At 42.9% G+C, this 72,089-nt stretch overlaps 1 protein-coding gene across 1 annotated transcript; it reads left to right on the forward strand.

The window, feature by feature from the left end:
* The first annotated feature begins 18,534 nt into the window (after positions 1-18,534).
* On the forward strand, positions 18,535-32,097 carry ythdf2 (YTH N6-methyladenosine RNA binding protein F2). Its single transcript, XM_079573205.1, has 5 exons — positions 18,535-18,930; positions 20,656-20,735; positions 22,710-24,377; positions 28,910-28,975; positions 31,058-32,097. The coding sequence occupies exons 1-5, from the start codon at positions 18,882-18,884 to the stop codon at positions 31,079-31,081; spliced, it is 1,887 nt and encodes a 628-aa protein (XP_079429331.1). The 5' UTR covers positions 18,535-18,881; the 3' UTR covers positions 31,082-32,097.
* Positions 32,098-72,089: the final 39,992 nt, after the last annotated feature.

Consider the following 72,089-nt stretch of genomic DNA (forward strand, 5'->3'; position numbering starts at 1 on the left):
TACACTTACACTTTACAAGCCTGTGTCACAAGTTCCTCAAAGTACTACATAGTAGTCAATATTCATTTACTACACACTCGGTGGTGGTAAGCTGTTATTGAAGCCACAGCCGTCCTGGGGCAGACTGTCCATTTACCACGTGGCTATATAATGTGGTGGTTCAAATCCTGAGCTCTTATTATGTCAGCGCCCTCTGCTGGACACGTGTGGAACTCTTTCCTTCTTTTACATTTAAGGCCTCCTAGTGGCTAGAATGAGCATTCTGGTTATTCTTGAAAAAATCATAACTGCACAGGAATGGGCAAGAGACTTTTTTTTACATACTCTGGAATTTATGCTCTACAGGGCCGGATTAAATCATCTTGCTGGCCTGATCCGGCCCGTGGGCCATATATTTGACACCCCTGCTTTAAACTATGAATGGACACATGGGATTATGTATCATCAACACTAACCCAGGAGAAAGCCAGCTCTAAAAAGGGTCTAAAAGAAATCCAGTGGTCATAAACCATGAACCTGTGCATTAAAGCAAGAAAATACTACATCTGTAAATAAAAAGAACACAGTGTGAAATAGCTGCTGTTCTGGGGCCGTTGCTCTTCAGTTTGTACAATGACCTTCCATGTGTGAGGACGTGGAGGTCTTGATGTACGCTGACGACACGTTTTTTTTTACCCATGGCTCCGATGCTAATTCTGTAGCAGCTAAACTATCTGTGGCGATGAACAAAGCAACAGATGTATTTTTCAAACAGAAATCAAAGTGTTCCCCAAATCTCTATGTGGAGAATTATATGAGCAAAAATGTTGAGGAAGTCAAATACCTGGGTGTGATCCTGGATCCGACACTTTTAGTTTCTGAAATTTAACATGGCCAACTTCCAAACATCAGGAGCTCTCTGTCATTGGAAGCAGCAAAATCTCAATTCAAGGGCAACAACAAACCCTTTAAAACCCCCTTAGATCAATACATAATCAGGCCCTGAAAATCCTCGATACCACCACTGCAATATCCTTGAAAAATACCGTATACTACAACCAGGTACTCCGATATCCACTTGGTACATCAAATCCTTAATGATGAATAAAGCCATCAAAGAGTGGACTGGGCTCCAGACAATCTAAAGGACAATTTAGATTTCACAGCTTCTCACGGGCTCAAAGTCCTGCCCACATGTAAAAGTAGCACACGGGTATTTGGCATCAGTACCGTCTGAAGGCTGCTGGTTTACTAGTGGAACAATGAAGAACATGTTAGTGGAATAATCTTGTGTATGTGTTGTATAGATAATTCTGCACTTTATGATGCAATTGATGCAAGTTTGATTGTCATTATTTTGTCATAGTGGAACAAAAAGAAAAGTGGAACAGCGTCAACATGGCAACATATTCCTGACATACAGTAGTTGTAGCATCCAAATTCGTCACAGGGACAAGTTTATAGGCATTTCACAACTTGCAGAGTCACTTTTCACTTTAGCGAAAATTCTAGAGAAAGAGCCTGAATGTTAATAAAATGTATACAAATGTTTCATAATTAGATATTTTTCCCACTAACGTTTGACTTTACAATACACTAAAGGAGGACCACCTATAACTTTTGTTTTTGTTGTGCCGTTTTCAGAACTGTTATTTTACCAAAACTTCTCCAGCCCTTTGATGCTGTTTTTTGAACATGACTATTATCAGTAAAGCACAAGTTTGCCAGGCCAAGGACTTACACTTTAAAAGTTGTAAAGGTAAATACATTTGACAGTTTTGCTTTGTCTTTTGTTAGAAATCCCCAATACTGGCCTTATCTCCACGGAGACGAGCTGGAGATGCCCCACTCCCAGAATAATACGTAGTAAAATAAAGCGAGTATATCTTTTTTCCTGTATGGGGTGAAATGTCCCGCGGTGGCTCCGCTGATGCGATGAGCCATGGCCCGCTCGTGCCGCTGTTATGGGGCCGTGAGTATGGCCCTGTTTGCTCTGCTGATAGGTGATAATTTGTCATAGATTTGTGCAGGAGCCTCTCTTCTCCATGTGGGACAGGGCGGTGTATGCGGCCCACAGTTGACACCTATGTGTGCCTGGGAGAACACACTAAATAGCTGAGATGACTCGGAGGTTTACTTGGCAACCGATGGCTGTTTTAGGACGGGATACACTTTAAGCACTACCGCTCGGACACCGGGGCGTGGCGGGATCAGGAAACCCAGGCATAAGCCGATGTTTGGAGAAAAGTGTATCATACTTTTGATCTGAAATGAGAAGCAAAGTATATTTTTATTTAGCTTTAAACCAGACCATCAGCCAATCTAGACTGATATTTGTGTGGTGAATTCAGCTACTATGTAAACAAGTGCAGGCCTTGCAGATTGTGAATTGCGCCCATTCATGTTGTGATATGGACAGAGCCGACCACGATGATGCAACTCTCTCTCAGAGCCCACACTCTGCAGGCTGACTGAGGCCTGAGCTCACACGGACCGGGTTACAGCGTTACAGCGTGATCAACAGCTGCAGCCGACGGAAGGAAGGACCCCATGACTAAAGCCTCAGCCTGCACCTTTTCTCCAGCAGGCCCCGCGTCCCCCCTCCCCGGAACAGCCCTCCAAACATGTGTGCGTGAGCGTCTAAAAGTGACACATGCACAGCCCCACACTCGTCTTCACTGACCACAGGAGGACAGGGACAGAGAGGGAGACAGCGGGGGCCCAGGGCAGAACAGGGGGCACAGGGGGTCGGGGACACAGGCCTGTGAGGGCTAGGGGGGAGCAGGGCGGAGCATTTCCTTCAACTTGTGCAATAATCCTAATAATACTAACCTGTGGTGACTGAATGTGAGGTGCTCCTGTGCGCACACAACTAACAGTGTTTCTGTACGAATTAAAGGGAGACATTCTCTAGGTAGGACATGGCACTTGACATGGCAAACGTGGCGGCCATCTTGTGCCTGGCCGGCGAGGCTAACCCCTACGCCATCAATGCAAAACCAGGAGCAACATTTTCATTGATCAAACGGCAGAATGTGTTACACCCACTGTTTGTGATTGGTTTATTGCTTAAAGGGATATTTCAGGATTTTTGACATAGGGCCTAATTTCCTAGTTATCCAGAGTGTTGCTGATTTCGGGAGACATTGGTTTTGTAATTCAAGCAGTTCTTATATTTGAAGAGTTTTGTGGCGCTAGGCTAATGCAAGGCTAGCGCATTTCTATGGTATCAGCTAGCCTGCATTAAGAATCCCCAGTACCACCTGCTCCACAGAGCACCTGAGTCATTTTAACCATTTTGCATTTAAAATACCTTGTATTTGAGCAGCTTCGTGGTTGTATAAGCTACGCAGCGGCGGAGTGATCTGCTAGAAAATAGTCCCTCAAAATGTGATCATTCATGTGATGCAAGGTCAGTTATATTCCAAAAAGTATTCTATGGACACAGACATTTACGAGTCTGTTCAGCACCTGCAGTAGGTCTACTGGGCAAAAGTTTGGAAACACTTTTTATGAATTGGATTTTCTTTTATTTCAAGACTGTTTCCATTGTAGATTCTCACTGAAGGCGTTCATTTACACTGCGTTCCAAATTATTATGCAAATGACATTTTTCTAAGATTTTCTAAATTGTCAACTCAAATGAGAGTCAGCATAATTTTCAAGTCTTTACCTGGTAGAGGATCATTTAAATGTGGTGGGAAAAAATTCCTAGTGATAACAGTAAAAAAATTCAAAAATAAATATAGTAAAAACCTCAAAATCCACTGTTCCAAATTATTCTGCAACTCATCGTTTCAATACATTTTAAAGCTTGTAAATAACTGAAAATGGTCATTTGTTGTATTTGTAGCATTAGGAGGTCATATTTACTGAAATCAAAAGCTATTTCAATCAAAAAAATATTAACAGGTCAAGTTATATTTTACCAAAGGAGCCCTTGTGTGAAAGCAGCTTCAAAATTCTTAAATCCATTAAACTTGTGAGTTTTGGACAGTTTCTGCTTGGATTTCTTTGCAGGATGTTAGAATAGCCTCCCAGAGCTGCCGTTTGGATGAAAACTGCCTCCCACCCTCATAGAAGTGTTTTTTGTTGAGGCTCCAAAGGTTCTCAATAGGGTTGAGGTCAGGGGAGGAGGGGGTCCACATCATGAGTTTCTCTCCTTTTATGCCCATAGCAGCCAGTGATGCAGAGGTTTTCTTTACAGCAGGACATGGTGCGTTGTCATGCGTGAAGAGGATTTTGTTCGGGAAAACACGGCTCTTCTTTTTGTAGCATAGAAGACAGTGGTCAGTCAGAAACTCCACATATTTTTCAAAGGTAATTTTTACACCTTCAGGGAGCCTAAAAGGGCCTAAAGGGGCCGACCAGCTCTCTCCCCATGATTCTGGCCCAAAACATGACTCCACCACCTCTTTACTGACGTCACAACCTTGTTGGGACATTGTGGCCATTCACCAACCATCCACTACTCCATTGAGTTGACCATCCAGGGCTACACGGCCTCATCAGTGAACAAGACTGTTTGAAAATGAGTCTTCATGTATTTCTGAGCCACTGCAGCCGTTTCTGTTCATCAGCTTCAATTAACCGTTTAGGGGAGGCCCGGATAGAAGGTTTATGCACAACTGTAGCCTCTGGAGGGTCCTACACCTTGATGTTCGGGAGACTCCAGAGGCACCAGCAGCTTCAAATACCTGTCTGCTGCTTTGTAGCATCTGTTCTCCTAATCTGATGTGTTTGTTTGGCAGAAACCGTCCATATTGTACCATTATCTGCACAAAATGGAGTGTGCTCTGAATCATCCACAAATCTCTTATCAGTACGATGATTACACTTAATCTTTCATGAAATATCGAAGGTTTTCATACCTAGACCAAGGCATTTAACTATTTCACGCTTTTCATCAGCAGAGAGACACTTTTTCTTTCCCATATTGCTTGAAAATGGTGATCTGCTTAATAAAGTGGAACACCCTTTTCAGCAGTTTTTCCCTTAACTGGGCTTAACCTGAAAACTAATTATCCCAGGTCTCTGAGATTAATGTCAGTGATTCATAGAGCCCCAAGACACGATACCATCCATGAGTTTCATTATTATTGTTTTTTTTTTTACCTTTTTGACACAAAAATCCAATTTGCATAATAATTTGGAACGCAGTGTATGAACACATATGGAATTATGTTTTTTTTTAACAGAAATAGCTGAAATAGATTTTTCCAAAGTTTGCTTTTCTTCTGCTTTGCACTTTTTCTCATTTTCTCAATGAGCTTCTCGATGTCGTCACCGAAATGGTTTGGACTTCACAGACGTTAAACCATTTCAGAGACAAAGGCCTTAAGAAGTTCATGGGTAAAAAGCCAAGCATAAAGAGAATTTGAATATAAAACATATTTGGAGTTATTTCCTCATTAATCATTCATAGTTTAATGTCTTCAACGAGAATCACACAATGGAAACTTTTGACTGGTACTGTATGAGATCCTTTCTTCTTAAATGCAGAATAGATCTTGTATTACGGACACTCTAACGCGATACACTTGAACTCTGTATTGGGTTTTTCTACTGATGTTATTGTGTGCCAAAACATGCACAATGTCTACGCGGACCTTTCTGCTAAACGGACCTAAAGTGCGGAGAAAATCCTGCTGAAAGGTAATGCTTCCTCGCTGTGAGCTCAGAACAGTATGTGCGCTCTTACATTTACGCTCTGAAAATACCCCGCGCTTACATCACTGCCACAGCGCTCGCGCCTGATTGGCTGAGAGCGGGCCAGCCGGTCGGGGTAGTAACGTGGTTTAATTTAGACGGCTATATCCACATTGCAACAGCCCCAGTAATAGTTTATGTTCCAAATACCACCGCGAATAAATATCTACAAGTGTGTGCCGCCGCTTTATGGCCCGTAAACAGCTCCCCAGTGGAGAGGCTGGGGACGTTTTTGAAAGAAGATATTATTTACATGGGATTCAAAATAATAATTATGGACTTATTGGTTTCTTACTGCAGGGGACGGAAACGCCTCACGTAGCGGTGGGCAAATATCCCAGCTTTTTTTATATTATTATTATGGCAAGGCAAGGCAACTTTATTTATACCGCGCATTTCGTACACAAGGCAACTCAATGCGCCTTATTATTTTTATATCATTGTTATAATTTTATAATAGTGTATTGCATAATGTATTGAATATATCAGGTAGAAGTACTTGAAGTACATGTGAAACAGGAATGCCTTGTGCAACATGTAATTCTGTCTCCAACAATGAAATTGAATCTTATTGTTATTTGCAATCCACCTTCACATAGTCTTCTGTCAAACATTGATAATTGTACTGAATGTATAATTATGGCTGATTTCAATATAAATTAGCAGGAGAAAAATAGCTAAATTAAGTTGAAATCTATGATGGATAAGTTCAAATATAAATAAAAATCACTAACTCTATCATAACTCTATCATAACTCTATCATAACTCTTGGGGTGACTCCTTGCACATTCCAAGGCTTCAATTTTAATTTCTGGATATTTGGGAGCCAAGCCAGGACGGATTGAAGAGCTTCCATTTCTCTCATATCCGTCGCCATTGCCAAACTACAACCAGCAAATCGGCGCAAATGCTTGACGTCACCTACAAGCCCCGCCTCCCCCGCTCGCTGAATGGTAGGTAGAACGTCAACCGATGTAACGCAGCCACTGAGATCAAGCCCAGACGTACATGCAGGGCAATTATAATTGACCGGAGTTTACGGATGGCTAAGGTCAGGCTAGAACAAACCCATTTTTGTAAAGAATTGGAAAAGTATATTGTCTAGCTGGCACAAAATCCAGTGTAGGCAGGAAAAAGAGGCAAAAAAACAAAACAAAAAACACAATAAACCAATCAACAAAAATTGGATAATATAATCAGTAAGTGCATTGTCTTACCTTTATTTCTTTCCTTGTCTGGCTTGTCAGGGTTGGGAGATTTGGCCAATAAATAAAAGCTTCATTTTTTTTAACTACTCTAGACAATGACCTCATCAATTTTAATCAACATTATCTTGAACAGGGGCCATTGTAGCTCATTTGTATTCCATCTGTTTAGGCCCATACAAAGCATTTATTATATACAGTTTATTTTGGCTTAGCCCTTTTACAATCATAGATTCATTTTGTAATTTCTTTTATTAACCCAAAGAAATATAACCTGCTCTTAAAGTTAAGAATACACTTGTCACAGAGCTCTGTGCCTTTGCCTGCCTCTGCTGCTGCACACAGATGGAGGGGTGTCTTGGTGTGTGACAGTGCTTAAAACAGTGATATTAGCATTACTTGCACTTCATGGTCGCTAAATAAGCCGCAAACTGCTTCTTGTTGGACCAGTTGGCTGGATAAAGGGAATGTCGTAGGTGCTGTGTTACTAGATCTGAAGGCCTTCCACACAGTGGACCATTGCATCTTATTACATACATTACAGCATTTTCAATTTTCACCTGCAGTTCTGTTGTGATTTAAGTCCTACCTGAGGGTAGACAACAGTGTGTCAAGATAGGAAATGCTAAATCCACCCAAAGGACCTGGGAATGCCTCAAGGGTCAGTCTTAGGACTGTTGCTGTTCACATTGTACATAAATGACCTTCCTTCTGCTGTCAGGGTGTAAACTGCCAGCTTTATGCAGATGACACAGTCATCCATGTGTCAGCAAAAACATCTGCACTGGCTGGGCAGCAGTTAACAAGCCTTACACAACACCTCAAGCTTCAACTGTAATGAAAATATTCTCAATATTTCTATATCAACTGGAGGTCCCTCACAGTGCCTTTGAGCTTCATTCAGATTATGAACCCATTCAGGAGGTTCATGAAACTACATATACCGAAGAGCCCCCAGACCTGCAGCACAGTGAAAGGTGTCACAAGAGGAGCTACAGGAAACAAAAAACTAAGAGGCATCCGGGCAAGACTCACAGCTAAGCCACACAAGTCTTCTTTCCCTACGATTGTTCTGACTAATGTATGTTCCCTGGAGAATAAAACAGACTAAATTCATCTGCAACGCTCTTCCCAGAAGATGGTGAAAGACTGTTGTGGAGCGGAGGGAGCTGACTAGTGCAGGACACCACGCTTTGGAACAGGGGCAAACCCAGGAGGTGGTGCACTGTTTCAGAGGAGCACTGAAGGCAGAACACCAGTTTCCCCGACCCCCAAAAACATGGTGGTCAGGTTGGCCCACAATGGTGGTGCACTTAGTCGCAGCGGCTCAGGACTAACCCTCAGGACTATTACTTACTGACTACCACCAAATGAACGTCTGCAGGGAAATCAAATCAGAAGGTTTTGTTAGAGGAGAGTTGTCACACCGTGCTGCGATTGTGTACTCCCAAAGTTCAGGAAATCTTTGGGACAGTCCAGCTTCTCCTCAAAGTCAGACGTGTCATACCATGGGCAATGTATTGTTCCCTGATGAGTCAAATCTATGGTACTGTAGTAAACCCAGCTGAAGAGCAGAACTCACTGAACTGACGACAGAATGACTGATGAAAGTCCACTTTTGCCTGTCCAATGCTGGAATGCACAGAATCCTGAGAACATACTGTTTGATATCACTTTTAACATTTTTAATGCTTTAGCTGTCAAACGTAGGGTTGAGACTTGCCTGATATGTGACGGGACAGTCTCCTGTGTTCGTCTGTGCTTTGGTGTGTAAGTGTGTTTGCGGACAGTGGACAGGAGCCTTTGTCCATGGACTCATCTCAGCTGTCCCTGTCTCTCAGACCCCCACACAGACACGGGGCAGGTCACAGCACATGTGCGGATAAATCCTCACAGTGGACATGTGTGTTCCCCGCTCAGGACAACAGGCCTTTGTGCACACAGACCACTTCCTCCTCACGCACAGACCACTCTCCCCTACACACTGTCGCAGCCGAGGCATTTAATAACCAAACAACAACGCCACCTTGGATTTTAGCCCAAGGAACCACAAGTTAAAGCTCAGCCAGGAATAGTATATATTATACATTTAAACTTATTTAGAATTTATTAAAAAAAAAAAAATCTGTATGTTTGAATTGGTTATTCTACATTATAAGCGCTCAAGATTCACGCACACCTGCGTTATTTGGCACCCATTCACCCCAGCATTCACTCAAGCAATAAATCAAATACAAGTATGGGGAGAATGAATAATGCAATGTAAAGTCTTTGAAAAAGCGCTAGATGAAACCAGTGCATTATTATTAACAATCACCTCCCTCCATTTAAGACCCTCACCTCCCTCCATTTAAGACCCTTGTCCCCTTGCTCCCCTTCAAAACAAACCCCAGTTGCCACACTCAGCTTATAGTTGTAATTTGCATATGCGCTGATAGCGGAAAGGTCTGTAGCATGTTGTTATTGTGACAGAGTGGAAGGCTTTCGCTTAACACATGTACCACATTAAAAGAAAAGGACCACAGGTTCGTTCATTGAAAAGGCAAGTCGTTCCAATAATTGTATCCAATTTATTTTCAGGTTTATAAATTAAGTTGCAATCCTCCGTTCCAGTTCAGTTGTTTCAGTTTGTGTCGAAAAAAAAAGGTAAACAAGTGGGCAAAGTCCATTCATTGGCACACCGCTTCTCACGTTTCTCGTTGTTTCACAGTTCACACACATTTTGTAGACACTCTTCGCTTCTTTTCCGTCCCATGAACACAGCAGCAATGGTTGTCGTTTCTGTAGGTTCGAGATGGTTCACTTCGTGTTCTAAACAAAATCCAAAAGTTAGTTACTAAACCTACCCTGGTTTACTTCGCACATGTGCAAAGCACAGACCGCTTTTGGAGTCATACTCGTGGGGACGTCATGCTTCGTGTACTGGCCCGTGGGGAACCACACCTCCCACCTACAGCACCGCCATCTAGCACTGCGCCTGAAGCGGACCCCAGACCCATAGCTGCACCAAACACAGGGCTCGGATTAGAGCTAACAAATATAGATTTGTCAAATTATACTACGGGAATTTGCTTTTACCTGCTCACGAGAGCCTTAGGCTACACCACCTCCACACCAGGCAGACACGGAAGAACAAGAGGTCAGAGGTCGAACGCAGGTAGACTGTGCCCTTTTATACAGCGCTTCCAGCTGACGGGCGGAGTAATACCGCAGACGGCTCCTACTATTACATTATGTACAGGCACAACCACACTTTTGGGTCAGTTGAGAACCACTAATCTATGCTCTGGACCAGGGGTGGCGAACATGCGGCTCTTGAGCAGTCTTTAAGAATGTTGACCAAAAATCCAACCATGCTCCGACCCTGTTTCCATCTCTACACATGAATGAGAGTAGCCTATCACCCTCGTTTTCGAGGCGGCGTGAAAAGGTGCAGCAGCCTCACCCAAAGCAGGATGTAGGTTAAACAACAGGCAGGCAGATCGTGGCTCTGGGATCAGCTTCTGTGCTTTTCAGATTTCTGATCAGCCTACTCTTTATTTGATGAAATTTGGCCTCATATTCACAGAAAAAGATCAAAATTAGGAAATGGAAAAAAGCGGAGCTCTAACGAAGCATATGCGAAGCGCGACATCGCGTATCGCGGAAATACGCAAAGTCATGACTTTTCTTTCACATGTGACAGTAACTGTAACAAATACAACTTAAAACAGAACCTCAGATGTCCTCCAGAGGCTCCTGATCAAAGTTTTTGAAAACTTTGTGCACTGTGCAGCCAAGAGTGCCTTCTCTCTGCGCAGGCACGGAAAGACCGAGCTGCAGGCACTGAGTGCACAGGCCAGGGGCGAATCTTATTATAGTTTATTGTGATTAAATATATCAGTCACATTATATTTAATCACAATAAAGTACCACCCCTGGATCTCACAAATGGTCGGTGCCTTTGTGGCTCTTCACAGGATCAAGGTTGAAAATTTCGGCTCTTGGTCTCTGACTAGTTAGCCACCCCTGCTCTGGACTATGGTCCTCTCTGCTGCTGACAAGAGACACATGGGGAAGGAAGTCTTAAAGGTGCTGAACCTAACCTGTACCAGTACAGTGTGTGTCAATTTCATTAAGACTGCTGTGCTGTCTTAGCCTGGCGAGACCAGAATGATTCCCTCTAAAAAAAATGTATACAGAGGAGGATGAGTCTGGACCCCCCGCCTCTGTTGGTGGTGTCAGAAAAATCAAAACGAGTCTGTGCAATCAGATTTGCACTCACGGGACGTGGAAGTCCCCTCAATACAAATCTACGAACGGCGCACAGGAGAGAGAAAGCGTGTTTCCAAATTTCGGTAAAAATGACCAAAAACACATCGATAGTAGGTGAATTTCGGGATTCATAATCCTGTGCGAATATTAACACAAAACAGCTACTTCCTGTTTGCTTGTGTATGTACTGCTGTGGGAAATGGAATTGACACTGCGGTGAGGCTGGTTTCCAGGCTGAAGAAGAGGCCAATGAAGAGGCCTTTTTTGTTAGACTTTACCGAAGGAATTGGTGATGTTGTTGTGAGTACGATCGGGAGAGATCGGGGATAGGAACCTTGACCTCCTTTGGTTGTAGTCATGCAGTGCTTTTACACTGTTGTTACAGGGCTCATCATTCATGATCTGTATATTGTACTAACACTCTGAGACAGTGGCTCGGTTGGCGGAGGCAAGTGGTAACTTTCTATTCAGCTCTCACCATTTCTGTTTTTTGCCACTACTCTTTTTTTTTGCTAAGACTGTTTTACCAAGTTTTACACTTTGTGAATTCTGTCATGTTCCTCTTGTTGGTGCAGTCCTGCAGTGGCCCTGCAGAACACCCTGTAATGATGTTTACTGAAGCTAACTGTCAGAATTGGACGGAATGTGAATTAACAGCATCCTCAGAGCAGCTGACAAGTGCCACATTCCTGGCATCTATTACCGCGCCACTCTTCCCGGGACATACACGCTGCGATCTGCCCCGGGGCACGTACATGCAGCAAAAATGCCACTGAGGATGCCGCGTTAACACAGACAAGGTGGATCACCGCGGGCATTCCTTTGGCGAGGGGCGGAGGGCGCTCGGCAGATTGGGCATGTCACATGGTCAAACGGGCGGATTTACGAGCGATCGGGTTCCACATCAGCCGCGGGGCGTTGTGGCCGCAGTATGCAGGGTATGAGGGTGAGCTCACGGGCCGCCTTTAGCTCCTCTGGCTCTGAGCGGGCCGGGCAGACAGGGCCGACATGAGGGAGCTGTTCTAAATATCGTTTCTTCACATCTTGCAGCAGGGACAAGTCTGTGCACAAGTTTGGGTTGGCATGGATTTGGGTTTAGTTGGATCAGGATTAGTTTGCACAGAATCATCTTCTGTACATTATCAGATAATGTTGTTCTCACGGTGTGAAAGGGTGGTTCAAGAAAAGTGCTCACTTTTTATTCATGAGTTTTCAGAGTTTTTAACAATTTTACACAATTCCTATGAGTGAATCATTTTAGCCGGTGATTTATTTTGCATGCAGATATTATTTTAGATCCTCTCTCAAATGAATTTTTTAACATTCTTAATTATATGTCTTTTACTCAGCATGTCACACAGAGGACACACCCTGGACCTGGTCATCACGTATGGCCTGTCCACTGGTGTGTCCTCTGTCGTCGACTTGGCTGTCTCTGACCACTACTGCGTGTTTTTTAAAATCACCGCTTTTATCCAGCGTGAGACCTCCTTGAGAACTGTAAGGGAGCGCCATCTAACCCCTGAAGTGGCTGCAACTTATTGTTGATGATTTTAACAGTAGGCTTCAATCTGCCCGTGACCTGGTTGCATCTCTAAAACTAAAAAATACACAAGTTAAATCCACGCCTCTGTGGAAAAATGAGGAACTCAAAAAACAAAACAGACATTGAGAAGAGCTTTCAAGCATGATGAATTGCTCTCTTCAGACGGGGGTCTTCCCTGCTGCTTTTAAAGTGGCAGTGGTGAGGCCCCTGTTGAAGAAGAGCAATTTAGATTTTAATGATTTTAACAATTTTGAGTATGAATGCGACAGTGTGTTTGTATTTGTGGGAGGACGTGGGTGTGATACATTATACTGTCTGACCCCCTCATTAACCTAGCACATTTTCTCCAGTTCGGCATTACCCAAATCTAAAAGCTTCTTGAAAAAAGGCATCAAAACGAGGATGAAAATGCAACAAAATGTTACAAAAACATGAACATGGCGTTACACTGGCCTACAGGCTGTAAGCTCCAGTCAAGAAGCTTTTAGATTAGGGTAAATGCGCTGGGTTAAGATGGGTGTTAGGAGCTTTAATGATTGGACTACTTGAGCTCAGTGTAACATCTTGTTTGGACAGAATGTGATGTGTGTTGAGATGAACTGGCCCAGGCCCTGTTGCCGTGTAGACTCCTCTCCTGCAGAGCAGGGCCGTGTCTGTGATCAGGCTGTCGGTGCGTGTGGCCTCTCTGGTGTGCAGCCGTCAGGCAGGAGCAGTGATTTAGCTCCCGGTGACATCATGGAGACCGCAGCTATTTTTATTGGCTGGTAAAGGGCCGGCGCGGGCCCTGCTATGCCACCTGTCCCCTCGGCTGCAGTCAACAGGACCCCTGGAAGAACGAGTCAAGCACCCACATGATGGAGAGCTGAAAGGAGCAATGGGATCAGCGCGCCCTGCTACTGTGCAGGGCGAGGCCACGGGCCACAGGGCCACAGGCACACGTCACCGCTCTGTCTGCAACACAATCCTCCATCAGCTCAAAGCTACTTCGTTTCTTTGAGTTAAAGTATTGAGACCTCCAGTCAAATATTACACCAATACAGGGACAATTTCACTCAAGCTGAACACCAAAGTGATTCTACTAAAGTCAGCTATTTATTATTTAATGTTTTCAACAGCTTTGGTGCATTTACTCAAGTACAGGTACTTAAGTCAGTGAAGTAACTGTACTTTTGCAAGTACATTTTTCATACAATACTTTCTACTTCTACTCGAGTAATATTATAATCAATACTTACTTGAGTAAAAAAAAAACAGTAACTCGTGACTGTGAGTTCATCTTGAATCTTCACTTTGACATCAAATGGATGCATTTTGTTAGTTCCTTCAAAATGATTTCTTTTTTTTGTTAGTGTTTTTATGGTATTTTTTCTTTTTAAAGTATTATAATTTTCACAATATTTCAGAAGACTGGCTCTTTTTTTATATAAAATGTTCATAATTCTAGCCAGAAAACTCACAATATCTAAGATTCGATTGATAAAAGGCTTTTTTTTTTTTTAACTTAAAATGTCTAAAATCACAAACATTCTACTACTCATTTATTGAAAGTATTGTCACATTCTCCTTCACTTGCTGTTTTTTCTCATTAAACATCAAGGACCGCAATTATCGCATCACAAAAACAATAGGATGCCCTGTTCGAGCTCTTCCCACCCTGTGCAATGAGCAGACTGTGAAATCTGCTCACAGGATTCTGAGGGACTGAGTGGCCACTGTCTGGACGCAGGCTCCGCTGCCCGGCGTGTTGAACCGAGAGGAGAAGGGCAACTTCTGTCCCTAAGGCTGTAAACCTCCTGAACATGAAGTAGTAGTAGTGCAGTTGGGGACAGGGTAGCCTGCCCTCTTGTGGCTACCTGATATACAGCACCTGATCTAATTAACTTATCTTTTATTTATTTTGTATTTATAAATATTTCACAGCATCATACCGCTGTTCTAAAAGGGGATTTTGCCAATGTTAGCGTAACTTTAGCTGGTGTTAGCATACCATTTGCAAGTTGCTTACCTAAGTTTGTTTATAGCTTCTTAATTCCTGTAGTATTTGCCTTGGCACCTCTGAATGATTCCATAACCCCCACCAGAGGGCAGCGTTTGTCCACATTTGTTCTCATGGCGTGTCTAAAAACTTTAATGACGATCTGTAAGGGGTCGGCCCATTAGTCCAACAACCCATTAGTCCGATGTCTCATTATTCTGAAAACGTCCCATTGAGTAAGGATTGAAAAATAAAATTAGGTTTAGGCAAGAGTCCATTGACCTTAAGGTTAGGGCCAGTGGTTGTATATGGCTGTCTCTGGGTTAGAGATGTCGGACTAGTGGGTTGTCAGGCCAATGGCATGGCACTGTCTGAACAGCATGCTCCGCCACTGAAGCTGATTTAGTGAACTATTATTTACTGATCTCCAGATGTTTGTAAAGTTTATCTTATAGCGTCAGAAAAGATGATTGATAAATAAAGGCAGGCTGTTACAGATAATTAATATTGGTGCTGTACGTCTAAGTACTGAAAAGCGCTTGTTGTCCAGAGGAGTTTAGGAAACTAGTGGAGTACTTTCGTCTCCATTGTCCCTATGTTGAGTTTGAAACAACAAGTCCACAGGTTCTTGGAGGATGTGCTAATGAGCCCATCATACAACATACAAACAATGACACAAACACCACAGACACTGGGCTCAGGAGCTGCTCAGAGGAGACTCATACACATCAGCAACAATCACTCACCTGGCAATACATAACCCGAGAGAGAGGAGGTGAGACTGGGCCAGACAAATGCCCCCTACATTTACAGAAACTTTCAATGGGAACATTAGCATTTTGGGAATCTTCCAACACTTCAAACTGTCTAAACACTTGTATGAATATATGTGTGCATATTAGGCTGAATAAACAAACAAACACCATGTCACATTGGAAGTGTTATCGTTGTGTTCTTGTCTTTTTGAATGGCTTTAATCGTTGCTTTTTTGTTGCGTTTTCATCCGGTTTTGTCACTTTTTCATCACTCTTTAGTCGTGTGCTTTTGTAGCTTTTCCGGCACGATCAAAAGATTCCGCAGTCAATCAAAAAGTACAACTGCTGATGACCCTGAGCACCGCCTGAAGAATGAAGTCCAAGTGCCACAGTTTGAGAAACACACCCAGTGCATTTTCTCCATGAGCATGACAGTGTAATGCCTCATTTGAAAGCTAAGACCAACAAAACTAACCTGAGCGTCTTCGTTGTTATGGTCGTCACGGGTTTGTCCTTTTTGGTTGTGTCTTCATCACGTTTTTGTTGCTTTTTTGACATGTTTTGGTCACATTTTTGTGGCTTGATCACAGCTACATTACATTCAAAAAGTGAGGCCAAAAAGTGACAAAAAAATGATTAAAATGTCACAAAGCAATGAAAACTACTAAAACATGGTCACGAAAACAAGGAAAACACTTTAAATGAGTTTTGTGGTTGCTTTACTGGCAATAGGCTGTAAACTCTCCGGTCGAGAAGCTTTTAGATTCGGGTAAAACTGTAGAAAATGTGCTCAGTTAAGTCGGGGGTTAAATCTGTGCGTGTAATTGATCTTCTCATCCTCATCAAGGCCCTCCCACAGTCAGCTCACTGGTGAAGTGCGCCCTCTAGTGGACACAGTGCAGCTACACTGGTACTCAAGAGAGTCGGTCACACAGTGTCAGTCTGAGCTTCATAGTGTTTTCAGATGATTTCTGCTTTTGTTTTTATTTTATTGGTTATTTAAATGTATTCACTTTCTATGCATTGGCTTCATTGAATAAAATCAACTATGAAAGAAGACGTGTTCTTTATTTGAAATTCACCCCGTGGTGCGCAGGCTGTGCAGCTGAGAAGGTGATTGTCTTCCATCTCTCTATAACTGTAGGTCTCTAAGACCTGCATGTGGGATCACAGCTGACCCTTCCCACCCTGGACACCAACTGTTTGACCCTCTCCCCTCAGGCACAAGGAAACGGTCCAGCTTTTTCCTCTCTCCATCAGACTCATGAACGCTAGAGTGATAGGGTGAATTTAAACACCTCTTATGATAATCATTTATCTTCTAAATCCATGTTATACCTTTCAGAAATCCTTGAGATGTTTTCTACTAACATCAAAAACAAAAAACATGGTATTAAAATCAGCATCAGGTGGCAATCGTTTCTGTGTATCATAGGCCTTCATCTATTTTGTTTTAAAGTGGGACATCTTGTTTAAACCAAGTGGTCTTCTAACAGCCATTTCAACAGCAAAAAATAATCAAGAATTAACAGGAGCAAAGTTGAAAACATTAACATTTTTCATATCAATCCAGTTAATTGTAACTTTTTAAATAAAACTGACATTTTAAAAACTATTTGTTCCATCGGTGTCAAGTAATTAAAGCCACATTTCATAAAATCCAATGTTATTTTTATACAGATCATTTTTATCTTTAAAACCTACAAACAAACCTGTGTGTGTACTGTGAGCCTCTCCTCCGACCTGACTGTAACTTTCCTGGGAGCAGGACGTCTCAACTCGTCTCCATGGAGATGTGACAGTAATATGAGGCTAGGTCCTCATCCAGATCTATTCTGGGATTAGTTTTCTGTGTCGAGCTGCTCATTAGGGGCAGGTTTTGTACCAAGCTACCTTCAACTGGCTAAGAAAGGTTTAGGTTCAAACATATTTTTACATCAAAGCATTGTGTCCCACATTACCCAATGTCCCACTTTACCCGAATTCACCCTCCCCGTTACCCGCCATTTGCACTGGTATAGTAGATACCAGGGATCACCAACCCTATGCCCGCGGTCCCCAGTAACCCTTGAGACTCAAAAATACAAAGGCTAGTTTGGAGTCGACACACGTGCAGAAACCAGCAATATATTTTAAAGATTTTAAGATTCATCAGCCCAGCACAATAAAGGCTTTTTAATGTGAATAGAGAATTGTGATGTGGGAGGAGTGCCTTGGTTTTCTGTTTTTCTTTTGAGTCTTACAAATATAACAGTTCAGTATCTTGCACCTTGATGTTAAAAATACAGTTATTTGTGTTCTTGAGACTTGAGCATGAATTTGTAATATGCTTAATAGTCTATATTTAAAAGTTTAACTTTGAGTCTTCAGGGTGTTATTTCTAACTGGATAGCCCTTGAACAACTTTATGCTCTTGAAGTAGCCCTCGGCTCTAAAAAGGAAAAGGTTGGTGACCCCTGATCTATACTGTATTCAGATTCACATCTGTTGCCTTTGGTACATGAAACCCACCAATCATGCCTCAGTTTGTCCGGACATGTGCATATTGTGTATATGTTGTACATGTAAATGAATCATACTATAATTGTATATAATTATATTTTTTAAAAGTATCCTATTTTATTTATGTCTTTTCCGAACTTATTTGGAATATAAAGTTATTTATAATGACCAGTTTAGGTGTCATGTTTTATTAGAGAAATGGAGGTTCATTATGGAGGGACCAAAACTGCCAAAATATTAAATAAATCAACAAATTAATGATTAAATATATTGGCGAATAATGGTTAAATATCACTGCAAATGCTGAAATATTTTTCTTACATTTTTAATCAACAACAACTACTATAATATATGTTTTTACTTCAGCCTTTAGGCAGCACAAAAATATTATAGGATTTTGTATATGTTAATGTTAACCTGAAAATAGCATGTTGATTAATAATATAGCAATTGTATGTCAGTGTTTGCGGTGATATTTAAATCATTATTCGCCATTATATTAATTAATGTATTATTTTGGCAGTTTTGGTCCCAAACAGTTCATGTTTATGAGAAGCTGGGCGACTGTGCGCTTTTCCCTCCCTGCCACTAGGGGCGCCCTCAGCGGTGATAAAGTTCCTGGTGTGAGGCCCAGCCATGTTGAGAGTGTGATCGCAGCAACCCCACAGCCCGCCATTGTGTGACCCGCTCTGGAGAAACGCTCCTCACGCCGACAGCACCTCACCTGCCCCCGTCACCAGGACCAAAGCCAGTCACACAGCCCGGGGAGGGACATGTCCACCAGCGGCCCCGCGGAGCAGCCACCCCGAGGACTTTAGCGAGCGAACACGGCCCACACTTCAGCACAGCGCACAGGCTAGCCGGATAGCTTAGCTCCACAGCGGCCTGACCACCTGCGAAAGGACTGATCTGCATCTATTTTTCCCCTTCCTCTCCTCTCAGAAATCACACCTTCATGAATCACCTGGACCCAATCCAGAGACCGAAAGGCCAAGCGAACAAAGGTAAAGCCCCGGATAGTGTCGTAGAGAGCGGGCTGAGCGCGGGCTGAGCGCTGGAACTGCGTGCTCTCAGGCCTGTCACTCAACTTTACACTAGTCCCTCTCCTATCAAACATATCAAACACGTGGCGCTGTTGTGTTTAGTTTGGATGTTATTTGGTTTATTCGCCTTGCCTGTGGGGAGAGGGGCTAGCTAACTCTGGGGATAAAGTCCCACGCAGCGTGTCACCGCACAGGGCAGTTTCCTGGTTAGCGGCGCCAAGCGTCTCTGCAGATGAGTGCGGAAGTAAGGCATTTGTCTCCTTTTTCCTCGCCAGTGAGGAATATCGCTCCAAAAATGACACCGCAGGACTGCTGGCCACAGGGCCCCGTGTAGCTGTCCCCTCGGGCCGTCCCGGGAGTGTTGGCGCTCGGTCACACGGAGCTAACCCGAGCGTGCTCCACATTGAGTATGTTTACATGCGCTGGAGTAACCTGGTTATTGAGTATATCCTGGCTAATATGACAGTATTCTGGATATGATGTGTACACGAGGAGACTCGTATCCCTGTTTACATGAGCCACTACAGTATCCTGAATATTTAGGCTCCTGAGAGGGGCGGAGCTAATGCCAATTATGGTAAGGCGCTGTATGCTTTAGCAATGTCGCTAATGCATGGCTTGTTTGGCCATTTCCCTCGCACAGGGACAAGAACTATCCAAGGAAACTCTAGTAGAGGTCTTTCCCAGCTTCAGCGACAGACGTGAGAATAGGAAGAAAAAAAAAATGAAGTTAAAATTGTTATGATTAGAGAGCAGTGCTGACTTTCACGGAGATGCCACTGAGCAAAAAATATGTTTTTAAGGTTACTTCAAAGTTTTGTTGAAGATACAACGTTTTAAAAACCCTGGTACCAGATGACATGGCTGTAGGAAAGCTTATCTTATCTGTCTGTACCAGCAATGGTGAAAAACAGGACACTGTTTACACGGCACAGTAATCGGGAAACTGAGAATATCCTGGTTTCTGATAACCGGGATGTTGGCTTATCCAGGAAACTGAAACTAGGATTCTGTACATGAATCAGGCAAAATCAGGAAGCTTTCTGTCCCCGTTAATAACCTGGATACTTAAGTGCATGTAAACACACTCCATTGGCCGATTACCAATTGTGTTTCATGTTGGTCTCCTTCTGATAACCACCAGGATCTAGGCTTGTTGTGGCTGGTGAACACTGGGGCTGTATTGTATAGTCCATTTCTTGGGATAAGTTGCATTTTTGACTAAATTGTCTAAATAAATATACATAAAATTGTCAACTAAAACAAGAATCATCTGATTAAATCTGGATGAAAACTAAATGACGTATTTTTATTTAACTTATTTAAATGTTTGCAACGTTGGCACTGGCGCTTGGCTCATATTAGTGGTGACACTTTAAACCTCTAAAATATTAGAGAAAAGTCAATGTTTTGTATAAAAGCTGATATGTGATCATTGTTGTATGGATTTCAATATTTTATTGACAGGACTGGGTGGATTGAGTTGAGGATGTATCGCTTCTAACTAAGCCTCTTTCTCGCAATACATCAGATCAAAACGATAAGATTTCATTGCACATACCTGTGAGATTTTTTGTGTTTTGAAATGTTTTATAGATGAAACAAATCCTTTTTTCAGGGTTTGACTGCTGACTGATTTGATGCGGTTGATCTAACCCGTACACACCTCTGCTTTTCTGCTTTCAGTGCAAAACGGAGCTGTGAGCCAAAAGGATTCGCTGAATGACGATGAGTTTGAGCCTTACCTGAACACTCAGGCCAGACAGGTGAGCTCCGCGAGACTTTCCCTTGTATCTTATGCCGGGTGTACACTGCACCATTTTGGCCGTCTGCGACCAACCTGTCGTGGGGAAAATCTGAAGTTGTAGCTCAAAATTGCAGGCCATAGGTCGTACAGTGAGACGGGGACAAAGATTTAAAATAGAACCGTCGTACAACTATAGACCAACGACCAACATGGAGAGTCTGATATTTTGGAAGGCTAGTCGCAGAGTGAGCTTCCTCTCACTGCAGCAAGAATCTTTCTCAAGTAGGGCTGAAAAAAACGAATCAATTAATCGATTACTAAAATAGTTGTCAACTATTTCAGTGATCGATTAATCGTTTTCTAGTAATCGCAGACTAAAATAGAGCAAAAAAGACAATTATGTATTTTGGATGAAAACCTACTTTGTTTTTTTAAGTTGGGGTCTGCAGTGTTTTGTACATTGCCAATTTAATAATTATCTGTCTTTGTCCCGTCCAATCAGAAAGCAGAATTAGCACAAAGAGCCTCCTACAGCCTTTACTCCAACATGTCCTGAAGCGGCGCCACTTTAGCTCTATTTGATAAAAGAAATTGAAAAAAAACAATTCCATGCACCTTTCACAGCCAAGCGATCAATCGTAAAAACAATCAGTAGATTAATCGATTTACCAAAATAATCATTGGTTGCAGCCCTATTGCCAAGTGTCTCGTCAACAGAGGCCAGGCATGAGCGGGTCGGACTGCATTTTACAGGACTTTCCCGGCACTTTTCTGCACTAGAATGTGGCACTGTCCTCAGCTTAACACGCCTTCTATAGCCGGATATTCTCTCCGATGAACTTTGGTCATAGGCGCAGCTACGATTGTCTCTTTTAACCGGGTGTGTGTGTGAGATAACAAATGTGACGTCTAAAAATTATGGACAAAAATTTTTTTGTTTTGTCTGTCCACCAGGCATTAGGGACAAGCAGTGACTCAGTCGGGTGTCATCTGTACAATTTAGAGGGGTTTGTTTTATTGATGTGCTTAGGGCTGGGTATCGTTAACCAATACCGGTGTGGTATTGGGGGTAAAGTTTAGATAGTACTGGTATATCAAAAAATGAAAGTAACGAAAGCAAGTACCGAAAAAAAACTTATCTTTAAATCCAAATTTTTAATGCTGTGGTGTTGATCCAGGACGGCATCAAAGGAAAAGACTTGGTTGGTTGTTCTCAAATAAATTATGTTTTGCCATATATTTTCCCAATTTTCATTTCTTTCTTCCCTACGGGAGTAGGGGTGATGTTACCACGTTTTCTTATTCTTGTCCCAATATGTTTTCTCCTCTTCCCAATGTTTTTTTTATTACTAATATTTTGACACATTTTTACCCTTATTTTTGCCACGGGGATGTGTACAAGTGTAAATGTAAAACAATGATACTCAAGAGTAAAACAGTGACACTGAGGGGAAGCTCACTCTGCGACTAGCCTTCCAAAATATCACTCTCCCTGATGTTGTAGCACTGCACTGGCCATGGCTGCTTTTACAGTTGAGTGTGTGAAAAGGGCTCCAGAACTATACCACTTTTCGAGGTTAAACGCTGTTAATTGTTTTAACTTATTCTCCTTATTAAATGGGGAGAGCTCTGATTCCCCAAAATCAAATTCCAGTGTTATGAAACAACAAAATCAGACGTCAAAATCCTTTTCTGAGGTTTTGGATGATCAAGACTGTGATATGTGGCCACTTAAAGTAAATCAGTCATTGAATTAAAAATCCCCATTAAATCTCTTACTTTTCAACAGCAGACTGTTTTTTTATGTTAGTTACTGTGTTATATCTACGGGAGACTTGGGCAGAAAGTGTTTGGTGATTATATAAGCGTCCTGATTAGGTGACCACACGCTCCATGCCGAAAGAGGCAGACTCTCAATATGACCATAAAATAATAAAGCATTTTATTTGTGACCTTTGTGTTCTAAAGATAAGTATGTTCTTGTTTCCTGCAGAGCAATGCCTATACGGCCATGTCGGACTCCTACATGCCCAGCTACTACAGTCCCTCCATAGGATTTTCCTATTCCCTCAACGAGGCTGCATGGTCCACGGGTGGAGACCCTCCTATGCCTTACCTGGCCTCCTATGGACAGCTGAGCAACGGGGAGCCCCACTACCTCCCAGACGCCATGTTTGGTCAGCCGGGCCCCCTGGGGAGCAATCCTTTCCTGGGCCAGCATGGCTTCAACTTCTTTCCCAGTGGCATTGACTTCTCTGCGTGGGGCAGTAGCAGCTCTCAGGGACAGTCGGGCACTCCGCAGAGCTCAGGCTACAGCAGCAGCTACGCCTACGCCCCCAGCTCCCTAGGAGGCGCCATGATCGATGGACAGTCACCGTTTGCTCCTGCCAACGAGCCCCTGAACAAGGCTCCTGGCATGAACAGCCTGGACCAGAGCATGGCAGGACTGAAGATCGGCAGCACTGCCCCGGGCAGCAGCGGGGACATTGCTCCTAAAGTGGTCGGCTCGGCTTTACCTGGTGGGGGTGCTTTAGGTCCTGTGTCCTCTGTGGGCCCCCCCAGCATGCCTCCTGTGTCTATAGCTCCTGCCAAGCCCGCCTCCTGGGCAGACATTGCCAGCAAACCAGCCAAGCCTCAGCCCAAGCTGAAAACCAAGGGAGGCATGGCCGGCGCCAACCTGCCCCCTCCGCCCATTAAACACAACATGGACATCGGCACGTGGGACAACAAGGGCAGCATGCCCAAAGCCGCCACACCACAGCAGGTGGCTCCAGCCCCCACCAACGGGCAGCCTCTTAACCAGGCGTCCCCCCAACCTGGAGCCATGGCGGCCGGAACCCCTCAGCTGCCCCTCAGCAATGGGCAGCTGGTGCCACCTGCATCCCAGATGGGCCCACTGCAGGCTGGAGGTCAGCCGGCCATGTCGCCATTGGCACAGCCCCCTCTGTCCCAGGGCCCTCCTCCAGGCCAACAGCAGCCCACCCGTTGGATCCCCCCTCGGAACCGCACCAACGGCTTTGGGGAGGCTGGTGGCAGTGGGACAGGCCAGTCTCCCCCCTCCACTGGGGTGTCAGTGGTTCCGAGTGTCCCCTCTGAACCCCACCCCGTCCTAGAGAAGCTGCGAATGGTCAACAACTACAACCCCAAGGACTTTGACTGGAACCCCAAACAAGGGCGAGTGTTCATCATCAAGAGCTATTCCGAGGACGACATCCACCGCTCCATCAAATACAACATCTGGTGCAGCACGGAGCACGGCAACAAGCGTCTGGACACAGCTTACCGCTCGCTGGGAGCCAAGGGCCCTCTCTACCTGCTGTTCAGCGTCAACGGGAGCGGTCACTTCTGCGGCGTGGCAGAGATGCGTTCTCCCGTGGACTATAACACATCTGCGGGCGTGTGGTCGCAGGACAAGTGGAAGGGCCGCTTCGATGTTCGTTGGATCTTTGTTAAAGACGTTCCCAACAGTCAGCTGCGGCACATCCGGTTGGAGAACAATGAGAACAAGCCAGTGACCAACTCTCGGGACACACAGGAGGTGCCCCTGGACAAGGCCCGGCAGGTGCTGAAGATCATGGCTGCGTACAAACACACCACCTCCATCTTTGACGACTTCTCTCACTATGAGAAACGCCAAGAGGAGGAGGAGTGTGTCAAAAAGGTAACAGCCCTGGGCTCATGGGGATATGATCAACTGTGGGCTACTCTTTCAAAGAATCTTCTGAAATGCTTCATGTTTTCTTGATAGTTGTTCATGTGTTTCATCTGTTCATGACCCAAAATGCTTCAAAGTGTCACAGCGCAATTTGAGTGGTGTTATTCACCTTATTCCGGAGGCTCGCGTGGGCGCCGCCATGAATAGTGCCCGCCCCTTTTCTCCTATGTGTTAACATGGGGCTGGAGAAGTCCACATAAAATCAGTCACTACACGAGAACAAAGCCGTTTTCAGGCCGCACAGAGAAACGGTGCAGGGTTGACATGTCGGTGCAAATGAACATTGGCCATTTTACACAAATCAATCGACTAAACATCAGATTTGAGCGGAGAATATTTTCCCTCGTTCTCCGTTAAAATGAACGGGCTTCGCGCTCGACCGGAAGAGTCTGGACAACGAGGTGCCGAGACACCGCAAAAAGTGGCAAAAATGTGGGCGGGGCGGAATAAGGTGAATTGGTAGTTGCAAATAAATGTAATATGTTCCTGTGAGTACTCGGTGCAGGTTCGTCTGCGCAGAACTGTGAGCCTGGCCTGCCAGACTCCACACGTTTCGGCTCGGGTTTGAACACACATTTGTTGCAAAATTCATGTGCCTGATTCTGCTCAGAAATCAAGTTTTGTTACATCTCCATTTATCCTGCGATCCTGCCTTTCTCTGCACTCTGTTCTCCCCGTGTCTGCGTAGGTTTCCGTCGGTTTCCCCTACCACTAAAAACATGTATAATAGGTTAAGGCTCCAGCCAGGTGTTTCTGGAGATGTGTGCCCGGGTGCTGCACTGCTCCTGCCCACTGCTCCTACAGGTCGCCCCGGTGGCTTTGAGGATTAAAGAAACTTAACTGATCTCAGATTTTGTTTTCCTTCCATTAATAATCGCTGTATATCTCATTAAACATCATTGCATTTTTTGATTTACCATGTTGACCTAAAATAACGTCTGCCTGAGAATAGCTGATGTAATGGACGAGCTTATTAACCGTCCTCCCTGTCCAAAAGCAGGTTCACTTCTCCACGAAGCAGCACTTGTGGAGAAGTGCTGGGGTGATAGCCTGGATAGCTGACCAGACTTTATTCAATTTGTAGCACCAAGTTTTGGCTTTTGTCCCCGCTGTACAGCCTGTAAATAATGATAAATACTGAGGATTATTTCTAACTTGCTTGGTTTAATAACATTCACTACAGTTTAGCTTATCGTCTTTGTTAAATTATTGTCGAATTACTGCAATATTCAAATGTGAAAGTGTAGTGCAATAACATGTATTTGGCAGGACTGTCAAACAATAGTACAGGGGCCCCAGAGGATTAAGCTGCCTTTGAACCAATAATGGAATAACTTTACTGTCCTTTATTTGCAGCAATTGGAGTGTACAAAAATAAAATGAATAAATTCAATCGACCCAATTATCAACATCATTTTAGGAAAGATTCTGTAGTGAAATGATGGTGAGCAGAAAGACTGCAGTGAAGCACAGCGGTCACACTGACAGTGATGTCTGAGAAACGGCTTCTCTGCATCTCTTACCAGTACGAATAAGTCTGGTGCAGCGGGGGCAGGAAGAAAACAAACTGGGTGCAGGCAGAGAGTGATGTAGCTCTGGCTCAAACCCTTAGTCACTGAGTGTCGTCCTGCTCTCTGCAGGTGAGGGGACGGTGTGAAGGCCTTCGCCTCAAAAGAACTCCTCACTTTGTGCAGCCCTGTTGTATAGCATGCTAGCAGTGCCATCTTACCGGGCCTTTTACAAACTAGTTCACAGCAAAAAAAAGACAGAAATCAAGGCAGGGCATGTTTATTTATACCGAGCTCTTCATACACAAGGCAACTCCATGTGCTTTAAAAAAAGGAAATCCTAAGTGAGGAGCAACTGCAGCGAGAGCAGATATGACCAATAAACCAGCCTAAAGAGCACAGGGATTATGAAACCAGTGGTTCATCCTTTTGTCTCACGTTCCCTATGAATCGTTCCTTTACACCCGGAGCACCCCAGAATCTGTGGATCCTGGCAATATCACTACAGTAACCTGACTTTTATTGGTTGCGTTCATGATGACGCTAAAATACTGTTTACATTTGAAAAATTAACTCTTTTGAAAGTAATACTGAAACAATACGGTTAGAATCTCCTCCAGATAAAAAAAAAAAAGCACCAAATCCCGTAGAGGTCCCCGTACCCTGGCCCTGCTTGTGTCACTTTACCCCGGGGCAGCGGTGGCTACAATAGTGGCTTCCCACCATCAAGGTTGGAGTGAATGAATAATGCACTCAAACCTTGGTGGTGTCCAGAAAAGTGCTATATAAAACCAATGTCCGCCGGCTGCTCTGCTTTATGCCCACCACACTGGAGGCCGCCATTGCTGTAGCACCTCCATATCGCCGCTTGTCCCCCATTGAAAAGCATTGGACTTTAGACATGTTAAAAACAACTTCAACGCCTGCTTTCTAATTTTTAAACTCTTTTTACGGCTCGATATTCCTCCTGTGGTAACGCTGGGTTAGTCACAATTTAAGAAACCAGGCTGGTTTTCTTAATAGTTTTAGAAATCTCGTACTTAATGAGGGTCTGACTGTTAGCATTGGACAGCGCGAGCGACACGTCACGCAAGGGCGGAGTCTACAGTGAAGATCCCGCCCTTATGCCCTTTTTAGGAACATGCTTCGTCAGAGCTGGGGAGGAGGAGTCTGTAAATCCGCCATGACTTCCCCCTCAAACACGGTCATTATGGTGAACGGGGAGGAGTGAGGGGGAGCTGTCCATGATAGTCTATGTTGTAAGCTGACTGGTCAATGATTTTTTAAATATATGTATCTAGTAACATTAGTTTTGTCTTCAGTATGTTGTCAAAGCAGACATTTGTGGGAAAAGAGCTTAGTTTCTAACCTGAGATCCTTTTTTTTTTTTATTAACCATGAGCCAGCTGCTCGATCTCGACCATTTACCAGCGAAGAGCTGAGGCGTTAGAAATGCTTTTACAATAGGGTGCACCAATACCAGTATCGTGTATCGGGTACTTGTACTTATTCATGTGGTCTAAATAAGCAATCAGGAAAATCAATGTTTCCATTTGCTGTGATTTGTAAAGGAAAAAGTGTGCTAATAAATTGAAAGAACATTTATATGGGGAGTAAAATATGTAGTTTGGCAGAAAATTCCACTTGGTCGTTCCAGTCAAAGTAAATAACGAAGTAAATTATGTCATAACTCCCCATTGACTCTAATGGAAAGATGGTTTAATTGCAGGATTTTACCAAATGACAATGGCAAATGGAAACATTGTTTTTCTCATTGCTTATACCATAAGGTTTCCAAAAATGTGTAGTTTTCTTCTCTGCACAAAAATCCCACAGCAGTGGAAATCTAAACACAATATAGCAGACTAATAGAGCTGACTACTACGGACTTCATCAGAGTGGATTAAGCAGCGCTATATGTTGTCTTTGTTTGACCTCAGCGCTGGGTCTGCAGTGTTTACAGGACGAGTAGCTAATGTTGCTAACCAGCGGCTAACAGCTCTGGACATTCTTTAAAAAAACGTCTTAAGCCAATATGCTTGGAGACTTGTTGCATCAGCAAATCTAACTTCCGGTAGAGAGGTGCGAATCCAGCTTTTTTCCTTTTTTTTATTCCTGTATTCCTTCTGATACAATACTGGGAGTTTGAGTATCTGTCGATATCCGATATTAACCGATACCAAGAGACTTTATTAAAAATGTCTGTTCTTTTCTCCATTGTGAGGTCAATAAAGTCTGATCTTTCATATGTTCTAACATGGACAGAAACCTGCGGGGAAATCCACATGGAGTTGTATTGTAGCTAATGCAGAAAGGAGCCAATGTAGTCATAGTATAAATATGTAATCATCTATTAATAGTATTTAAAGTACAGCACAGGCATTGAGTAACTTTAGGACATGGGCTGTTGTGTCTCTGATGATCACTGTGGACTTTACCATCTATCATTTTCATCTTTTATAAATCAACAAAGTGAGACCCAGGAAACAATGACAACATTAAGCCCTGGAAAACCATGATTTATTCAGTAAATATTAGAGAAATTATAGCTACTTTTTTTAGGTAAATGAGTTACTAGTTACCAGTCTGCTATGAAAAAATCAGCGTACTAGTGTATAGACTAAGTATGTTTGAGGAAAATGCCTTGTACTCGTATCGGCAAGTACTCAAGTTAAAGTACTGTTACTTGTATCTGTTTTAGAAAAAGTGCATCCCTAGTTCACAAAGTTGGGAGTGACTTTGAGCACAACAGTTAAAATCTACTGCTCTCTTCAATTCCTTGTAAATCTGAAATGTGCCCATGAACGACGTCTCCTCGGCGTCACTGCGTGTCCATGTTGGTTTTGGTTTGTTTAGAAGGTTGTCCGGCCTGATCCAGGGGCTGTGGTTGACCTGGGCGGGGGAGGAATTGCCTGTTCTGACCTTCAGTAAGCGAATAGTGCTGACCTCATGTTCTCCGTGTGTGTGCAGGTGGAGGTCCAGGGCAGCGAGCCGTACCCCAGCACCCCCAGCAGCAGGAGTCACTACAGGATCCAGGTACTGGGAGCCACTCCTGACACGCCGGACTCGCTTTAAAGCTTTAGAGAAAACCGTGACTCTGGTGCTTCCAAAGCTAATGGTGTCTTGAGCTGGTATTTGGAGCAGAATGTGTGCTTTCAAATCACTGCTTTCATCAATGCAGTGTGAAGTCCTTAAGCCGGGGGTTACGAGCTAATTTTCCACAAGGTTCATTCGGGTCATTAAATGAACTGGCGTTAAATCGACATTTCTTAGTAAACCACTGACATTTCTCAAATATTTTTTATTAAAAACTCGAACTATGGTCTAAAACAAATTGACCTGCAGTTCTGACTTAGCCTTGCTGACACCAGACAGCTGTGTGCGCTTGAATCATTTCAAACTGCACAGCAGTCTGGGGACCATGGCCGACATGTTGGCATGGATTTGGGACCGATCACAGAACGAGGAGGAACGGCAAGACAATGACTCACTATTCCACATACGGAAGCTTGTAGTTTGTTAACGGATTTATTTACTGATCCAACATGACGAGCGGTTTTTCGATCAAGCTTTAGACCGTGTTCTAAATAGTTTAGTAAACCACACCTTTCCTTCGAGAAAATGAATTGGTGGTCGGTCGCTTGTGATCACTTGTGATTTTAGTCTGGTTTGTTCTGACTGCCATTTTACACAATCTTTTGCCATCGTGTCCAATTTGGTGTTGAGTATCAAAATTTGCCCTCATGTTTGAATGAAATATGCCAAGATTTTTTTTTGCTTTGGTGGCATTGATAATATAGTATTTAGGCATTAAAAATAATAAAATGTGCCTTACTGCTGCATGCAGAAACCCTGCTCCAAAATAAAAGCGCTGAGCTACTTGTCCCTTTTGGTTACTTGAGTAACTAACTACCTTTAAAGCCTGGACAGTCAGCTACTAAGATGATATTTATGCTAAGGCCCTGTCCGCGTGACGTGAATAATAACACAAACCTATTAGTTTTGTTTCTTTTAGTAAGACAGAGGGTTTAGTTTTACCTGCTTGACTAGTTTCGATCACTTCCTGTGATCTTCCTCAGAAGCGACACCTGGTGATCTAAAACTAAACCCTCTGTCTTACTAAAAGAAACAAAACTGTAATAGACTTAACTTAAGAAGACAGTATGAACCTTCTACAAAGAATAACACAAACCTATTTGGTCAATCCACAAACCCGGTGTTTTGGGGGTCTGTAAACAAACATTTTCCAAACTGGGTCCCAGAGTGGCAAGATCACAAAACCGTGTGTACGCAATCGGCGTCTCCACAACTTTTACTAAAACGATGACATCATCATGATCTACTGACCTTAGAATAACTTTACAGCACAATCGTCCACTCCTGTACCCCACGGCGAGCCACAGGTAACAGAGATAGAACTGGCAGAGTTAGCCTCGATCCAGTCTGACAGTGACCAGACTCTTACTGAGTCAAACAGTTTTTCTGTTCTAGTTCCATGAGTGAAGAATAAATTGACCTCCTCGTCACATCTGTTAATCATAAATACATTGAGAAGTTTTATTTTCACCAGTAGTTTTGTTTATACTTCAGAAGGGTTACAGCGCATGCGTTATCTACAGTCTTGTTCTATATTCTAGAGCCACAGCGCCTCACACAGGCCTGGCAGATGTAACGCGGCATTGTCAGACATTTCCTGAGCTGGCCCTGTGTTTAGAGAAAGTTTCTGAAATGACTCGTGTGGATATAGCCATAGTTCACTTTCCTCTACACTTAGTTATGAACATGTTGGACATAATCCGCAACATCTCCCATTATACTTACTTGATACATACTTGACCCATTTCAGTCAAATGTTCAAAGCGTTGTAGAGGCGCTCAAAGGGTTTGCAGAGGGCAGTGAGAGACCCTACCGGCCTGTAGACTAGTTGGAGACTTGCTGGTCACGGAGCTGTCTTTGAGACGTCCTCTGGAGATGAGGCGAGTCTCCAAGTAGTCTCGGTGAAAACTAACAGGTTCGATTTCAGCCATGTGGTGCGATACGCCCTTTAGAAAAGCGTCTGTATGAGCGTTTTGACTCCTGCGTGCGTGTTTGTGTAACTCCTTTCCCTTTTTGTTCCAGGAGCGCCAAGGACGAGTCAAGTAACAGCTCTGCAAAAGACTGCTATGGCCTGAAGCCAGAACCACCTTCTCCATCTATAATTCTACTAGGGGTGATCAATTAACCAAGGACACACAACTAAATGAAGACTTTGATTTCTTTTGACTCTAAAGACTTACTTCAAACTTGTAGTAAAAAACAAAAAAAAGGAAAACAACTATTCATAGGACTACAGCTAAATGCATAGCACCCTTAGGTGAAATCTTTTTTTTGCCCCGCCCCATTCCACTACATATGCTTTCTCCCCTGTATGCTGCTTTCTCCATTTTTAAAAACGAAAGGATCATTCTTCTGTTTTTATGGTCCCAAGAACCGTTCTCGACTTGTCAAACGGCGCTCTGATAGAACTCTGTAGTGTTGGCTTCCACTCGTTTTTCCCCGACGTGATCGAGGGGGCAGATCGTCTCATTTTCTCCACCGACCGCTCACCCTCCATGCCGTCGCAAGGATTCAGGAGAGCGACGCCCCGTCACCGTCACTCCAGCTTCTGTCGCCATCGTTGTTTCTGTTTTTGAGAGGACTGCAGATGTTCGCCACGGCCCTCGTTTTGTTTTTGAATGGATACTATAGGGAAAGGTAGTGTCTGATGGTTATGAAACAGGGGTTGGAAGGTTAAGTTGAGAATTTTATTGTCTAAAAACAAACAAATTGGACGTTTTTTTCTCTTGGACAAGTTAAACCAATGCTACGGGCTGCTCTTTTTTTTTGTTTCCTCCTTTTTTTTTTTCTTTTTTAAGAGACAAGAGTGGCCTTGCCCCGGCTCTTTCTATGAATCAGTTTAAAAGTAATAAATGTGGTATACTGAGCAGAAGCGTGTGCAGTCCCCTGGTTTGTAAATGTCTGGTTCCTTTTCATAGGTGTCTGAGTGCACATGCTAACCTGCACACCCTGAACCTGTCCACTGAACACCTCCCACTGCTTGTGTCTGTCCACTCACACCACTGACCGGGGGCGGGGCTGCACGGCGACCACAACCAGTCATGAAAACATTGTCGGGTCCCTCAGCATTGATATTTACTCTGGACACAGGGGTTAGCGTTGACCAAAATGAGTATCTCAGTATTGTGGGGATGACGATGAAGCAATGTTTTTGCAAACCATCAGAAATATACAAAAACATCTTCATTTACACTGGTGTGCGCACTACTAAAGGCAAGAACATTTTCCATTTTTTCCCCCATTATTTCCACATGGTTCCCAATTTCCCCCTAGTTTTCCAGTTAAACGATTTAAACTTTTTGCCCTCATTCGTTCCCAATGTTTTCCATGTTTTCCCCATTGTCCCCTTTTTTCTTTACTTTTTCCATCCATTTTCCCAGTTCCCCACCCCCATTTGCATCCATGTTCCAAACAGCCCTTCCAATATTATCTACAATCTATTGTCTGCCTCGATACCATATTAACAGTGGCGTTTCAGCCTGGAGCTCCCTCTGCAAGGTGCATTTGGAACATCGCGGTGAAAAGCATCCTTGGAGCTTCTATCTGCCACATTTGTCGCACATAATTAGTTTCCGCTATGACAAATCTCTGTTCCTCAGCAGTATGAGAATATTTTGGAAGACGAACAATTCCTGGCGCTCCAAACCAACACAGGCCTTTTTCGATGGGGTAGTTTTCACAGAAATGAATAGGTGAAACTAAGAAATATCAATGCTGAGGTGCCATAAAGGAGGTTTTCTGTCACATTTATGTGTAATGTCCACTCAAAACTGTTAAATGAATAAAACGCCCCAAAAGCTCAATTAACAAGTCGACAACTGGTCCACTGCAAGATGGTGATTAGTCTTTTCTTTATGTGACTCGCACTCTTGACCAGTCTTTGTCATTTACTGATGTGTGATCGCTCTGAAAAAGCTGGCTCTTATATTTCCTGGTGTGAAGTTTCCGGAGCTATAGTGTGTGTGTGTGTGTATTTTTGCCATGTCGCCCCGCCCCCCCGTCCCACTGATCACACCGTACCATCACTGCGCCGCCTCCATGTTCAGAATGCCATTTGGTGAGTACAAAATGCAAGGTCCTCTTCCATAACTACTGGCTTTTATTTGTGGCAGAATAAAAGATGCTCCACAAAGTGACGTGTGGTTGTGTTCGTCTGATTTCTCCAAACTGGGCTGCCTGAACTTCCACAGATGATAATGTTAATGAAATGTCTGGCTGATGGGGGGGATTTCCAAAGGGATTTTAATGATCTGCTTTGGCAAAGTGAAAGATGTCAATATTCTGTAAACAGTAGCTGCGCGTTGCCAAAAGTTGAAAAAGTACATCACAATGACCAAAGTCACAGGCCTTGCAGAGTGCTGTTAAAGGGAAATAAAAAGTGCAGCAGGAAATACTAACTGGCTGTAGTCAATTTATTTTTCTGAAGCAATTGGTTCTTTTTGTTTAAAGGTGAGATGTGTAAAATAGATTAGTGCCCGAATGCTTTGAAAAGCTTATGTTAATAGATCTTCAGTTTGCCAAATTGCAATCTCTTGAGAAACTATCAATTTTTATCAGAACAATTTTTCAAACCTCTGATACTGAACTTTAATTTGGCAATAACCTTTATTACCTTAAGTTAACAGCATTTGGCCTGTGCATGGTTTACTCCAGGTGGTCGGTTTCCCCTGCCTTTAAAAACCTGTTGGCTCGGCCTGATGGGTGAGTGGGGTGATCTGTGCTGGTATGGAGTGGGTTAACGCACAGTTTTAAAGCGGTTTGTAAGGCCACAGGGTTTCACATGTTGGAGCCTTTGTGGGACGGCCCGAGACTGCCCTCGTTCCAACTGCGTTTACTCCAGAGTTAGTCGAGTCCGTGTTCGGCGTATAGCGTCGCACCATACGCGAAGCCAGGAGGAAAGCTCTTCTATCGGCTCATGAAGAGGAAAGGGGAAAGAGAGACGTGCTTTGATTTAAATTGAAACCATTTTGCATCATCAGAGCAGTAATCCAATCGTCCTCCTGAGCGTCAAAGCGAGAGTCGTTCACCAGGGGTCAGTCACAGTCACACCCGCTCTGACCCACAGAGAGACTCCTGTTTCTCTTTAGACCGGTGTATAGTTCTGCGTTTGCATTCACACTGACCCTCAAGTGCCGCTCTGGAACCGAAAGCCCCTTTAGGTTGACCTAAGTGTAGTTCCTTTATTGTTCATCATGCTGAGGATCTCCACCCAGTTCCTTTGGAAGACCTGCTCTGCAGCCAAAGGAAGACCTAAAGGAGAGCTCGTAGTCCGGGCATAGACTGTATATCTGAGTAGCTGAAGCACCACGAACACACCCTTCAATGTGAGAAAAGCCACTTTGTCCCGTCTCAAACCAGAGCCCCAAAAGGATTTATTTTATCCATTAAACAAAGCATAGACACTTCTATAACTAACATACACTGGGACACCAGTTTGTACAGTTTCCTTGAACACAATGGTATTTAACTTCTAAAAGACACATGAAAGAAAATAATCATAAATGAAAATGTATTCTAAGTGTTTATCACTTTACAATGGAAAAAGGAATACATTGAGTCGTTGGAGTATAAAATGAAATTGCTGTATATCATACTGGGTCAGGCTGTGCTGTCGTACTCTCTCTGTATAGCCTTGACTGTGGAGCTCAGGCGCCCTCTCGCCTGCATATCAGTCTGACTCTGAGAGTATTTATGCCTCTTCTGTGGAAGCATACACAGACTTGAATGCTAGGACTAGCGTATTGTCTCGAGTTCATGTCCCCGGGTCCCGCACCAACGGTAAATAAACATCTCCTGTATAAGACATGCAGACTGCTGCCTGTTCTTCATCTATCCTCTCCAACACCAGTGTTAATTCTCTAACATAAAGAATGTGTTCAGCGGCTTGTTTTTGCTGTCATGTCACAGTAAAATGAATTCCCCTTTCTCCATGAGCTTCATGAGGTCCTTAAAACAGTCTGAAGTGTAAACCATTTCTGTGACCACATCGAGAAGCTCACTGAGAAAATGCCTTCAGTGCCAGTCGACAATGTCAATAGTCTTGAAATAACAGAAACATCCATACATTAAAGTTTCCTGATTTAATGTTTCTCAACAGATACCATATATTCTAACATTGTGTATGTGTGTATTGCTTAGGTTTGCGTTTGGGCTCAAAGAACTGGCTGATATTCGTGGGCAGATCAGTTCTAGGCTGAGAGCACAACAGATGCCCAGTGTTTGTCCTGACCTCTTTATTAAAGACAAATGTCCGCGAGATATCAGACATGTAAACAGATGATCACTGTGGTGCTCTGTAGGGGCCCTGTACCATTGGTTGGAAATCACTGCTGTTAAAACTTCAGCTTTTTTATTGAGATGTTTAAAGTATACCCTGAGCTCTGACAGTTTTCTCCTCAGAGCTGTGCCTGGAGCCTGCACAGGAGCCGAACCTCACCTTTGTAGCCCAAAGTATCTTTATATGACCTCCTTGTAATGGCTCCTCCTGGCCTTGACTAGAAACAAACATGGAAATGAATATTATTGTGAATTATTGCATATTTATTTTAGACCTGGAGCTGATGTAAGTTTCCTCACAGGGCTGCACAACATTAACAATGAAACAAAGCAATGTAGTGTCCAGGCAAACAAAGTCCAACACAAGTAAATGTTCCTCATTTTAACGTTGACTTTTGAAAAGCTGCTAAGCTGCATTAAATGTTTTTGTTTTTATTTTAGTTAGTCACAATAGGCCTGGAGTTCACTGTTTAGTTTCAGCTATTTCAAACCGACACAGACGGCACTTCAGTGGAGGCTGTAAGGTCAATTTAACAAAAGTTTATAAGCCGCGTAATATATGAACTCTTTATCCATTCCATTCCACAACATTGGCTCTTCTGATCATGAAGGCTGCGAACCTCTGACCCTGTGGGACGCTCTGCAGGAAATGTAAAAATACTGAGTTGTTCTTATTTACATAATTCAACATAATACATAATTTCTCCAAATCGTGGGTCCAGGTTCTGTGCTGAGGGGCCGGCTTTGGGCCCCGGGCCTCTGATGTCACCTACCCCTGGTCTGCTGGTTAAATGGCAGAACACTGTTCTGTCCACAGGGTTGTGGGTTCAAGTCCCATCTCTCCTGACTCTTCCTGTTGTCCACCGTGTTTGAATCACCTGATCATGAACTGAAGAGATGAGTGCGTTCTGCCATCAGCCACCAGAGGGCGCCAGAGCCTCACACAGGCAGGTGGAGACAGTTAGGCAGGACCAAAACTGGCCTCTTTTTCAATGGTCTTTTTTGCCTCGAAAAAGCTCAAGCTTTTATATTATATTATTAGTCTTTCAAATGAAGCCGATCCAGAAAAGAGCATTTGAGTCCTGGAGTGTAAGAAACCTGACCTGCAGTGGGTCAGCGCTGACTGGAATAAAAGCCTATGAGGAAAGTCATTTTGGGGGATTGCTCTTATCACAAAGTGAATGATTCAACACAAATAAATATTTGATGACTTATAGAAACGTGTGTATGGGGCCTTTAGAGGTAAACTCGATGGTGCCTTAAACATGTGACAGTGAGCAGCGAGTGGAGCCACAAAGTGACAGAGCGAAAGTGAGAGTGGGGGTGGTCCTCCTGAGCGCCGCGGTGAAGGGGGGACACGCGTCGCTGCCTCCAGGGAATCCTCTGCCTGAGTCTTATCACACACCTCCGGGGACCCCCCGCTCCCCCGGGGATGCTAATCGCCAAGGGCCCGCCATCACCACGGGAGGGGGGAGAGGAGGGCCTGGGGGAGGGAGCTGTGAGGTGCCAGACAGAAAGAAAAACCTTAAAGTCGCACTGCGGAACATTCGTTAGTCCAAAGGCACGATGTGTTAGAAATGCCATGTTTCCATCATTCGTGACATTCGTAACTTTTCATTTATTAATGTCTCAACAGGGTGTAACAGAGCGCACGGGCCCGTGACATTCAGCACATTCGTTATTTTCATGGAATGTGGAATGGAGATGATTAGTGGTGATTTGTAATTCAGCGCGATAGCATTCTTACAGCACTGAGAGTGGAGAAATCCATGTTTTCTTTCACACTTGCTCTCATATTTGCAGAAACCCTCGCTGTGCCGTTTCATACCTGCAGTCTGCCCAAGAAAAGTGGTGCAAAGTGGGCTAATCCGCGCTCCGGGCCTCTTGCTGCTGAAGTCGTTGCTCCTGATGTTTGGGAGAAGGAGTCGGAGCCTGAAGGGCCTGATGAGTCAGAGCCAGACGTCTCACTGCTGAGGCTGAGCAGCAGACGCTCCCGTCCACAAGCTCCCCATTCCTGACATTCTTAACAGATTCCTGACAGAGCGACAGTCCCAGTGGCGGGACACGTATTATTTGTGACTGTGCACATTGGCCCCCGATCCGCCACATTCTACAACATGAACATAACACTGCTCACATGTTCTGCAGATACTGTCTCTGCATGTTTTATGTGAACGTCTCAGTATTTGTTTAGCCTAAAATCACAAGCGATATTTAGTCTGGAGAACCGCCAATTCATGTTCTGTTAGGAGAGGTGTGGTTTAAGATCGTCCATAGTCGTTTATTTGGCTGAACGTCTCTCATGCGTCTGCACGTAGCCACAGCCAATCGTATCATCGTATCAGATGACGTGTGACGTACCCGCTGTAAACATTCGAGCTAAACTATTTAGAACAAGGTCTAAAGCTTGATCGAAAAATAGCGTCGCATCTGTCATGTTGGATCTGTAAATAAACTTTTAGAAACATTAGAAACATGCAAAAATGATCATCATTTAGTAGACATAGTTTATCGCTCAATAAGAGACCTGTCCTGAAAAGACTAAAGAAGGACAGAAAAGAACACATATTCCCCTGTATCCAGATCATATAGAAATGACTGATCTGCAAATTTACAATATGGAGTTGACCTCCAATTTCAGGAAATGTGGAAACATGTGGAAGCAATATAAGGAAAACATTGGGAAAAGGTTGAAAAAATGTGGGGAAAATTGGGAAAAAAGATTGTGGAAAATGAGACAAGAATGTGTGTGTTTTTTCTGCCTTCCGCAGTGCGTGCAGGACAGTTCTCTTTAAACGCTGTAAAGTGGAGCATGTTTCTGACTGAATGTCCCCTCATGTAGGCGAGTGTGGCGCAGACGTGAACACGCGGCGTGGCCCGGCCGCCGCCGCGCTGCAAGGTCACGCGTGTGCTTTATTGTGCACTCATTATCATAAGGCATCCATCTCCCTCCTCCATTAGTGACGCTCCAGCCTGCGCCGCCCGACCTCTATTTACATCACCAAATGAGATTTCCCCCGCGCCGACACCTACTCCTGCGTTTGTTTTCAAATGTCTGCCGCTAATATCCAGACAAATGCCACGTGTGTCGTCTGTCTGACCAGCTAATTGCCTGAATTTTAATTAGGGCCCGGTCTGATCAGTTTTAGCATATAGAGTCAAAAAAAGCAGTCATGTCATGCATAAATTAGACCAATCACAAAGAAACGTGTCGACTTAAGGGAAATAAATGTCTTTGTATATGCAGTGATGGCTGCTCCTAATTAAAGCCACACTGTGTAACATTTCACCCGGTAATTACAAGAAATACCAGCAATAACTCCTATTGTAGTGAGTTTGTCCTTGGGTTTGTGGACCAAAGCCTTTTTAGTGATGTAGTATCTATGATCTAATCTAAACTGATGACTCTTTTCAGTAACTAGCAAGGGTGTAGGTTTGGTCTAACTATTGGTAGGGACACAAAAAAAATTATATATGTATATTTTTTTTATACAAAGATCAGTTTTTGTAACTGAAAATCCATCACTGATCTCCCTGTGCCAAAAATACATGTATTTATTTTTTGCATCTTTGTCACTTTAACATATATTACATGTAACATGTGTTACATGTAATATATGTTACACATGTTACAAGTCATGTTTTCAGCCGAGGACACAAACATTGGTTGAGGAGAAGATACATCACTGTTCTGTCTGTGGAGGCGGTGGAGATGCTGAAGGTACATAAGAATCTAATGTCATTCTATATCTAATATCTAATTTAGTTACTTTAAAATCAACCAATCAGTAAAGTAACCAAGTTGCTTTTGAAAGGAGTAATCAGAAGACATTTTCAAAGGAACCGTGGCAACACTGCCCCCTGTGGGCTGGGATGTCACCAGTGTGTTAGGACAAAGATCAGAGCCTTTCATTTCAATATGGGTGAAAAATGTTAAGCTTTATCTAGTCTGCGATACAGTGTTTTCAGATTGGAAGTTTTTTATTGGTGACATCTCCCGTGAAGTCACATGTATTGTCCAGACGTATTCGAAGTATTTTAAACCCCAAAACAAGGAAAGTACGAGTAAATAATGATCACTATATCCATAATGCCTTCTGTCCACATCCAAACATTCTAAAGAGACATGGACTACGTTTACATGCAGTCAAAAACCGGAATATTAGCAATAACCCGGTCATTAGCCCAATATCTGGTCATGTGAACGCATGTTTGAATATTCCCATTGAAAGGAACATGTTTTTACATATGCCAGGGCACTAAAAACACACACTAGTTAAGAAGTGTCCCTTGTTAAGAAGCATTGTCTGATGTGCACCATGCCTCACTCAAAGTGCTCTCTGAGGACCTACATTCAAGAACTGGTGATTTGTATAAAAGTGGATAAGCTCACAGAACCATCTCTAAAAGTCTTCATGTTCAACACATTTTTAATATTAAGAAGATTTTTTTTTTTTAGATAAATGGAGACAGTTTGGCTTCACTGTTGCTTCACTTCCAAGTAGTGGACGTCCTGTAAAGATGACTCCAAGAGCACAGCACAGAATACTTAATGAGGTAAAAAAGAACCCTAGAGTGTCAGATAAAGACTTACAGAAATCACGACACAGGCCGACATCTCTGTGGACACGTCTACAATACGTAAAACACTGAACATGGATGGGGTTCATTGGAAAACGTCACGGAGGAAGCCAAAAAAAACATTGCTGCAATTTGTGAAATGGATGCTCTACAGCACTACTGGCTAAATATTCTGCGGTTTGATGAACCCAAAGTTGAATAGTTTGGGAGGAACACACGTCATGTGTGGAGGAAAAATGGAACAGCACCAACATCAAAACCCTCTCCTCACGGTGAAGTCTGGAGCAGGAGCATCATGGTGTGGGGCTTTGCTGTAAATGAGGCGTATTTGCGTCATGATGTTCCCCATCGTTTCGAATTCAGTGGTTCTCAACCTCTATGGCGTCAGTCACAACCCAAATCCCTGTAGGGAAATTCATTCTCTGCATTTGACCCACTGGGACCTGCAGTGAGCAGCAGCGTGGGCCTCCAGATGTGGAGCCAGCTCACGGTCAGAAACACCTGGCCAGAGGATTGACCTATTGTACATGATTTTAGTGGCAGTACCCGGAGGAAACCTATGGCGACACAGGAAGAACATGCAAACTCCATAAAGAAAGGCCAGGTGGGAATCGAACCCAGGACCCAGCTGTGAAACAGGTTATTTCAACATCAACCTGAACCAGAATATTGACGGCAGAGTTTGCTCCAGCATCACCTCGTCCACAGCTCATGAACTGACTCCGAAGAGCGTTTTAGAAAGGAGATAGTGCTGGATCCTTCTCACTGGTGTGTCAATCACTGTAGGAGATTCATTTAAGCACATTTGTGGCCAGAGTCACCATAAATGTGTTTTGCTTCGGTCCTTATGTTTCCTTTAGGACACTTTTAACAGTCAATCCACAGCCCATTACATCTTTAGCTGTAACACCTTCAGAGCCCAAAACCTCTTCTTTCAAATCCACTTTGGGAAATATTCAACTGCACCAACTGACCAGGCAGACTGCACTGCCTGGTCAAAACAAAAGAAATAAATCAGGATTGTCAAACCTAACCGCCGTGATCCTCTTCTCCTCATTCAGGGCTCCGTAACCACATCAGTTCATGTAGTCACCTGCTCCGGTCCCCAGGGGCCCGCTCTGTTGGCCCCTTCAGCAGAGGGCCTCTTCCATGGTTAATACAAACAGTTACTGACCTCTGCCTGGACGCCCTCTGACCCCCCCCACCTCTCACCGGGCTCCCCGACCCCGGCCTTTCAGTCTTTGTTTCACCATCGTACGAAGCTGAAAACGTCACAAATGTAAAAAAAATAAAAAAATAAAAGCCAAGAGTCTGATTGATCAAAACTCCAGACGTTATTCAGAGTTTATTTCAGGTGTGGAGAACAGGACTCTGACGTCAGTCTGTTTGGAAAGAGGACGGACTTTTGATGAATAACATAAACGTTGGGCATTTTTAGGCATAAAACACCTTATTGTTACATGAAAACCTAAAATGACAGAAAACCTGCAGTGCATTTTCTCCTCGTGTTTGTATCTGTAATCTACAGCAGCACTTTCCAATGGATATCTCTACATTTAAAAGAATTCCCTATTGACTTTGTTTTAGCCAATCACAGCCAAGCCTCACAACCACACACGGCAAACCCATGAGCCATTTGTCAACCTCTTAACCCCCACATGAACCGAGCACATTTTCTCCAGTTTGGCTTTACCCAAATCTAGACGCAAAAACAGGGTCAATACAAGAATCCCAAAGTCAAATTTAATGTAATCTTTTTTAACATTTTTAAAGACCTCCTTTAAAACCTTAAAGAGGGGGTATTCTGCTTTTGTCAGTCCCATAGCACCAGTCTATATCACACTACAATAATGACCAAACCTTCTGTTGGTCTGTAAATGCAGTAAATTAAAATAACTGCCTTGTATAAAATGTCTCTCTCAAAATGGCTGTAGTGAATGTCTTGAAATAGGCCTCTGTCTCTTTAAGAACCTCTGACCCTTTCCGACACGCCCCCTCCACACGCTGTCTGTGGCATCAGTGGGGAGGGGGTTCTGCTGAGGAGCAGTGGTTGGTTACTCGGCTGGTGACGAAAGCTCGGAGGCGTCTCCAGGAGGTGGGGGCGTTCCTAGGAGGACTCAGGCAAACCTATCCCTAAAATGGCCGCCATCAGAGTTTTTACAGATTACTCAAAAACACGTGAATGTGCCAAGGCAACACTTCAGCCATGTTTTTAATGAGGGAATGACATAATAACATGATGGAAAGCTTGAAAAAGTCAATTTTGCATGTGAGAAAAGGGTCATAAATTATTAGAGATTAAAACATAACCATTTTTTTAATCTATTTGTCTAATAAAATAATGTGTCTTTTAAATTTATCTAAATTATGCAAAAGAAATTTACTTTTTTTTTTTAAACAATGTTCCACCCTTTTGCCAATTGTGTCCTTTCAATATTTTTTTTCTTGTTAATCTTTCTTGACAATTGTTTTCTCTGTCTTTTCAAATATGCAGCGTCACTGTTGTCTTGGGAAAGTCTGTCCTCAGCACTGTGTATTTTTAAATATTCTGGATTTAATATGCCTTATTACCAATATGGCCCTAGAGCTTCTTATTAGCCCCAAATAGAATACATTAATGCTGCTGAGGGGCGGGGCATAACTCTTTAGCTTGACCCAGGTAAGAACAAACATGTACAATGGTTTACTCCTCGCAGACATGGAGCGGGAGCGCCTTAAAAAGTGAATATAGCTTGACTATATATACAGTGATAAACTGACAGATGGCGCTGACAGATTAAAAAAAGCAACAAAAAATCAACGAGAAAGAAACAAAAGAGCCACAAAAAAGGTGACAAAATGACGATGAAAGAGAGACCAAAACACGACAAAACTGCTTCAAAAATGAGACCAAAACACGCCGGCATCGCAACATAACAGCCACCGTCAGTTGTGTAGGTCTTAGCTTTCAAATGAACTGTTACTCTGTCGAGAAGCTTGTAGATTTGGGTAAAGCTGAACTGGAGGAAATGTGCTTGGTTCAGGCGGGAGTCTGCATCTGTTGGTGCTCTGTGATTGGTCCAAACCGCTGGTGGCTCAGTTTCAAACAGATGGACGGGAGCAGTGCCAGAATGACTCTGTACATGTGAGTACACAGTCTGTGGATCTGTGCGTCAGATCCTTTATTTACCGTCACATGTTGCTCATTAATAATAACAATAATAATAATCTATTATTAATAACACACAGAGATGGAGAGGGAAATGACCAAAAACACACTCTCTCCAATCCTGTTTGAATGTTCAGGACCGCCGACTCCAGTTCCATTTAGTTGCATACAGTATTTAGGCAAATGATATTTCCACCAATATAGACATGTGGCACAGATTTTTAAACAGGTAATCCTCCCCAAAACATATATTCCGGTCATTGAACACCATCACATAAATCAAAACATTAATTAAAGACATAAAAATAAGAAAAATATGCAAATCGAGCATTAAAATGAAGCATTTCGTATCTATATTACATTATTTGTGGTCCAATCATAGGCTGACTGTTTTTTTTGGTCAAAAATAATCAAGTAAAATATAATTCAACAAAAATTTCAACAAAATACTCTTTTGGGAAAATTTGGCTCATTATTATCAATTTTCACGATCAGAAATTACCTAAAAATACTCCACAAATGAGAAAATCTTCTTGTGAACAAACTTTTAGGCAATTCCAGTTCTTTTTCTCTTAATCCTAATGACTATTCTCTGCCAAATGAGCCATTTCCCAAAGAAATCCATTGACATTTGAGCTGGCAGTGCTCAGAGCAGGCCAGAAGCACATGTTAGCCACATGTTAGCCACATGTTAGCCACATGTTAGCCACATTAGCATTTAGGCACAAACTTGTATAAAATGTCCACAGGGCCATTGATTTCACAGGTGACAGTGGTACATCTGTGTAGAGGTCCATTGTCTCTGTCCAACAATCTGCCATAGTTCATATCAACAGTGAATGAAGACGTGTAAAAGGCTCTTTTCTGAGTAAACAAGGCGGCCATTTTGTTTTGGGGGAAGGTGTGACTGACGCACCTTTGTGCACTGAGATAAATATGGAAAAGAAACTACCCACTTCATTTTGCTTTGATTTAGTCCATTTTTGGGAGGTTTGTTGTTGCTGCTGCACTTTGTTTGACACATATGTGAAAATATTTCTTCTTTTATAACATTTGGCACTTTGGAGAGGTTTGTGCACAATGCTAATAAAATATAGCACCAAAACACTGAAAAGTTTACAAATCCAACATACTTGGACCTAGACTTCAGATATTTTGCACACATTCTGAGTCACAGTAAGGTCACAACTGTACTCAGTTTGGAGTGTGTGCTATGAAGTATATTTTCAGGAAAGACACTTCAGTTTATGTGTAATTTTTGATATGTCTTCATTAATTTTAGACCTTTTTACATGTTTTTTTTGTCACAATGTCCTTCTAAATTTACATAGAAGCTACTTTCTGTAGTATGTTGTTTTAATAGTAATTTTAATATGGAGAGGTGACTGTTTAATTTAGCCAGGCGAGAGTACATCAAAATAGGTGGTCCTTAACAGGTTCACCTCTGAGCACATTTTTACCCAGATCTAAAAGCTTCTTGTAAAGAAGGGTCAAAAAAAGCAACAGCACTCTTGAAAAAGAGATTTTAAATCTCAACGAGTATAAACGAGGATAAATAAAGGACAAATTATTGAAAAAAACAGAAAAAAAAAGGCAAAAAAAAAGTGACAAAAACACAACAAATAAAGTGACAATGAGGCAATAAAAGTTTAAAAACGCTGCACAGCAACACCCCTGCCCCGGGCCATGGCTGACAGGCGAGAAGGATCCCTCACAGATACTGTACACACGGCACAATTCAGCTCGCAGGCCAAAGTTATGTCGACGATGAGGAAACAAAACCAGGCTTGGGATCTATTTTTTCTCGCATACTTTTTGATCGTCCACCAAAACACTGCAGATCGACTCGTGCAAGGACTGTTTCCCCAGGTTCACATCTGAGGAGGGAAACAAACCTGTCCACGAGGGGAAACCGTGGCCATTTTTCAGAGAATATGAATGATTACACAAAAAGTTATTTCTCACTGACAGCTTGTGATTGTGTGAAGACATTTATGGTCAAATAAGTTTTTTTTTTTTTTTATCATAATAAAAAAAGAAAGTACCAGAATGACCCTGATCAAAAGTTGACATGGTGATCTTGGCCTGATACACACCAGTGAACAGGGAACTGTGACCTGTGCTTGTAATGACTGTGTGTGTATAAAAGGTCAGTGAGTTTTGGGATCCTGACAGACCCTAACATCTTTCATCCAGAGCTGCACTGACGTGTCCCTGAGTCATGAGGAAAGCAAGAGAATTGTCAGAGGATCTGCAAGAAAAGGTAGTTGAACTGTGTAAAATGGGAAAGGAATATAAAAAAGATATCCGAGGTACTGAGAGTACCAATCAGCAGTGTTCAAACTCTAAGTTGAAACCAAACCACGTTCAGGTCGAACGACAGGATATGCCAAACAGCACAGAGACAAGCCTCAACATTTCTGAAACAATGTCATTTAGAAAGATGAAGCCAAAATGGAACTTAATGTAACTTAATGTTACATTTAGAGGATCAACAAGGCCTGTGATGAACGGTGACCATTCCTCCAGTGAAACACGGAGGTGGATCACTCATGTTGTGGATGTGTGAGCTTCAGGGACATGTTATTAAAGAATACTGGAGGAAAAGTGTCTCATCAGACTGGAAGCTGCACATGGACGTTCCAACATGACAACGATCCAAAGCACAAGGCCATGTCCACCTCTCATTGGCTACAGCAGAATAAAGTGAAGAATGGTCAGTTTTTCCATCAGGAAATAAAGAGGCCCATCCACAACTACCACAAAAGAATCCAAGCTGTCATTGATGTTAAAAGAGCAATACACAGTGTTAAGAACTGGGGTGTGTCAACTTTTGATCAGGGTCATTTAGGAGTTTCCTTTTTTCAATATGCTTAAAAAAGAGCAAACTCAGTTGTTTGATCATAAATGGCTTTCACACAAACCAATAACTTCTCTGAAAAATGGCCCGCCAAAAACATCTAACATTGTGCCATGGTATACACTTTTGAGCACATCTCAGAGGTAAACTCCAGCCCAGATGAACACAAAGGCTCCCTGACATTTTTATATTCTCAGAAACGGCCGCGGAATGAGTGACATAAGGCGCGCTAAAGTTTGAAAACAGAAGACACCCCAATTAAATATGCACGTGTGATACACAAACCTGAACCTGGACTAAACCTACTTTAACAGGACTAAAACCTGGACTAAACCAGGACTAAGCAGGGCTCAGAGTGTTGAACTGCATTGGCACATTGGCACATATTATAGACTGTGCGTTCTGCTGTTTAGGAGCCAAAATGTATTTTAGAGTAAAAACAAACATTATTTCCAAAGCACAGTCATTCTTATTAAAAATCCACAATATAGCTGAATTAACCCTGCATGTTCTGGACTTTTGCTAGTGAAATCTAGTCCCCTGGTGTATTCTGATCTGGGTATTGTTATTTCAATTTGGATCAATTTGGTTTTTGATGGGTTCCGAAAGCTACAGCGCCCCTTCCCCCCACTGTGTATTTGAATGCACCTTCAATGGTTTTATTGTGACTTTTTACATCTGCCCAGGGACTACGGAGGGCTAATCCCCGTGCATTTACAGAAATGTTCATTCATGTACAGTGTCCCTGGCAAATAAATAAATAACTAAATCCAGCACCGAGGCTTTCCTGCTCGCCGATCCTTTCTTTCGTCGATTTATCTCCTACGGCCCTCGGAGCTTATCGCGGCGTTGGCCTAAACCTCTACAACGTGAGCGCAGACACTCACTGCGAACGCTCTAGTCAGTGAATGCATCTCCTGTATGTGGACCTCCAGATGCTTTCAGACGCAGATACAATCTTTTATGTCTTTTCATTGTCATTTAGTCGACCAAAGCAACCCGCTCATTTTAGCCTCATAAACAACTGTTCTTTAAAAATGACTTTTAGTCACATTTTAGTCAGTGTCAAATGCGGCTTAGACCAAAATGATGACGAAGTATTTTTACTAGAACACTGGAGCTCAATCCGAATAAAACATGTCAGTTCCTCGAACACACTCAGGAGATCGGCGGTCTCTAAAACGTCCCCTGTAGTGCAGGTAAAGGCGCCTCCGAGGAATATTTCAGTCTGATAAATAATATAATGCAGTCATGAGTGTGACACACCGAGCTTTTAAAGCCGTTCAGTGAATTGTGCCAAAATCAGGCCTTAAACAATATATTAGATTCAAACTGGCATTAAATCGAAATTTATTGGAAAATTATAAGATGGCTCAACAATGTTTATAAGTTCATCCAAATAATCAGAATGATGCCTTTTCGGCTGAAATTGAGGTTTTGTATTTCCTCTGAGGATTTTTTGTCTGTTGGTCTAACAGCTACAAAGTATTTTTGCTCTTTTGCCGCCTCCTTATGATGATGTGCTGACCAAGAGTTCACACCACCTCTTCTGTTCATTTTCATACACTAAGAATTGGTTTGAGAGATAAAATAAATGATTAGTTACTAGACACGCCTGATTTAAGAATATCACGTCATTATACATCGCTAAATAAACCGAACCCTAACCCTAACCTTCATTGTTTTCCTGTTTCTAAACTTCAGCGTTTTCCAACTCCCGGCCAAAACCTTAACCAGTTAGATTTTGTCCAGATCAAACATATCGTAGACACTAAAGTCTAGTGTTTGTGGCATTAAAATGCGTGAAAGTGGAGCTGCTCCTGCCCGTTATAAACCCTGCTGTAAAGAGTGGACGACCTTTAAGACCGTGTCAGGGATGGTCCACAAAGATAACATCGTGCTAGCTTCTCTTTCATTTTTATTTCCCCCTAAATATGATGTGCACGCCGCGGTTCACCTCCCCGCTCCCCCCTTTGACTCTAAAGCGTGCCGACGCGGCGCTCGGCCCGGGCGCTCTGTTGTCCCGCGCATGTAGGTCACTCCTCCGGCGCCTGCAGCCTTTTCCAGCTCTGTGATTATCGCCCGAGAAGTCAAGCTCATTATTTAAATGACTTGATGTGCTTTGCCCCCCCCTTCCCCCCCTCCAAAGCCCCAGCAGCAGCAGCAGCAGCAGCAGCAGGCGGAAGATAGTGGGCCACAAATAGAACTCGGCTTCATCACTTCTTTATTGAGAGATTGCGTAACAAGCAGGAGAGGGAGGAAAAAAAAGCAACATTTACAAGAGAAAGAAGAACACAAACAGAACACACAGTTGTAAGTGCGAGTTACAGCGGCACATGCAGAAGACAGGAGCAGCCCCCCCCCCCCCCCCACCCCCGAGCTAGCGGCGTTAATGCCATGCAGAACGAGAGCTTTGAAGTGGCCCTAATCCCCCCCTCGGAGTGGTCCCTCTGTCCACTCGGATACAGCAGGCTCTTCAGGGGCTCCTACACTGCCGCACACTACACCATCGCTTCCCCCCCCCCCGGACGCCTCTGCAGATTCTCGGCTCCTCTCTTGGCATTCACCGCGTGCCTTAATTGTATTGAAATTAAATCAAGGTCCACTGTGAACACAAAGAGCGCAAACCCCCAAACCAACTTCCACACGGGTGCCTCTCCTGACTGACCGGTTCTGGCTTCTTCTTCTTCTTCTTCTTCTTCTTCTTCTTCTTCTTCATCTGCTTCCCCCCCCTCATCCTCGCCGCACCTGAGCCCCCCCTCCCCTTCTTTCCTTCCTTCCCCGTCCTTCCCTCCGGGCCGTATGCAGCCTCCCGCCTCGTACGCTCCTCACATTCGAGGTGCACGGAACGCTTCAACCCTACGGCCAAACGCACGGCAGCGATGGGGGAGAGCGCGGTGCGGAAGCATGCAGAGGACGTACAGTGCAAGGCGAGGGGGGGGGGGGCGGTTTAGAGATTAGCAAAAGCAGGTACGTAGCAGCAGGACAGAGAGAGGCAGCGAGAGGAAAGGCAAGGCTGTTAGCTTTTGTCGCACCTCGGAAACGAAAGGAAAAGAAAAAAAAAAAAAAGAACACACACAACAAACGGAGAAGCGATCGCGGCTGTACCTGATTCCTACCACTCCCGCAGAGAGCGTCCGCCGCCTTCCTCTCGGAGCAAAACAAAGGACGGAGGGAGGATATTTTCGAGCACATACGCGCGCACAAGCACGGGCGCGTACACACACACACACACACACGAGCTCCACGCACGCCGCCACTGTCGCTATGCCGTCCCGACAACAGATTACAGGAGATGACTTTACCCGCTAAACCATTATCGCCTGGTTAATCTGCCTCCTCCTCCTCCTCCTCCGCCGCGCCGGCCGCACATTTCTACACACACACACAAAACAAAATTCAGCGTTCACATTTCGCGCCGTCGACTCCCCGCGTTTCGTCTTTTTTTTTTTTTTTTTTGCGTTCTGCTTTTCGGTGGGTTTTCGTGGAGATAGTCCCGGTGCATAGTTCCGTCTTCTTCTCCGAGTTGGCTCGCCGGGTCGGTCGAGACGGAGCTCCCGCTTCTTCTGCGAGGGATCGTCCTCGTCGGGGTTCTTTTTTTTTTTGGACGAGGAGGAGGAGGAGGAGGAGAAGATGGGAGGTGTTTTTTTGGTGGTGGGGATGAGGGAAAGGCAGGCAGGCAGGTGTCATGCAGAAAATGTCAAAGGGTGAAGAACAAAAACCACAAAAAAAAACAAAAAAAAAACTACATTCTAGCCCAAGGGGGGAAAAAAGGAGTGGGGGGAAGAAAATCCAAGGAGGAGACAAAAAAAAAAATTAGCCCAGAGATGACATATATACGCCGGAGCGCTGTATATATGTAGGAGGAATCCGAGGAGGAGAGGAAAAGGAAGGAGAGGAAGGAAGGAGAGGATGGAGAGGAGACGAGCCGCTGCAGAAGGCGACGCCAGGAGAACTGCGCTGAAGCGACGCAACGCCTCCCATATATGCACTCTGTCCCCCCTCCCTTCCCCATCCCGGAGAGGAGGGGAGGGATGGACCGAGGCGAAGGGGGGGGGGGGGGTAGGACAGGCGACTGACTAACTAACTAACCCCCCCCCACACACACACACACACACACACACACACACACACACTGCATGTCGCGAATGGAGGGGTGGACCGACCGAGGGAGGACAGGAGAGCCCCCCCCCCCCATCCCATACATACACACTGATGAAGAAGAGGAAGGGATGGGGGGGGGGGGGGGGTATGCCAGCTGATCAGTGCGCTGGGATTAGCCAACGGGGCCAGCTGGCAGGGATTACACGGGCCAGTTCAGCGGGGGGGGAGGTGTGTGTGTGTGTGCGTGTGCGGAGTGTACGGCGGTAAAGGCTACGGGGCGGCGTGGGGGGAGGGTGAGCGGAACCTCCGGCGCGTCCCGCTCGGGCCAAACGCACCTCCACTCAACCACTTTTTTTGGGGGGGGGGGCCAATTTGGGCGATAATGTGAAATGTAGGTTTTCGTCCATTTTCGGGCCCAAACACGGTCACGTCTGACGCCCACGTGCACAAACACATTTTATCTCTCCAAATTTGGCTAAAAAAGAAGTGTGCTTTCAGGACGTATTCTGGAGGAACTTATGTGGTAGAAACAGTCCGAACATTTGATTTAATCCCACGTAAGGCCGGGACTGGGCTCAGTTCGTTGAATGACTTCAGATATATAGTGTGTATTCGTACTTATACGTCTACGTTAGGAGGACGCTCGTTGCCTTGGGCGTCACATGAACTGGCAGAAGTGTGTGGCTTCAATTGTGGAAAAAAAAAAAAAAAAAAGCTATCGATGAAAACAATAGGAACAAAATCATGCTAGAAAGTGCAAAAGAGCAATAGAAGAATGATGATCGCTCAGTTTGTATTTCGGGACACTTCGCTCTCCAACACGCCGACGTCGACGCTGATCTTCACTCGCGTTAATTTATTTATTTATTTGTGCTACTTCGACGTTCCTCCGTAGATTTACAGCAAAAAGGAACATTTTCTCCAAAAGGGTTTTTCCCTCACGCGCACACACACACACGCACACACACACACACACACACACACACACACACACACACACACACACACACACACACACACACACACACACATACACACACACACACACACACACACACACACACACACAGTAACTTCAGCTTATGAAGGATTTTATACTTATACTTTATACTAGACTCCTGATGTTACTGACCTCTGCACGTCACAAAAAACAGACAAAATGTCAGTGTTTAACGGTGTTCGGTGTGTTTTTTTTTTGGGGGGGGGTTGGCAGTGACGCGGCAGTCGTTTGATTGATGGATGTAAATGTGGTCGGGCGCGTGGCGGGGCGAGGAGGAGGAGGAGGAGGAGGGGGGGAGCCCCAGGAGACACACACACAGAGGCCCGCGCTGACAATGCAGCGCTGTGACCTCTGACCCCGCTCCGCTCCATCATCCCGGGCCATCAGCTGATCAGACAAACCCCCCCCCCCCCACCCAAGCTCGTAGAATAACCAAACGGGGTCTCCGAAACGCTGCGTAATCAAAGTGGGGAATGCCTTTAACCAAGTCTGTTTTCTCCAGTGCAGCTTTACCCTAATCTAAAAGGCTACAGCCAGTGTCACGCCTCATTTGAAAGCTAAGACCTACAAAAATCACCAGAAGGGTTCTTTTTCGTTGCTTTTGTTTGCGTTTTTTGTCACATTTCCCCCACACACATTTTCATCGCCTTGTGTGTTTTTTCCGTTGCTGTTTTGTGTCTTCTTCGTCCTTGTTTTTTGCTTCTATTTTGACACTGAAACTTTTACGTTTAGGTAAAGCCAAACTGGAGAAAATGTGCTGTGTTCAAGTGGGGGGGGTCAGAGGTTTAGGCCAGACCAATAGGGGGCGAGGGGACCCACTTCAATGTAGAGATTCTTCTGCTGAACATCACGGAGAGAAGACCAGGTCGCTCACAGCCTTTCCTGCTACACGTGGATACCAAACTGGTCAGTATTTGTGAATGAATAAACGTGGGAAAGACCAGGGAGCCACACAGACGTGCTGGAGTCACTTCCTGGATAAATCTCCGGCTCAAAGCCACAAAACGTCAGAGAATAAACATCGTACAGAGTTGGTCACATAAAACATTGACCTCTGTGAAAAATCACCTGCAGCGTCTCGTCGTAAAGGCTTTGGTTCCGGCACCTGATTGTTTCTTTGTAAAAGTGGACCAATCAGATACACGGCCTTTCCTCGGCAGATTGTTGTGGTTAAATACAAGACAACGTGGTTAAAGGGATATATCAGGATTATTGACATAAAGCCTCATTTCCTAGTTATCCAGAGTGTTGCTGATTTCTGGAGATATTTTCTTTTGTAATGCATGCAGTTCATATATATGAAGAGTTTCGTGGCGCTAGGCTTGTGCTAGGCTAGCGCATTTCTATGGTATCAGCTAGCCTGCATTAAAAACAGTGTGACCCGCTCCACAGAGCACCTAAATCACATAACACCAGACTAACCATAGAAATGTCTGTGTCCATATAATAATGTTTGGAATATAACTGACCTGCATCACATGAATGATTGCAGTTTGAGGGACTATTTTCTAGCAGATCACTCCGCTGCTCCGTAGCTTATACAACCACGAAGCTGCTCAAATATAAGGTGGTTTAAATGCAAAATGGTTAAAATGACTCTATGGACACAGACATTTAAATGGTTAGTCTGGTGTTATCAGTGATTTGCCTCAGGTGCTCTGTGGAGCAGGTCAGACTGTTTTTAATGCAGGCTAGCTGATATCGTAGAAATGCGCTAGCCTTGCATTAGCCTAGCGCCACGAAGCTCTTCAAATATAAGAACTGCATGAATTACAAAAAAAAAAATCTCCAGAAATCAGCAACACTCTGGATAACTAGGAAATGAGGCCCTATGTCAGAAATCCTGAAATATCCCTTTAATGCTGCCTCCACGCGCAGCACTCCACGCTGAAGGCACTTGTGACGACTAACGCGGTAAAAAAAATCATTATCTTGATATAATTCTTGCTTTTAACTTGACATCCAAAAGCATTTCTGTAGAAAATCTGATTCAGGATTTGCCAGTTGTTTTTCAGACTCTGGGTGGGATTAAAGACAGGACTGCTGTCGGAATGACGGTAAACTACGAGTCCGTGTTCAGCTCAAAGCTAAACCAAACTCTAGGAACCTCCCAAACCGAACCCAAACTGCTCGTGTGTGTGTGTGTGTGTGTGTGTGTGTGTGTGTGTGTGTGTGTGTGTGTGTGTGTGTGTGTGTGTGTGTGTGTGTGTGTGTGTGTGTGTGTGTGTGTGTGTGTGTGTGTGTGACCTCACTTTTCGGTGATATTTTACCTCTTTTCCTCGGTGTGCGGTCAAGTGTATGTTTCTTCCTGGTGAGGAGCTCAGCCTCAGCCTCCCCCCTCGCCCCCTCGCCCCCTCGCCCCCTCGCAGACTGTCAGCGGCGTGGGACGGCCTTTGGAGAAGATAATCACACCGACGAAGGGTTGGAATCAAAGAGAGGCTTGAGTGGAGCAGCGTAGAGACCTCCACACACTGTAATGTGTGTGTCGGGGCGAGGCCATATTGACTAAGGAGAAAATCTCAATATTTGGGGGGATTTACTCGATAACGGCGATGAAGTGATATTTTTCCTAACCATCAAAAACATGCAGAAATGTGCTGGCAGGCATCTCCCTTTACATCGCTTTGACGCTCAAAAAGATCACTGTCCTGAACAGACTTCAAACGCGAAGAGAAAGACATTTTCCCCCGATGTTTTCCCTTGTTTTCTCAATTTCTTCCCCATTTCCCCCCATTTTTAGAAAATTCCCACACCCCATTTTTGTCACAAATTTTCCCCATTATTTCCCAATTTTTCAGCTTGAGATTTTTTCAGTTGAGTTTGGGATTATTTAATTTTGTTGAATGTTTTAGGAGAAACAACAGCTCAATGTCCAATGCTAACTGATTCATGTAAACCAATGGACGCCGCTAGGCTAGGCTAACCCATAGGTACTCGTAGGTTTCTATAAAAACGCTGCTCCTTTCAGCCTGGTAGAGCACCAGTGATCAGATCCCACACTCCCACAGTGGATGCATTTAGTGTTACAATTTTATTCTGGGTTTAAGTGAGTACTTTTAACTCTAGTTTGACGTTTGGATGCAGCCAGTTTCCTCCTTGGCTGCGCTCTGGGAGCTCCCGATCTGATTTTTCACAGCTTTTTTTCAGCAGTGAAAAAAAATACACCGATTTTTTTCCCCCCACAGAAATTGTTTTTTTCAGCAGCGGAAAAAAATACACTGACATTTTTTTCAATATGGTGGTGAAATACAGATGCAAAAAAAATCAGTTACATAAATTCAGTGTATAAAAAAAACACAAATTAACATTCATATTATTTTTTCTCTACTCAAAATTTAAAAATCCAGATTCCCCCCTCTCCTATTTTCCCTCATTTTTAAAATTCATTTACCTCCATGTTTTCCACCGTTTTCCCCCTAATCCCCTCCTCCATTTTCTTTTCACTTTTACCCCCACATTTCTTCCCATTGGAGATTAACTTGCATTTGTTCCAAACGTGGATATTGTGTTGTAGACGGAACATCGGCCGCCTCGTTGTGATCATGTGCAGGTTTACAGATGTAGAAGCATGTGTGTGTTTACCGTGGTGCAGAGGAGGAGGAAGTGACCAGGACGTGACAAATGTTCACACACCTCACTTGCCTTGGAAAGTGCACACATTTGTTCATCCACTGAATTAGCTTTGACTTTAAATAGATGTGATGGGATTAGTTACAGAATGATGTGCTCCAGCTATACGAAAATGAAAATGAACCCCCGTGATTGTGCTGTTTATATATGTGGCTGTAGAAGAACACACACCACACATGAACGCCCGGACGTGGCCCGAGCGTCTCGCTGTGACACACTTTCATCCCATCGCACGAGCAAAGATCGACTCCAGGCTTTAGCTGAGACTCACACGATCACAAATGTCCTCGCTTTGATTCTGTTTCAAATGTCATGTTAAAATGTCTCTATTTTTAGAGATAGATGGATAGAGAGAGAGAGAGAGAGAGAGAGAGAGAGAGAGAGAGAGAGAGAGAGAGAGAGAGAGAGATAGATAGATAGATAGATAGATAGATAGATAGATAGATAGATAGATAGATAGATAGATAGATAGATAGATAGACTTAAATGTCTTTTTGAAATGTCATTGCCATATATTTGAAGAGTTCAGATAAGAGCCATTGGCCTCTTTACATACGTGTTCTTCATTAAGATAAGATAAGATGATACTTTATTGATCTCACAGATGGAGAAATTGCATTCGATGAGAGAGCATCCGGCAGCAGCAACATTCAGTGCGCACCACTCTTTTTCCACTCTTTTTTTTTTTCTTTGGTGAAAGATGGTTGTGTCGCGGCCGCCATCTTCACTGTTTTGGTCACAGGAGGAGCACTGGTTGATGGGAAATCCGTAGACGATGACCACGGCGGTGGAGCTCTTGCGCTTGGCCACGATGTTCTTGGCCACACAGGTGTAGTTGGCCGTGTGGGACAGACGCGCCTGCTTTATGATCAGGTTGTGTCCACGGTGATGTAGAAGTTCCTGTCCTCGGCCGGGTCCATGATCTCGTTGTCCTTCAGCCACTCCACCCGCATGACCTTGGAGGCATGTTTCAGTGCCATGAAAATATAAAGTCATTAATTTTTAATCAAATGTACACATTAGTTTCACAAGAGTCTGTAAAGTACAGCAACAAATATCCAAAAAGATTCTGGAAACAATAAAAAATGGAGAGACAGTGCCTCTCGAAAGTATTCATACACCTTGAACTTTTGCACATTTTGTCATGTTTACCACCCTAAACATAAAGTTTTTATTTTGATTTTTTTACTGAAAGTTCACACACAAGTGACTGGCAACTGTGAAGTGAAAGCAAAATGATACATGATTCTGTTATTTTTCAAAAAATAGAAAAGTGAAAAGTGGGGCGTGCATAAGTATTCATACAGCATGCATGAATACTTTGTGGAACCCCTTTTACTGCAATAACAGCAGCAAGTCTTTTGGGCTATGACTCTACAAGGTTTGCACATGTAGAGAGTGACATTTTAGCCCATTCCTCTTTACAAAACAACTCAAGCTCTGTCACATTAGAAGGAGAACGTTTGTGAACAGCAGCTTTCAGATTATTCCACAGATTTAAACATATATAACAACAACATCAGTTTGTTTGTTTGCGGCTCTTTGAGACTTTTGTTTGGGCTGAAATGGTCCGAAATGTTACTCTGGGTTGGTCTGATGGTTCTGTTGAGTCTAATGGTTCCCCTGGGTCTTGTGGTTCCTCTGGGTCGGTCTAATGGACTCTCTGGGTCTAATGGTTCCTCTGGTTCTTCTGGGTCTAGTGGTTCCTCTGGATCTTGTGGTTTCTCTGGGTCTAATGATTCCTGCGGGTTTAATGGTTCCTCTGGGTCTAATGGTTCCTCTGGGTCTAATGGTTCCTCTGGGTCTAATGGTTCCTCTGGGTCTAATAGTTCCTCTGGGTACAATGGTTCCTCTGGGTCTAATAGTTCCTCTGGGTACAATGGTTCTGCTGGTTCCTCTGGGTCTAATGGTTCCTCTGGGTCTAATGGTTCCTCTGGGTCTAATGGTTCCTCTGGGTCTAATGGTCCCTCTGCGTCTAATGGTTCCTCTGGTTCTTCTGGGTCCAATGGTTCCTCCCGGTCCAATGGTCCCTCTGCGTCTAATGGTTCCTCTGGTTCTTCTGGGTCCAATGGTTCCTCCCGGTCTGCTGGTCTGTAGTGGAGCAGAGATGGTGAACAGACGGTTGGAGCAGGTTAAGTCCGGCCGCTCCTTTCCTCTAATCCGCTGTGGAGATTATGGCCCAGCATTTGGGTGGGATTAGGAAGTGGTTAGTGAAGATGCACTTCTCATGTGCTAATGGAGCTTTACAGAGCGACGGCAACGCGCTGCATTCCACAGCAGCGCGGCATTGTAGTCAGGTCCTTTTGGTCTTACCAGGAAAACCGTAACCGTAAAACTCCTCACAACAACCGCACGATATCCTCAAGATAACCTCACAACATCCTCATGATGAACTCACAATAGCTTTACAACAACCTCACAACAACCTCACGATATCCTCACGATAACCTCACAACATCCTCATGATAAACTCACAATATCTTTACGATAACCTTACGATATCCTCACAACAACCTCACGATATCCTCTCAATAACCTCACGATAAACTGACAATAGCTTTACGATAACCTCATGATATCCTCACAATAACCTCACGATATCCTCTCAATAACCTCACGATAAACTCACGATATCCTCATGATAAACTCACAATAGCTTGACAATAACCTCACGATATCCTCACGATAAACTCACAATATCCTCACGATAAACTCATGATAAACTCATGATAAACTCATGATAAACTCATGATAAACTCACAATAACCTCACAATGAGTGCACATTATTCAACATTATACAATGTAAATATGCCGGAGATAGCAGAGAAAAATCATTTTCATCGGTAGTCCCATTGGCAGATGTCAAAGCCAGCCCATAAAGACAGAATTAACATCCCACAGCAATTTACAAAACACAATATATTACAAAGTACATAAAAAGAGCAAAGTATACATTTTAACTAGTGCTCACAAGTCTGTGTCCCTATGAGCCACTTTTTGATATTCTTTGAATGAATAGAACGATCTGCCGGGATCGGGCATAGCAAAGGCTGTATGGCCACAAACCTCATGATAAACTCGAGATAACGTCACGATAAACTTACAACAACCTTATGTTATTTTTTTGAGCGGCTTGTTCAAAATCTTGGTGCTGTTCTATTTTTTATTTAGTGTTAGCCAATAGCTTCAAGACAAAAACCCCACCAGTGAAGAGCAGGAAGTTTCCTCCAGTGAATCCTTTGGTCCTTTTGCAATGTTTTGAACCTGATGCTGTGACTGCCAGTAACTCAGTGTCTGCCTGTAATCGTGAGCTATTTATTTATTTGGACTAGACATCCTCAAGCAGCGCCTCCTGAGGATCCACTTGGAAGTCACATGACGTTCGCATGGATATAGCCCATTCTTTACAAAGACGTGTACTCTGGTATACGGCATTATCTCATTATCTCTATGATTGACAGGAGGATTGACCAATCAGTGAGATGCATGATCCGCCCAACATACCCGAGTTCAATGTAAAACGTAAAATGTATCAAGAAATGTGGCACTGCGAGCAAAACCCCAAACGAGAGGCTGAGTGAGGCTCTGTGCCCGGGCTAGGTCGGGTTAGGTTTGGTTGAATGACTGAGTAGTTCTGTGTAGTGTGTGTGTGTGTGTGTGTGTGTGTGTGTGTGTGTGTGTGTGTGTGTGTGTGTGTGTGTGTGTGCGTGTGCGTGTGCGTGTGCGTGTGTGTGTGCCCACATGACCAGTCGATGCCTCTGCACCTCTCTGTCACATGTCCTGGTCTGGTTCACTGGCTGCTGTGTCACTAAGATTCCGACTGAAAAGTGAGTGAGCGACTCTGGGGCGAGAACTAGCTTAGTGCTGTTGCTACAGCGGTTTAGCCCCGCCCTCTGATCATACCATACACCAGTCAGCTGCTACCACTAGCTTATTCTTTTCGCCGGACATTGAGTAGACTAAAAACTCAAAAAATGGTGACTTGCAGTTGGTAGTCCGAGTCGTCTCATGATCGGAAGGTTGAGGGTTCGAATCCCAGCTCCCTCAGGTTCACCTGCCTTTGCCGCCAGTGTCTGCGTACACTGAATGAGAGTGAGAGTGAGAGTGAGTTTGCTGTAAAGCACTTTAAGCCGAATGTATGTGGAAAAGCACTACATCAGTTGAGACCATTTCCTATAATGTGTCTTCATTGTGAGATCAATAAAGGCTAATATCTCTTATCTTATTATACTGTAGGGCTCACCTCAATCCAATCACAGTCCCTATTTTAATATTTAATAATAATATTAATAATTTTGTGTGACACTTTTTGATTTGATTTGGAAACAGGATTTTATTTTTCAGAAATAGCAAGTATGTGCTTTATTTGTCATTGTACAATTGTAGGTTGAAATTGCATTCATGTGTTGGGTAAGTCCCAGTTTCAGAGCGTGGTGTCTCCTCCACATCCACCTTCCTCTTCCTGCGCAGCTCCCTCCGCTCCACAACAGTCTTTCACCATCTTGTCCTCGTTTGTCCCTTCCTTGTTTCCTGTAGCTCCTCTTGTGACGCCTCCACTGTGCTGCAGGTCGCGGGGCTCTTGGTGCCTCTTCAGTGTTTCAGAAGAAGACATTTGTAAGTCTCAAATGTCTTTAGCTCATAGCTAGCTGTTTACTTTAAATAAGCTGTTTAAATATCTGCAGTAAAACATCCGCTGAACCTCCACAAAAACACAGCGAAGTATGTACAAAGGTATCCATTAAAACAATGTGGAACACAGAAACTACAAATGCAGTTTGCAGAAAAAGGCCTCTGTACCAAGAGAGAGGGAGGTTGCTGCTTGTTTAGGCGTCGCCATAATACTTGATCACCTTCAGTGTAAAGTAGGTCTGTGACAGACTGAAGAGCCTTTTTACTGAAAATAGCAAGCACCTTGTATTTAGCGTCATGTTACTGTCTGACCTGAATCTAACTGTGAAGACAGTCCTTCACATGAAGGTGTGGATCATACACAAACTAAACAGTGTCAAATTAAGGCCAGACACTGCATGTGTATCTATTTTAAAAAAAAATTCTGTAGATTGCTGACATAAATATTTTTTTTTGTCATTTTGTGTTTTCATATAGAAATTGCCCAAAATTTCAAATATTTTTCACAATGAAATCTGAATAATGGATTGAGCCAGATTCCACTGACATATTAGTTACAAATACTTTTAAAGTAAAAGTAAAAGTTGGAGTCATAGGTGCTACTGATGTGGACATACTGTCGCCACAATGTGAGAACAATGCATTTCTTGAAATGACAATTTCCCAAATAAATCTATGGAGAAACACTGAATAAGTTAAATAATTATGATGTTATTGTGAAGATTCATTATTTTTGTTCCCAGGTAAGTCTATATGTTAAGAGACCAATTTAGCTCAAAACCTGAAATTGAAAACATGTAGTGTCTCCTCTTAACACTGGGACACAGAGGCTTTGATAACGCTCCAGGATCAGTGTTTTTAGGTGTCCTGGTGGGCAGTGAAAACCTACCAGAAACTTGAAAGGCAGTTGATCCTGGAGCATCATAGCCGTCTCTGTGATGGAAAGTACAACAAAACCACTCGGAACACAGCTTCATACAGAAGCTGGGTCACTGAAAGGTCAAATAATATGTTTTCAACATAAAAAGTTCCGTAATGCACCTTTAAGTTCCGATGCGTTAAGTAGTTAGTACAGTATTCTAAATATGTATTCTGAATACAAGTATTCAGTTACCCAGCACTGATCTCAGACCTAATTGTGATTGCAATAGATGGTATTTCAGTCAGAATAAGTAGTTGTAATCTGATGTCAAAGAGGTTTCTTGTTGATGATCCTGCCTCTCAGGTGGAGCTTCCTGGTTCGTCAGAGAACTCAAAGCTGCTGAATGGAGATGTAGCTTTCTCATTGAACCAGACGATCTGGTATTTCTGTTCGACATAGCTAAAGGAAAACCCACAGATGTTTTCAGCGATCACTTATCTTGGTAACAAGGTTATATCCATCCCAAACGTGTGTGACAGGAGCGGGAGGGCATCCCAGCGCCCCCCGTTCAGCTCAATCCATTTTTCATATGTAAAAGTCGACATGAATAATAGATTTCTGCGTGCCGTTTGTCGGGTGTTGGCACGCGCCTTTCTCCTCTGCTACCCCCCCAAAAAAACCTCCCTCTCCCCAGACGCTGCCTCCGCCCCACCCCCCACCGCTTTTTGTCAAATAAATTGCTGTGTGACCTACTTCCGATTTTGCACCATTCTCTCATGTCCCGATATTATTGTTTGAAGGTTTTGCTTTGGGGCGTACAGTAGCAGCCGGAGAAAACACTGCGTCTTACACATTTAGGCCAAACCTGTCCACAGTTCACCATTTAAAACGAAATATCAAACAAATCTGTTCCTTCACTTTGGAGTGGGAGGGTTTTTCCTGCGTGCCGTTGTGCAGCTCTCCAAACAACAACACCTTTTGGTTTGGTAAATGAAATGGCCTGAACGTGTCACGGAAACATGTTCAGTGACGATGGAAGTGTCCCGTCTCCGGTGAACGGACGCTGCGGCCTGGTTAGGCAGAGGCGCCCAGTGACTGCACGCTGGTAATAAGCGTGGCTAATGCTAACCCAGTTTGGTCCGCCGGAGACGGTACAAACCACTGTCACTGTTACTCTCTGTATTTCCCGCTCAGGCTTCAGCTCGTCTCTGCTCTCCAACTCTGAACATGGACTTTAACACAACAGTCAATACAACACTTTTATAACAACGGCACTTAAGGAGACAAATAAATAAATACATTTAGAGAAATCAATTTGAAACTTCTGCTGAGCATCATTATGAGGGAAGTTTTTTGTAATAAAATAAAAATCATGGTTTTATTTATGACACATTAATAATAATAATTCTGCAACAGTTTTTCAGTTTTTTTCTGGACACTCAAAGACGCTTTACATTGCATTATTCATTCACTCTATACTCAGTGGTGGTAAGCTACTATTGTAGCCACAGCTGCCCTGGGGTAGACTGACATAAGCAAGGTAACCAGTCTGCACCATCGACCACCACCAACCACTTACTACACTTTACACTCACCAGGCGTCCTGGTGTTACCAAACTGTCTCCCATCCAAGTCCTGACCAGGCCCTTCCAAGGTCTGACGGGATCGATTTTTGAATTTATTTATTAGTGAAAAACAAACATTTATTGGCTTCAAAGTAGGGCCTGACCAGTATATTGGTTGGCCAATATTTGGGTATTTTCAATATCGGCTATTGGCTGATATCGGTCAATAAAAAGGCCAATATCTCCAGAACCAATAAAAAGGCCAATAGAACCAAAAGTGGAGACTTTAGAAAGAGCTCAGTCGGTCTTCTTCTTCTTCTTCTTCTTCTTCTTCTTCTTCTTCTTCTTCTTCTTCTTCTTCTTCTTCTTCTTCATTTTCTTCTTCTTCTTCTTTCCTTCTTCTTCTTCATTTTCTTCTTCTTCTTCTTTCCTTCTTCTTCTTCATTTTCTTCTTCTTCATTTTCTTCTTCTTCATTTTCTTCTTCTTCTTCTTTGTCTTTCCTTCTTCATTTTCTTCTTCATTTCCTTCTTCATATTCTTCTTCTTCTTCTTCCTTCTTGTTATTGTCATATTAAACCTTACTAAATCTTGTGTTAGTTCTGCACTTCACATATTTCTCTCCAGAGCATGTTTAAAATGTCCACTGTGACCAAATCTCTAATCCCAATTCTCAAAAATCCATATTCCCATGTTCCTAAACAGTGCTGCAACGACACACACACACACACGCACACACGCACACACACACACACACACACACGCACACGCACACGCACACGCACACGCACACGCACACGCACACGCACACGCACACGCACACGCACACACACACACACACACACACACACACACACACACACACACACACAGGCCTGATGTTCTGATCCGTACCTGGGCTCTTGATCCGGTGTAAAACAGTCAGAGGAAGACTCCCGCCCCCCCTCCCGCCGAGCGTTGCGTAACTCCGACACACACACCCCTGACTCCTGAACGCCGCTCGGGGCTGATGAAACCAGAGGACGTGTGGAAAACAGAACAGATTTTTTTTTGTTGGGGGGGGGGGGTGCTTTTTTGTTGCCACTTGAGGGAACCAGCGGGGGCATATGGCTGCAGCGAGTTCTGAGGAAGTGCACAATTCTGCCGTCGATATTTTATATTTATCAAAACCTCACACTGCTCTTCCACAGGGGATGAAAGTGACATCGCGATGATTCAGACTCTTTGTTTTTCCAAATAGATTTGCCCAACGTGAGTTAAAAAAATGACACAACACAAAGTGTCAGAGCGGCTAACACACAAACACACAAACACACAACGCTTCAGTCACAGTGTAGGTGGAAAATGTAAAATATGCGACAATCCACACAGCTACGCAAAATGGAAAAAACTCTGGTTACCAGGACCAGTCTGAAGTCTGGAAACGCTCGAGAATATTCCCATTTAATTGTAGATTCTCACTGAAGACGTTCAATTAGGAATTATGTTTTAAGGCGAGAAGCTGCAGGTGAAGAGGGAAACTTTTTACAGTTCAAACTTTCGCTTATACAAATATGTTTTCATATAAAATAATCCTAAAAACAAATGACCAAAATTCCCCATATTTACAACGACAAAATCTAAACAATGTATTGAGCTAGGACTAAATTTAAATTTAAAATAGTTTTTTTGTTATATTATATTAGTTCCAAAGATTCATTCAAAGGGATAAAAAAAAAAAAGTTTTTAAAACAAGCTGTTTATTAATGGAAAAATCTGTGAAAATTGAAAATTCGCCTTGTTTTTAGAAATCCAAATGTAAATAAATCAGGTTAGAGATTAGATGTTAAAAAAAATCTCTGAGAAAAAAAAAAATCTAAACATTGTTAAGTCCAAGACTGGAAAAGCTGGAGTCTGTAAAGTGGAGACAAATGCATTTGGCTCAATGTAAACATGTGACTGTGGCGTTTGGGGATTCTTTGTTTGCTTCCAGGTGAAAGTTCAAACCTGAGCATTTTCAAAACACACTTTTGCAGCGTCTGATACAGATTCTTCCTTTGCTTTGATCACTCTGGACATTTTCTCAGTGAGCTTCTCCATGTCGCCGCATGAATGTTTGGACTTCACGGACGTTAAACCATTTCAAGGACAAGGACCTTCTGAAGCTCATGGAGAAAGGGAATTTAAAATAAAACACATATTTGGAGTTATTTCCTCCATAATCCCATGAGTTCTTTCATAGTTTAACTTCTCCAATGAGAATCACATGATGGAAATATTAAAATAAAGAAAAACAAAACAGAAAAAGTGTTGTACCGGTCTGTATTAGAAGTTTTAGAGCTTTACAAAAACATGAAATGATCAAAAGGGGAATTTGTACGTTGGTACTGAAAGAAATCGGTATCAATTATTATTTCATCATTTTTGTCAGTCCGAAAATCAAACAAGGAATTCGATATCAGTCTTCAAACCTTTCAAAACTAGCCTTAAATCCACAACTGTCAAATGTGCTGTGGCAGAAAGACGTACACAAATCGAGCGGTGCCTTATTGCTTTGGCTGGCCCTCCCGTTTGCCGCCGGCTTTCGCCTGCAGTGTCTTGGATGATGGCGAGTGTATGGCGGGATAGCAGGGGATGCTACAGCTGCAGGATGAGGGGATGGTGGATTCGGCAGTGACCCAGATAAACTGTTTTTGTCTCTCACTCTGTGGAGCCTCTCGTCTTGAGCCCGAGAGAGAGAGAGAGAGAGAGAGAGGCTTTTCAACACAACTGTATCAAAGCTTTCGGCTCGTCTTCGCCTTATTTTATCGTCAGCTCTTTTCAAGTAACCACAGAATCCCAGTGGCGCAAACCCAACTGCCCGACTCCTTCTCTTTCTCCACAAACCGGCACGAGAGCTTTGGTTTTGCGCAAAATGAATGATTAAAATTGCAGCAAAATTATGCACAAAGGAGAAGAGAAGGGGCTTTGTTTTTGTAAATATGGTGGACTCGTACACGTGAACAAGAAGAACATCGGTGCTGAGGAGGCTGTGTTCATGTTCTTCAGAGACATGTGTGGCTTCGCTCTTGTGACGATATCAAGTGCACTTATAGAACGTGCCGTGCTCCACTGCACTGCATGAAATCTTGCCAGTGATTACAAAAACTATGACTAAAATCTCCCCATAATTTTGTTGACTGATCAAATGAAATAGAACGCGTGACTATAAACTATATTGACATTCACTGTCAAAGGAACAGGTTCTTAGTCCGTGTGGAGGACCAACAGGAACACTATGTCATGACTATGTTTCTTTCAAATAGAAATGTAAAGTTGACTGAAGCGAGTTTAAATTTAGATTGAAGCCTTGTTCAGACGTAGCAGGGTATCTCACAAGATATGTTCCTCAGAGCTAAGTTTACACTGTGCGATTTTGAATTCTAAAATCGTGTGGGAACTGGAGAACCTGGAGAAACCTAGGCAGACACGGGGAGAACATGCAAACTCCACAGAAAGGCCCCGCCCAGAGATAAAACCTGGGACTGCTGCACCAATCGCTCAGAGAAACTTCACACCAACCTCCATGTGACGGATGTTGGAGAGCGGGCTGGCGTTCTAGGTGTGGTTTGGGGCCACCTCTGCTCTGCCCAGTCCCTGCGCAGGTCAGGCCTCAAAAATACAGCAAACTTCAGGTGCGGATGGGTCGGGTTACAAAGCGCACTTTGTTTTGTCCTAACATTGTTGGCTTACAACATACAGTGTATTCTTATCCATAAATGCCACACAAAGCCGACTGTGTTTAGTTGAATGTTTAGTTTTATGGGGTAAATGTATCATTAGCATGTTTTGTTTAGATGTCACCTGGCCTATCGCTTCTGTATGACTTTGATCACATAATGCATCAACATGAAGCACGGTAAAACTAAAATAACAAAGACACAGCATCTTACGGACGTCAGATAAGCTGCTCCACTTTAGTCCAAACTCTGTTTAGTTTGACAGAAAGAGTCGTCCATGTCATGACAGAAGTAAAGCCTCATGATCCTCGTTTCCTGATAAGTCCATGAGCGATTTCAAAGGTTCCTCAGCGGTGCAGTAGCAAAACAAAGCATCAAGTGCTAATTCTCCTGAAAACTCGCGGTCACGTGACGCGCTCCGTTTGAGTGATATCCAGCTGCAGCGCGACTCACGCTGCTGTTTCATAATGTGTGCAGGTTCGGGTTGGGTCGGCAAACTGAGACACTTTTCTTTGGGTCAGGTGGGTCGGGTTTAGCCTGGCGTTAGCCATCTGTAAACTCCGGTCAGATACAGTATAATTTCCCTACATGTACGTCTGGGTCTGATCTCAGTGGCCGCGTTACATCGGTTGAATTTCTACCTACCATTCAGCGAGCAGGGGAGGCGGGGCTTGTAGGTGATACGCCGCATTTGCACCACAGTTGCTGGTTGTACTTTGGTAATCGCGGCGGATACGAAAGTAATGGAAGCTCTTCAATCCGATCTGGCTCAGCTCCCAAATATCCAGAAACTAAAACTGAAGCCTTGGAATGTGCAAGTAATGACCCCAAGAGTTATGATAGAGTTATGATAGTGTTATGATAGAGTTATGATAGAGTTATGATAGAGTCATGATAGAGTCATGATAGAGTTATGATAGAGTTATGATAGAGTTATGATAGAGTCATGATAGTGTTATGATAGAGTTATGATAGAGTTATGATAGAGTTATGATAGAGTTATGATAGAGTCATGATAGTGTTATGATAGAGTTATGATAGAGTTATGATAGAGTTATGATAGAGTTATGATAGAGTCATGATAGTGTTATGATAGAGTTATGATAGAGTCATGATAGTGTTATGATAGAGTTATGATAGAGTTATGATAGAGTTATGATAGAGTTATGATAGAGTTATGATAGAGTTATGCTAGAGTTATGCTAGAGTTATGCTAGAGTTATGATAGAGTTATGATAGTGTTATGATAGAGTTATGATAGAGTTATGATAGAGTTATAATAGAGTTATGATAGAGTTATGATAGTGTTATGATAGAGTCATGATAGTGTTATGATAGAGTTATGCTAGAGTTATGCTAGAGTTATGCTAGAGTTATGCTAGAGTTATGATAGAGTTATGATAGTGTTATGATAGAGTTATGATAGAGTTATGATAGAGTTATAATAGAGTTATGATAGAGTTATGCTAGAGTTATGATAGAGTTATAATAGAGTTATGATAGAGTTATGATAGAGTTATGATAGAGTTATGCTAGAGTTATGATAGAGTTATAATAGAGTTATGATAGAGTTATAATAGAGTTATGATAGAGTTATGCTAGAGTTATGATAGAGTTATAATAGAGTTATGATAGAGTTATGATAGAGTTATGATAGAGTTATGCTAGAGTTATGATAGAGTTATAATAGAGTTATGATAGAGTTATAATAGAGTTATGATAGAGTTATGCTAGAGTTATGCTAGAGTTATGCTAGAGTTATGATAGAGTTATGATAGAGTTATGATAGAGTTATAATAGAGTTATGATAGAGTTATGCTAGAGTTATGCTAGAGTTATGATAGAGTTATAATAGAGTTATGATAGAGTTATGATAGAGTTATGATAGTGTTATGATAGAGTTATGATAGAGTTATGATAGAGTTATGATAGAGTTATGATAGTGTTATGATAGAGTTATGATAGAGTTATGATAGAGTTATAATAGAGTTATGATAGAGTCATGATAGAGTTATGATAGAGTCATGATAGTGTTATGATAGAGTTATGATAGTGTTATGATAGAGTTATGATAGAGTTATGATAGTGTTATGATAGAGTCATGATAGTGTTATGATAGAGTTATGATAGAGTTATGATAGAGTTATGCTAGAGTTATGATAGAGTTATGCTAGAGTTATGATAGAGTTATGATAGTGTTATGATAGAGTTATGATAGAGTCATGATAGTGTTATGATAGAGTTATGATAGAGTTATGATAGAGTTATGATAGAGTTATGCTAGAGTTATGCTAGAGTTATGCTAGAGTTATGCTAGAGTTATGATAGAGTTATGATAGTGTTATGATAGAGTTATGATAGAGTTATGATAGAGTTATGATAGAGTTATGCTAGAGTTATGATAGAGTTATAATAGAGTTATGATAGAGTTATGATAGAGTTATGATAGAGTTATGCTAGAGTTATGATAGAGTTATAATAGAGTTATGATAGAGTTATGATAGAGTTATGATAGAGTTATGCTAGAGTTATGATAGAGTTATAATAGAGTTATGATAGAGTTATAATAGAGTTATGATAGAGTTATGCTAGAGTTATGATAGAGTTATAATAGAGTTATGATAGAGTTATGATAGAGTTATAATAGAGTTATGATAGAGTTATAATAGAGTTATGATAGAGTTATGATAGAGTTATGATAGAGTTATGATAGAGTTATGATAGAGTTATGATAGAGTTATGCTAGAGTTATGATAGAGTTATGATAGAGTTATGATAGAGTTATGATAGAGTTATGATAGAGTTATGCTAGAGTTATGATAGAGTTATAATAGAGTTATGATAGAGTTATGATAGAGTTATGATAGAGTTATGATAGAGTTATGATAGAGTTATGCTAGAGTTATGATAGAGTTATAATAGAGTTATGATAGAGTTATAATAGAGTTATGATAGAGTTATGCTAGAGTTATGCTAGAGTTATGCTAGAGTTATGATAGAGTTATGATAGAGTTATGATAGAGTTATAATAGAGTTATGATAGAGTTATGCTAGAGTTATGCTAGAGTTATGATAGAGTTATAATAGAGTTATGATAGAGTTATGATAGAGTTATGATAGTGTTATGATAGAGTTATGATAGAGTTATGATAGAGTTATGATAGAGTTATGATAGTGTTATGATAGAGTTATGATAGAGTTATGATAGAGTTATAATAGAGTTATGATAGAGTCATGATAGAGTTATGATAGAGTCATGATAGTGTTATGATAGAGTTATGATAGTGTTATGATAGAGTTATGATAGAGTTATGATAGTGTTATGATAGAGTCATGATAGTGTTATGATAGAGTTATGATAGAGTTATGATAGAGTTATGCTAGAGTTATGATAGAGTTATGCTAGAGTTATGATAGAGTTATGATAGAGTGATGATAGAGCTATGATAGAGTTATGATAGAGTTATGCTAGAGTTATGATAGAGTTATGATAGAGCTATGATAGAGTTATGATAGAGTTATGATAGAGTTATGATAGAGTTATGATAGAGTTATGATAGAGTTATGATAGTGTTATGATAGAGTTATGATAGAGTTATGATAGAGTTATAATAGAGTTATGATAGAGTCATGATAGAGTTATGATAGAGTCATGATAGTGTTATGATAGAGTTATGATAGTGTTATGATAGAGTTATGATAGAGTTATGATAGAGTTATGATAGAGTTATGATAGAGTTATGATAGAGTTATGATAGAGCTATGATAGAGTTATGATAGAGTTATGATAGAGTTATGATAGAGCTATGATAGAGCTATGATAGAGTTATGATAGAGTTATGATAGAGTTATGATAGAGCTATGATAGAGCTATGATAGAGTTATGATAGAGTTATGATAGAGTTATGATAGAGTTATGATAGAGTTATGATAGAGCTATGATAGAGCTATGATAGAGTTATGATAGAGTTATGATAGAGTTATGATGGCTTGCTTCACTCACTCGGGCGCATTACATACGTCACGACCAAATGTTAGCGAAAATCAGATCCAATCGTTTCACAAGAGTTAACTCCTCCCACCTGATTACGGAGCTCAATTGAGAAGATCAAGATCCTTGTACGAAACAAAGTAAGTACGAGGGTATGGTAAAACCGGGCTAGGTCGTTTTTGATTTACAGCGGGTCGGGTTGGTGCGGGTCAGAAAAAAAGCAGACTTGCGCATCTATTTGCCAATAGCAAGTTTAAGACAAACAATTCCTACAGTTGCCTGTAGAGAGCGTTCCAACCAAACAGTGACATGAAAACCAAGACAAGCCTTGATGATGAAGTGCCCTTTCCAGAAATGAGAAATGATTTGATGCGAATGTAAAATATCAGATATGTGAGGTGTCAGGGAGCAGGTTTAAACCACAATATGCACATGAGAACAAAGCGACTGGTGTTGGCCTCTGCAAGAATCAGCAAAAAGACTGCTTTCTTTGTATTCATTTCACCGGTCTGTGTCACTGCATTAGGTATTCACAAGTCTCAGGAGTCATAGAGAAAAAAGGTTGTTCAATCACATTTTTTGTTTTGTAATCCTCCAATCTTTGTCTGGTAAATAAAAAAAAAAAAAAGATATGTGTCTACTGCAGTGGACAGCGGAACGCCATATGTGTGAAACTGAAGAGTCCCAAAGAAAATACCAAAGGTTAGCATATATGAGCTTCATCCACAGAACTGTCCATCATCATATTTGATTTACTCATTTGGAATGATACTTTACAAAGCGTTTCCTCCTCTTGTATGTATGTTTTGCTCTTACAAACCCTTGATGCATGTGTTCACCATCACTTTATGATGGATTACAGAGCTTAGTTTGGCTGGGAGTGTAGTCATCTCCATCCATCTCTTATTTCCTCCGTCAAGATAACTACAAATGTCCACTACAGAGGACATTTGAAACACTTAAATACTATGTTAAGTTCATAAATACTATGTATAAGAGTCTATAACACCATGCCAATGTTTCAATCCAAAATGTGCTCAATAAGAGTTGCACTTTTCTTCTTCTCATAAACTGAAGAGCTCTAAATGTATCTCTGTAGAGGCCAAAAGAAGGTAACTGAGTGGTATATAGTGGTTAGGAGATGGGAGCAGGGCTGGGCGATATGACCTACAATCTGTATCACGATCTATAAAAACAAATATCACAATAACGATATATTTGACGATATAATTGACAATGGAGAAATTACTTCAAAATCCTTACGCCTATTATCATGATTACTTCAGTGATATATTTTTTTTAACGGCATACTAATTTCCTCACAAATATGATCTACTCAAGCAGTTTACATCCTTCATTTCATTTTACTTTTTAAGCACCTGCCCGTGTTCTACAGTCCATGTTCATGTTGCTTTGATGGAGCGGAGCGCAACATAAATTATATCTTCTCCACAACGATATCAAAATGTTTTTATCGCGATAACGATATGCGATACAATATGGCCCAACTCTAATACGCAGGTTTAGAAATGTGCGTTGTTAGTAATCAGGAGGATAGGTGTGTGGTTTGTTTTCTCAGGACACCACTGAGCAAGAATGGCACTACCTTCTGACCTCCAAACTGCAGCCTCACTATGAACCGCATCAGTCCATTCCGCTTGGCCTACATCTCCCTTCTCTCCCCCTCTGCCTTTGCTTCCCCTGCCTCCATCTTGGCTCTCTGCTTTGCCTTCCGTGAGCTTCTCCCTGGCTCTTCTCGTGCGCAGAGCGATATAGCCTCTATACCTCCTCTGGCTGGAGGGAGACCGTGCCATTTATTTGCGCAAATGCAAAGTGAAAGCCGTCCTCTTTGTGAGCCGCCTTTGTCTCCGCTGCCTACACTTCTTTATTTCCCAGAGTTTTTACATTCCCTTTTCTTGCTGTGTTTTCATCGGGCCCGCGTGCCTGCGCCGTGTCCTCGGGGCGCTGCGTGGATGGCAGCGGTAACAGCACAAGGGGAGGGGGTTGGAGGTTCAAATCCCCTCAGCGTATGAATTGGATAATCGCTCGCAAACAATTGAAGATGAAGTGAAAGTGGGGCATGCACGGAGGCCATCGCAACAGCCCGACAAAGAGTCTTAGAGAGAGCCTTCCTGCCCCATGCCATTAGTGCGTCAGTCTGCTCTGGATATCCTGCTGATGCATACATCTCCTGCAGAGCGTATATAGACCAACGCACACTGACAAAGCACTCACGGCCCTCGGAATCAGCTCAAACCAAAGCTTCTGTTGTAACTAGCTGGGAGGAAAATGCTTCCACAATGTAAAGTTTGAGTGAACCCCATTGAGAATCTCTGAGATGTGCTACAGAAGGCGGAGCACAGTGGTCACACTCTCCCATCATCGATACAAGAAAAACAAATGCAGCTCTGGACAGAGAAACATTTTGAGACATTGCAGAAAGCTTTTGCGTGCTGTTTGTTGATGATGATGACGATGATGATGGCGATGATGATGATGATGAGTCAGCCCACTGTGTAAAGCCTTCTTCAGCACATACATGCCATAAGAGCCGAACAAAATCCATTGGTGGAATAAATTGGCCATTCAGTGTATCCAGGTAGTCACTGTGTCTTTCTTTCTTTGCCAATATAATGTTGGTCAGGATAATGTACTGAGTAACTCTTTGTAAAAAGCCTAGTTTATGTTCGTGTTGATGAAGTACAACAAACA

Source organism: Gobius niger (genome assembly GCF_951799975.1).
Source record: "Gobius niger genome assembly, chromosome: 16".
Taxonomy (NCBI): Eukaryota; Metazoa; Chordata; class Actinopteri; order Gobiiformes; family Gobiidae; genus Gobius; species Gobius niger.

Excerpts from the sequence above, each read along its gene's own strand:
- ythdf2 (XM_079573205.1), top strand. The coding sequence starts at position 18,882 with ATGAATCACCTGGACCCAATCCAGAGACCGAAAGGCCAAGCGAACAAA. Across the intron at positions 18,931-20,655 it reads GAAAGGCCAAGCGAACAAAG|TGCAAAACGGAGCTGTGAGC; the intron begins GTAAAGCCCCGG and ends TTCTGCTTTCAG. Across the intron at positions 24,378-28,909 it reads AGGAGGAGTGTGTCAAAAAG|GTGGAGGTCCAGGGCAGCGA; the intron begins GTAACAGCCCTG and ends GTGTGTGTGCAG.